The sequence below is a fragment of the Phoenix dactylifera genome, chromosome 10 (assembly GCF_051530095.1).
Source record: "Phoenix dactylifera cultivar Ajwa chromosome 10, Ajwa_hap1_PhDact_Kaust_v1.1, whole genome shotgun sequence".
Classification (NCBI taxonomy): domain Eukaryota; kingdom Viridiplantae; phylum Streptophyta; class Magnoliopsida; order Arecales; family Arecaceae; genus Phoenix; species Phoenix dactylifera.
This window is the reverse complement of record NC_143199.1, coordinates 11,428,715-11,500,803: the sequence shown is the minus strand read 5'-3', so window position 1 is coordinate 11,500,803 and position 72,089 is coordinate 11,428,715. Positions and strand designations below refer to the sequence as shown.

The window sequence follows — 72,089 nt, the reverse complement described above, 5'->3', positions numbered from 1 at the left end:
CTTCTCCCCAGCATTCAAAGCTTCCTCCTCCTACATTCAAGTCGATCACTCATCCAAGAGGAGACCAGAGTCAAGAAGCCATTCCTCTACTTAAGCTTAAAAGCGTTTGAGGGCTTCTAAACTCATCCTTGAATATATTGTTTCATACCTGCTTTTGAGAAGCTTATTTTCTGTTTTCTTTCTACTACGTGTATTTACTTGGTTCAATCGGGGGATTGAATCAAGGGGATAAAGGTTAGTTGGTGAGCCAGTTTTAAAACCAACGTGTGAAAGGGTTTGATTGTGAGCCCGGGAAAACAATCGGGGTTGGTTCTAGTCGGTGAGCCTGGGAAAACCGACCGAGTTCGTTGTTAGCTCGTAAAACAACAAGTTTGGTTGTGAGCTTGCAAAACAACCGGCTGTAATCCAAGGGGGTTATAGTGTATTCCCAAGAGAAACTTGGGGAGTGGACGTAGGAGCAAGGGATAGCTCCGAACCACTATAAAACTTGTGTTTGTGATTGATTGTCTCTTCCTCTTCTCATTTCATATTGCTCACAGCACATAGTAATTAATTAAATAACTTGGCATAGTTTTTAATTAATCATCCATAACGTTTTAAATTATCCAAATTGTTTTAAAACCCAATTCACCCCCCCCTCTTGGGTTGTCTATCTGGGCAACAAAAGCCAGCTCCAGTTTTTGGGGAGTCGACTCCGGGTTAAGTCGAGTCGACTCCCAGTCGCGAAGCTCACTTTAATTCAAATCCGGAACAGTTGCCGAGCCGACTCTAGAAAAGCATGAGTCGACTCCTGCTATAGCCGAGTCGACTCCAGATCGCACGAGTCGACTCCGATCCCAACGGACACATTGTCAGGATGTGCAGAATGTGCAGAACGGCTAGTAAAGTGAGTCTAACGGCTAGTTTCCGTAGGAAATGGCTTAAATAGCCACAGAGGACTGTAGCAAAGTAGAGAAGTGAGATTCCACTCAAAGAAAACAAGAATCCTTCATCTGCAAACTGATTTCAACAGAAAAGACGGAAGAGAGCCGTTAACTCCATTCAACCAACTCTTCCCAGCATTAACGAAGTCTCCTCCTACCTTCAAGTCTTCCAGACATTCAAGAGAAGACCCAAAGTTCAAGAAGCCCTCCTCTACTCCATCTCAAACGTGTTTGAGGGCTCTTAACTTTTCTCTTATTTATATCGCTGTATATCTGCTTTTTAGAAGCTCTATTTTTCTGTTTGTCTTTGTTCTTTCCATTTGGTCTTTACTTGATTCAATCAGGGGATTGAATCAAGGGTGTATAGGTTTGTCGGTGAGCCTAGGTTGAAACCAATGGTGTAAGGGTGCGATTGTGATCCCGGAAAAACAATCGGGGTGGTTCTAGTCGGTGAGCCTGGAAAAACCGACCGAGTTCGTTGTGACCTCGTAAAACAACAAGTTGGGTTGTGAGCTTGAAAAACAACCGGCTGTAATCCGAGGGATTATAGTGAATTCCCAAGTGAGGCTTGGGGAGTGGACGTAGGAGCAAGGGTTACCTCCGAACCACTATAAAATCATTGTGTTTGTGATTGCATTTGTCTCTCTTACTATCATTTCATTCACTGCACATAGCATCTAATTAATCAACTTGTGAAAAGGATTAATTAGTATCTCACAAACCATTTAATTGTAATAATTATTTTAAAACCCAATTCACCCCCCCCCCCTCTTGGGTTGTCTGATGAGAGCACAAAAGTGCGACCTACATGTTACTAAAATGAGTGTTATTGTTAACCGATAATAATAAATTCACTAGATTAATATTATATTTGGATTTAACATAGATTAATATAAATTAGAGATAAAATGCACATTGAGTACAAATTTGAATTCAAATCGGGTCCGAGTCGGGTTCGGGTCCGAATCGGATCCATTTCTTTTGAGCCTTTGGAAAATAATTTTGGACAAATCTAAATTTGCCATAAGGTGCTGGGTAACCCATGACTTGAAAGATGACCCGTCCGTCTACAAGCCAAATTCCATATCACACTATTCTTTTTTTATCTAATTGGACGGAACTTGATATCTCCCAGACCTTCCTCCAAATCCAATTCCATTGCAGGCACATGACCCATTTCCTCTTCTCCCGTCGCTGCCAGCTCTTCCGTGATGCTAGCAGGGGTCCCGCAGCGTGTCGCCACCGTGTCTCTAGCCGTTTGCGACCAAATCCCCGCACCGCAGGCCACCTACCAAAGAAGGAAGTTCTCACCGTGCCACCCACCGCGTGCCAGCAGCGCGTCCGCATCTTCAACGGCATCATCCCGCGCGTCTCCTTCCTCCCGACGATCACGCTCTCAGCTCTTCCGTGATCCCAGCCGTGGCATCCGTCCCATCCCTTCCGCCCGTTTCAAGTGCAGCCCGGATCCGCGTCCCCACCTCCCGGAATCCCATCGTCCACGGATCACGCTTCATCATCAGCTCCACCGTGCCAGCAACGCCCGAAATCCCAGCATCCGAAGAAGGAAGCCCCAGCCGTGATCCAATCTCCGGCGATCCCGCACCGCGTCTGCACCGCGTCTTCACCGCGTCTCCACCACATGCCAGCAACGCCTGCGTTCTTCACGCGCTGCAAGCATCCCGTCCGCCCACTGCATCTCCTCCCTTTCGATTTCAAGCCAAGATCACAGCATCCCATGATCCCCGCGTCCGACTGCAAGCATCCCGTGATCGACTCCTACCCGCGTCCTCACCGCGTCTTCCATCTCCCTTCCGCATCAAGCGCCCGTCCGCGGCTATAAAAGGAGAAGGAGGAAGAGAAGAAGGGTGTGCTCGGTGGGAGGCCAAGGGCTAGGGAGGTGGGAGCTCGGCTGGTTCAAAGGAGAAGGAACAGGGGAGGCTCTGTTCTTGGGAAGAAGAAAAAGATTAAAAGTATTAGTTTATGTGTTGTTTAACCGTGGGAGAGAAAAAGAAGCTTTATTTTATTTTATTTTATTTTGTTATTTGCAGAAGAAAGAAGCATTAGGCTTCATCTTCAATTTTTTTTACTTTTTGTAATCATTCCTTTTTATGAAATCAATCAATTTCTTTCATGCAATCCTTGTTCTAGGTTTAGTTAAATTTCTGTTTTCTTTATGCAATCGTTTAATTTTTCTTTTTATGCAATACATCTTATTTTCCTTTATGCAATTTATGTTACAGGTTTCGATCTTTCTTAGCACTTGTCTTCATCCATTTTAATTTATGCAAAAATTTTCCTTTGAATAGTTAAACATTTCATGAATTCATAAATACTCTTTGATTTCTAAGTACTTGTCTTTTTATTATTTTTAAATAAAAAAATATTCTCCGGTAGACTAGAGAATCCATCAACATCCTCAAAATAATGTTTTTTCTTTAATCATTCAAAAATCAATTTCAAATCCGAGTGAACGTTCTGATTTTTATGCAACTCCAATCGCCTCCCTGTGGATCGACCTCTTACAACCGCTATTCTTCGAGTAGAACAGGTAAGAGTAGAATTAAAATTAACTTTTGTCCGTCGGTTCTAACAACGATCTGTCTAGCGTATTTTTAGTTAGACAGGAATTGGACGAACAAAATTTTGGCGCCGTTGCCGGGGAGGCAAATCGAGAAGCAAGAACGATAACGAAGATCAAATCAAATTTTGGATGCCCGGAGTGAACGTACTCCGGTAGTAAGTTTTTATTTTTTTTATTAATTTTTCTTATAATTTCTAGTTAATAATTTCGTAGTTATTAAATTCTGAAATTCGAAATTTAAAATTCAAAAAAAAAATTTTAAAAAAAAAACAATTTCAAAAATTCAAAAATTTTCTAAATTCAAAATTTAAATTCTGAGATTCGAAATTTGAAGTTTAAAAAGAAAAAAAAAATTAATTAAATCAAAAAAAAAATATAAAAAAATTATTATTTTTGCTAGTAATTGATAGGGTGCAATCCTCCGAGGTGATCATACCTCTATTGGGACTCCTCACGGAGTAATCTCCAGAGCTTATTCAACGGGCATTCGGAGATTGAGTGACGCATAAGGATTAGTTTTAGTTTACATTCAAGTTATTGCTAAAAGAAAATTAAAAAAAAATTAAAAAATAACAAAAATAATAAAAATAAAAAAAAAGTAAAAAAAAAAATATTTTGCTTGCTCAGTTAATCAATACAACCTAATGACATTGCATAAACTTTAAAAAAAATTATTGATTATTTGTTGCATCAAGCATTGCATAAAATAATTTAAGGGCAAAACCCACTAAAAAGATAAGGTCAGGAAGTCATTACCTGTCCTTAGCCCAAAAATCACTACATTGCATACTTATCCTAAGCCAAATTAAATTAAAATCAAATTAGACGTTAGCCTTAGGGTTTTCGAGCTCAATTAGGCTCTTGGAAAGAAGCGGCTGAAAGCCACTCCAGTGAGAATTTAGTAATTGGTGATGTCTAGGAAAGTTTTACAACAGTGAGAACTGTTACGGGTATTGTGGTATCGGTGTATCCCTTCTGGCACCACCACACACCCCGAGACTTTCCTGGTCACTGATTACTGGATTGCTTAACTGGTAAGCTCAAGCTTAATCTGAAAGGGAGATTAGGAGCTGTCTAATCTAGGAGAGAATTTCAGGAACTTTTTAACCTGATACATCTCTGTGCAACTAGATTTAAGAAGCTACTAAACCTCACTTAGTTCTAAGACTAATAGGGTCAAATTGTTGTGTGGTGTTGGTTGTGGTCATCTGTGTCTAGCCCTTCTCTTCTTTTAGGATTTCGTTCATTGTAGGAGTCGAATCTAATTAAGTTGTGGAAAATGTATGCATGGTAGAAGGTCATTAAGGGATAAGTTAACCCCATTTGATCCTGAGATTGAAAGAACTTTTCATCACAACCTGCGAACTGTAAACCAACCGTCGATCTCTACAATGGGTGAACACATTAGAACCCTAAATGAATTGTTTGCACCCGCATCCGCTAGTCCCCCTACTTGCATAGTATTACCAATTAATAATGCAGCCCAATTCGAGATTCGGGCTGCAACAATAAACATGTTACCCAAGTTTCATGGGTTCGAGAGTGAACAACCCTACATTCATCTAAACAAATTTTTGACAATTTGTCAAACGTTTAGAAATCAAAATTTAGATGAAGAGGGTATTAAATTAAGGTTATTTCCCATGACTTTAGAGGATCGTGCTGCTGCATGGCTGTATTCCCTAGCTTCAAATTCCATCACATCATGGGAACAACTATCTAGGAAGTTCATGGCTAAGTTCTATCCCATGGTAAAAACTGAAAAAATTAAGGATGCAATCAGAACTTTTAGAGGAAAATCTGAGGAGGAATTTTCCCAACTTTGGGAAAGATTCCATGACTTGTTGGTCAAATGCCCACACCATGGGCTTGATAAGGCTGATCTGGTCCATTTCTTTTATAAAGGACTACCTCCAGCACATAGAAACATGATTGAGTCCATGCACAAGGGTAGGTTCATGAACCAAACCCCGGATCAAGCCTATGAATTTCTTGTTGACTTAGCCGAGAACGCCCAAAATTGGAGTAGCTATGGTGAGGAAGTAAATAGAGATGAGTCCGGGTCTAGAAAATCGGGTAATTATGAAATGAAAGCAGACCCAGAACTCAAAAATGTCATGTCCAATCTGGTGACTGGAATGAACAACTTAAGCAAAAAGTTTGATGCTTTCACTGTTTCCACTAGTCCGAGTTCATATAAAGAGTTAAATCCAATCATGAAAGTGGATCACGAGTCACATAGTTTATGTATCTTGTGTAATAGTTCTGAGCATCTAGTGGAGTGTTGTCCTAGTTTACCCAACATTAAGGCTGAGCAGGCAAATGCTCTTAACTCATATAGTGCCTTCAAGAAGCCCACTCCCAATTCATTCAGCCTAGTCTACCACCCTGATAATAGGTTCCACCCAAATTTTTCATACAAGCAAAATGAACCTATTCAGCATCAAGGTGGTCCACCAGGTTTTCAGAAGAATTTTCCTAGGATAGGTCCATCACAAATAAACCAATTATTGGCTCCACCTATTCCTACTTATAGTGCCCCTATCCCTCAGCAAACTACATCATTAGAAGCCATGATGGCTAACATGATGAAGCAGCAACAAGACTTCATCCAACAGCAACAACAGACCAACATAGCTCAAACCCAGACTAATCAATTCCATGCGCAAGCGATTGCAAAACTTGAGGTTAGTCTGAGCCAAATAGCTAACTCTCTAGGGGATAGGAAGAGAGGTGAATTGCCCAGTCAGCCAGTACCTAACCCTAGTAGACAACAGAATCAAGGGCCGAGAGGCCAGTTTCAGATTGATTCTAATGGAAACCCTACCCATGAAGTCCAGGCAATTACCACTTTACGGTCTGGCAAGCAAGTGGACAACAAAGTCCAACTTCCTGTGCAAGAAAAAGAAGAAAAGCATGAACCAAATCCCACCCAGAAAAAGGCACAAGAACAGGGAACACAAGGAATAGAGGAGAAACCAATAGAAACTTACACACCTAAGGCTCCCTTTCCTAGTAGACTACAAGACTCAAAGAAAAAATCTCAGTACGATGAAATCATGGAAGTTTTTAAAAATGTTCAAATAAATTTACCCTTCCTAGATGCCATCAGACAGATTCCCTCCTATACAAAATTCTTAAAAGACCTAACCACGGTGAAAAGGAAAACCAGCATTCCTAGGCAAGCTGTGATGGCGGCACAAGCCTCATCTCTTATTCAACAACAGATTGCCCCAAAATACAAGGACCCTGGTTGCCCCACTGTTGAAATTAAAATAGGAGAAACCATCATTCGGAGAGCCCTATTAGACCTAGGAGCAAGTGTGAACCTATTACCCTATTCTGTCTACACCGAACTAGGTTTGGGGGAATTAAAGTCCACAAATATTACCTTGTCATTAGCAGATAGGACTGTGAAGTATCCCAAAGGAATTGTGGAGGATGTGATTGTAAAAGTTAATGAATTCTACTACCCTGTGGATTTTGTAGTCCTTGAAACTGAACCAGTAAAAAATCCAGAAAGTCACATCCCGGTGATCCTAGGTAGACCATTTTTGGCCACTTCAAATGCTGTGATTAGTTGCCGAAATGGAATAATGACTCTAGCCTTTGGGAACATGACTGTCCAGCTCAATGTTTTTCATAGTAGTAGTCAGTCAACTGAGATGGACGATTTGGAAGAAATTCACATGATTGAGAATATAATTAGCAGTTCTTTTGAAGAGTCGAGTTATTCTGACCCATTAGAAAGATGTTTGGCTAATTTTGGTCAAGATTGTGAGTCAAGTCAAGAGGTTAATGCATTGTTAGATTCCATTCCTGTGATGGATACTAGCAGATGGGCCACCAAGTTTGAATCATTGCCTATTTCGGAATCTCAGCTAGTGTCATCCAATGTCAAACCTCCACAACTAGAACTCAAAGACCTTCCCGAAAACTTGAAGTATGCATTTCTTGGGGAGAACAAGACCTTACCTGTTATAGTTGCATCGAATCTAACTAAAGAACAGGAAGAGAAGTTGTTAAGTATCCTTCGGAAGAATCAGGAAGCTATCGGTTGGTCTATAGCTGATATTAAGGGGATTAGTCCTTCTGTGGTCCAACATAAAATCCATCTAGAAGAAGATGCAAAAATTTCTAGAGAACCACAAAGGCGACTTAATCCAATCATGAAGGACGTAGTTCGAGCTGAGGTCATCAAGCTGTTAGATGCAGGGATTATATATCCTATTTCTGATAGTCAGTGGGTAAGCCCAGTTCAAGTCGTACCTAAAAAGTCTGGCATCACTGTGGTGAAAAATGATCACAATGAGTTAGTCCCTACTCGAGTCCAAACGGGATGGCGAGTATGCATCGACTATAGGAAGCTTAACGCCATGACTAGGAAAGACCACTTCCCACTACCCTTCATTGATCAAATGTTAGAACGTCTAGCTGGCCACTCTCATTACTGTTTTCTTGATGGTTATTCTGAATATAACCAAGTACCAATTGCACGTGAGGATCAAGAGAAAACCACATTCACCTGTCCTTATGGTACTTTTGCCTATCGTCGCATGCCTTTTGGGTTATGTAATGCACCGGCTACATTCCAGCGGTGTATGATGAGTATTTTCTCCGACATGGTGGAGAAATTTTTAGAAGTTTTTATGGATGACTTTTCTGTATTCGGATCTAACTTTAATGAATGTTTGCATCACTTGACCCTTGTTGTAGAACGATGTAAAGAGAAAAATTTAGTTCTTAACTGGGAAAAATGTCATTTTATGGTCCAATCAGGTATTGTTTTGGAACACATTGTGTCACAAAGAGGAATTGAGGTGGATAAGGCCAAAGTAGAATTAATTGCTAAATTGCCACCTCCTAAGACTGTTAGGGAAGTCAGATCCTTTTTAGGGCATGCGGGTTTTTACCGCCGCTTTATCAAGGATTTCAGTAAATTGTCGAAACCCTTATGCGATTTGTTGGCGAAAGATGCTACTTTTAATTTTTCGCCAATTTGTATAACTGCTTTCGAAAGACTAAAGTCTGAACTAACCTCAGCACCCATCATAAGGTCCCCTGATTGGAGTTTGCCATTTGAAATCATGTGTGACGCATCCGATTATGCAATAGGTGCCGTCCTAGGTCAGCGAGTGGGGAAGCTGCCCCATGTGATTCACTATGCGAGCAAAACTCTGAATGATGCCCAACTTAACTATTCTACCACTGAAAAAGAGTTGTCGGCTGTTGTCTTTGCTCTAGACAAATTTCGTCCCTATCTTATAGGATCCAAGGTCCTTATTTATTCTGATCATGCCGCCCTTAAGTACCTTCTCACAAAGAAGGATGCTAAGGCGAGGCTCATTCGTTGGATCCTATTGCTCCAGGAATTTGATCTCGAAATTCGAGATAAAAAGGGGTCTGAAAATGTAGTAGCTGACCACTTGTCCAGACTGATTGTTGAGTCATCTGCGGAATCCTTACCTGTATCCGAAACTTTTCCGGATGAACAACTAATGATGATTTCCCACACCAATGTTCCATGGTATGCTGACATAGTCAACTACCTTGTTACTGAACAAATGCCCAGCTCTTGGACCAAACAGGAACAATTTCGCTTCCTAGCTCATGTAAAGTGGTATTTTTGGGATGAACCATACTTGTTCAAATACTGTCCTGATCAAATCATTAGACGATGCATCCCCGAACACGATCAAAGGAATGTCCTTTTCTTTTGTCATGACCATGCTTGTGGTGGTCATTTTAGTGGGAAGAAAACTGCTGCAAAAGTTTTGCAGTGCGGATTTTATTGGCCCACACTTTTTCGAGATGCGCATGACTATTGTAAATCTTGCGATCGATGTCAACGATTAGGAAAACTTTCGAGAAAGAATGAGATGCCCCTGAACCCTATCTTAATTATAGAAATTTTCGATGTTTGGGGTATTGATTTTATGGGTCCTTTTCCTATGTCGTTTGGGCATCAGTACATTCTTGTGGCAGTTGACTATGTATCAAAATGGATTGAGGCTATCGCGTGTAAGACCAATGATCACAAAGTGGTGATCAAGTTCCTTAAAGAATCTATCTTTGCTCGTTTTGGCACCCCTCGTGCTATCATTAGTGATGGGGGGAAACATTTTTGTAATAAAATCTTTAAAGCCCTTATGAGAAAGTACAACATTAATCATAAGGTCAGTACACCATATCATCCACAAACAAGTGGACAAGTCGAAATTTCCAATCGGGAGATCAAGACCATCCTTGAAAAAACTGTTCATACATCTCGAAAGGATTGGTCTCTTAGGCTAACAGATGCACTGTGGGCATATCGGACGGCTTACAAAACACCAATTGGAATGTCTCCATATAGAACTGTCTATGGCAAGGCCTGCCATTTACCTGTTGAGTTAGAGCACAAGGCCTATTGGGCTATTAAACATTTAAATTTCGATCTTGACAAAGCAGGAGAACATAGGAAGCTTCAACTCGATGAGCTTGAAGAAATTAGAAACGATGCTTACGAGTGTGCCAAGAAATACAAAGATCGCATGTAGATCATGCATGACAAAATGATCATTCGTAAGGAATTTCACCAAGGACAAAAAGTCCTTCTATATGATTCTCGATTACATCTATTCCCTGGAAAACTTAAATCTCGCTGGACTGGCCCATACACAGTAGAGAAAGTGCACCCGCATGGTGCAGTAGTAATATGCAATACCAAGGATGGTAGGTCCTTTCAAGTCAATGGACATCGTTTAAAACCATACCTTGAGTATCTGAGTCCAGAAGTTGAGGAGACACTTCTGACCGACCCTGTTTATCATGAATGAATTAGAATTGTCTGGCTGAAGACATAAAACTTAGCGCTCTTGGGAGGCAACCCAACATGTTCCTGTTCTCAAAAAAAAAAAAAAAAAAAAAAAAAACTAATAAAAAAAAAAAATTGCAGGTTTGGGGGTATTTTGCCCCAATTTACCCGCCCATATCAGGTACCTTCTCCTCTGTCCTCTTACTGCTTTAAATTTTCTTTAACATTGAGGACAATGTTAGATTTAGGTATGGGGGTGAGAATATTTTTGATTTTTCTTCAAAAAAAAAGAAAAAGGGAGAGAATATTTTTGATTTTTTTTTATGCAATTAAAAAAAAATTAATAAAAAAAATTATTAAAATTTCAAAAAAATAATAAAAAAAAGGAGATTTCAAATTTTTAACTCAAACTCTAATCTTTTTGGCTGTACAAACTAGGAATTGCTCTGACAATAGCTTTGAGTTAAGAAATATGATAGCAGTTCTAGCTTAAGTTTTCATCCCACCTATCTTCTGCTAACATGATACAAGATGAGTTAGCACCTACACGTAAGCACATGAATAGTGGGGTATGTAAACTTACGACTAATATGAATACTTTTAATTTTTGGGATAATTTAGAGTTATATGTGTCATGAACACCCTAGCCTAACCAAAAAAAAAAAAAAAAAAAGACAAAATATGAGTTTAATTTAAGTCATCTCACTGAGTAACCGGGCCTCCTGCCTGGCAAGCAGCGAGTGTTCGCGTAAAAAGGTGAGGATGATTGAGAGTAAACTCTGAGTGACTAATTTGGCCTTGAAGCCTAATTAACCTGAGTTATTAAGCCTGTTAGGGTGTCTCTACACCTAGTGCCCTGAGCCATCTGGATCGGGAGTCATTGGCCTAACACTCGCTACATGGGTTAGCTAGAAAGCTTAATAAGGCTAGATATTGCACAAGTCATTCTTCTTAGCACTCAGTCTGAAAAAAAAAATGATGAAAAAAAAATGAATAAAAAAATCCGGGGTGTTCATTACCATTTAACTCTAGAAAGTCTTGGAAACTAAAGTAATCATGTTGGAAGTAAAGTAAAAGCCACTCATTTATATGATACTATCTTGCACCTCACTACATTCTTGACTTGTTAGCAGATAGATGGGGTGTAATGAAATTTGAGTTAGAGTCTGTTTAAATATGATAACAACAAGTCTCTATTGCCCTTGCAATTCTAGTTTCATACAGTAATACTTGTTCAAATTTCGAGTTAAAATTTGGAAATCCCTGACTCATGAAGTTTGTGGGTAACTTCACTGCAAACCCTCACGAGACAACACTCGTCCCCTAGGGTAACCTAGGGTTTTAACGGCTTGTTGCACATGCTAAGTGCAATTGTAATGCTCTACGAAAGTGAGTATTTATCTTAGTATATTTATATAATAAATAACACTTTTGCTCTCTCATTTTATCATTTTCGCACTGAATTGCTAGAGACTAGCAATAAGCTACTTGGGGGGTGTGATGAGAGCACAAAAGTGCGACCTACATGTTACTAAAATGAGTGTTATTGTTAACCGATAATAATAAATTCACTAGATTAATATTATATTTGGATTTAACATAGATTAATATAAATTAGAGATAAAATGCACATTGAGTACAAATTTGAATTCAAATCGGGTCCGAGTCGGGTTCGGGTCCGAATCGGATCCATTTCTTTTGAGCCTTTGGAAAATAATTTTGGACAAATCTAAATTTGCCATAAGGTGCTGGGTAACCCATGACTTGAAAGATGACCCGTCCGTCTACAAGCCAAATTCCATATCACACTATTCTTTTTTTATCTAATTGGACGGAACTTGATATCTCCCAGACCTTCCTCCAAATCCAATTCCATTGCAGGCACATGACCCATTTCCTCTTCTCCCGTCGCTGCCAGCTCTTCCGTGATGCTAGCAGGGGTCCCGCAGCGTGTCGCCACCGTGTCTCTAGCCGTCTGCGACCAAATCCCCGCACCGCAGGCCACCTACCAAAGAAGGAAGTTCTCACCGTGCCACCCACCGCGTGCCAGCAGCGCGTCCGCATCTTCAACGGCATCATCCCGCGCGTCTCCTTCCTCCCGACGATCACGCTCTCAGCTCTTCCGTGATCCCAGCCGTGGCATCCGTCCCATCCCTTCCGCCCGTTTCAAGTGCAGCCCGGATCCGCGTCCCCACCTCCCGGAATCCCATCGTCCACGGATCACGCTTCATCATCAGCTCCACCGTGCCAGCAACGCCCGAAATCCCAGCATCCGAAGAAGGAAGCCCCAGCCGTGATCCAATCTCCGGCGATCCCGCACCGCGTCTGCACCGCGTCTTCACCGCGTCTCCACCACATGCCAGCAACGCCTGCGTTCTTCACGCGCTGCAAGCATCCCGTCCGCCCACTGCATCTCCTCCCTTTCGATTTCAAGCCGAGATCACAGCATCCCGTGATCCCCGCGTCCGACTGCAAGCATCCCGTGATCGACTCCTACCCGCGTCCTCACCGCGTCTGCCATCTCCCTTCCGCATCAAGCGCCCGTCCGCGGCTATAAAAGGAGAAGGAGGAAGAGAAGAAGGGTGTGCTCGGTGGGAGGCCAAGGGCTAGGGAGGTGGGAGCTCGGCTGGTTCAAAGGAGAAGGAACAGGGGAGGCTCTGTTCTTGGGAAGAAGAAAAAGATTAAAAGTATTAGTTTATGTGTTGTTTAACCGTGGGAGAGAAAAAGAAGCTTTATTTTATTTTATTTTATTTTATTATTCGCAGAAGAAAGAAGCATTAGGCTTCATCTTCAATTTTTTTTACTTTTTGTAATCATTCCTTTTTATGAAATCAATCAATTTCTTTCATGCAATCCTTGTTCTAGGTTTAGTTAAATTTCTGTTTTCTTTATGCAATCGTTTAATTTTTCTTTTTATGCAATACATCTTATTTTCCTTTATGCAATTTATGTTACAGGTTTCGATCTTTCTTAGCACTTGTCTTCATCCATTTTAATTTATGCAAAAATTTTCCTTTGAATAGTTAAACATTTCATGAATTCATAAATACTCTTTGATTTCTAAGTACTTGTCTTTTTATTATTTTTAAATAAAAAAATATTCTCCGGTAGACTAGAGAATCCATCAACATCCTCAAAATAATATTTTTTCTTTAATCATTCAAAAATCGATTTCAAATCCGAGTGAACGTTCTGATTTTTATGCAACTCCAATCGCCTCCCTGTGGATCGACCTCTTACAACCGCTATTCTTCGAGTAGAACAGGTAAGAGTAGAATTAAAATTAACTTTTGTCCGTCGGTTCTAACAACGATCTGTCTAGCGTATTTTTAGTTAGACAGGAATTGGACGAACATTGTCTATCTGGGCAACAAGTGGTATCAGAGCCTGAACTCTTTTACCCAAAGAGTAAAAGATCAAAATGACAACCCCATTTGGATCTTCCCACATTAAGGGCCAGTCCACCCAAAGACCCCCATTCTTTAATGGATCCGACTACTCATATTGGAAGGCTAGGATGAGAATATTTATCCAAGCCCAAGACTATGAGATGTGGACCATTATACTAAATGGACCATACATCCCGTCCATCTATGTAGAGGGTGTCACTGTACCCAAACTTGAAAAGAATTGGGATGACAATGACTTTAGGAAGGCACAACTCAATGCCAAAGCAATGAATGTGCTTTACTGTGCATTAGATAGAAATGAATTCAATAGAGTCTCTACTTGCAATTCTGCAAAAGAGATTTGGGATAGACTTGAAGTGACCCATGAGGGCACGAATCAAGTCAAAGAATCCAAAATAAATATATTAGTTCATAAGTATGAACTATTTAAGATGGATTCTAATGAAACAATCACTTGCATGTTCACTAGATTTACTGACATTGTCAATGGCCTAAAAAGCCTTGGCAAAAATTATACTAACAGTGAGCTTGTCAGGAAGATTCTTCGCTGTCTACCAAGGTCATGGGAAGCCAAAGTGACAGCAATCCAAGAAGCCAAGGACTTGAACAAGCTTCCACTTGAGGAGCTTCTTGGATCCCTAATGACGCACGAGCTCACAATGAAACAACACAGCGAAGAAGAGTCCTCTCACAAGAAAAAGGTAATAGCATTAAAATCTGTTTCAACTAATAAAGACTTATCTTGTGTGGAGTGATTGATTAAAACCCTATTTGATTTTGATGAGCTCAAAGCATTAGAGTATATATGTTGTTTACTAATGAATTCAATTGAGTGTTTCAGTGAAAATCTTGTCTAAGTGTCTCAAGACTTGGTTCATAATATTTTGGATAAGTTAAGAAGTCAGTTTGAACCAAAGTCTGAGACTCGAGTCGACTCCAGAGTATTACGAGTCGACTCCAAGCGTATCAGGATCACTGGCACGGGCTCGAGTCGACTCCTGACCATTACGAGTCGACTCCAACTGAGAACAGACAGACAAACAGAAAGCATCAACTCAAAATCTGTCAGCGAGTCGACTCCTGAAGTGCGCGAGTCGACTCCGATGTTTACCAAGTCGACTCCGGAGAAGTATGAGTCGACTCCAAGGAGTTACAGGCAGAAAAGTCAGAGAGCGGTTTTCGACCCTGAGATTCGAGTCGACTCCTGTGGAACGCGAGTCGACTCCGATGGTTGGCAGGTCGACTCCAAAGATAGTGAGAGTCGACTCTCAGCAGTACACAAGGCAAAAGTCAGAGAGCGTTTTTCGGATTCTGAGATTCGAGTCGACTCCCGCATTGCACGAGTCGACTCCGAGACACCGCGACCCCAAAGAAGACAGAAGACCAATTTGCTGTCTCTGAGATTCGAGTCGACTCCCAGACAGCTCGAGTCGACTCCAAGGCAGCGTTTCACTAAAAACACAGAAGACTAAGTTTCGGAAACTGAGAGCCGAGTTGACTCCGGAACAATTCGAGTCGACTCCAAGACTGAACGAGCCAAAAGACAGTAGATCGAGAGTTCGGGCTCTGAGCGCCGAGTCGACTCCCAGGATTGTCGAGTCGACTCGAGTAGACCAAGTTCAAAAATAGATCCACGGACTCCATGGGATGAGCCGACTCCGAAAATGCCAAGTCAGCTCCAGAAGTTGGCGAGTCGACTCCGGGTCAAGTCGAGTCGACTCCCAGTCGAAGAGGCGACTTTAATTCAAATCCGGAACAGCTGCCGAGTCGACTCCCGCTACAGCCGAGTCGACTCCTGATCGCGCGAGTCGACTCCAACCCACCAACGGACATATTGTCAGGCTGTGCAGAGTGTGCAGAACGGGCAGAAAAAGGTCTCTAACGGCTAGTTTCCATGGGGGATGGCTTAAATAGCCACAGAAGACTGTAGCAAGGTAGAGAACAACCATTCCACTCAAAGTAATCAAGCTTTCAATCTCTGCAACCTGGTTTTCAACGGAAAAGAGGGAAGAGCAACATTAACTGCATCCACCTACTTCTTCCCAACATTGAAAGAGATCTCCTCCTGCATTCAAGTCGACTAGACATTCAAGAGGAGACCCGAAGTTCAAGAAGCCCTACTCTACTCCAACTCAAACGTGTTTGAGGGCTTCTAACTTCTCTTTTGTTTATATTGTTATTTATCTGCTTTTGAGAAGCTCTGTTTTTCTGTTACTCCTTTTTACTTCCATCTTGTCTTTGCTTGGTTCAATCGGGGGATTGAATCAAGGGTATTGAGGTTGGTTGGTGAGCCGAGTGTAAAACCAACGTGTAGGGGTTCGATTGTGATCCCGGAAAAACAATCGGGTTGGTTCTAGTCGGTGAGCCTGGGAAAACCGACTGAGTTCGTTGTGAGCTCGTAAAACAACAAGTTTGGTTGTGAGCTTGGAAAACAACCGGCTGTAATCCAAGGGGTTATAGTGAATTCCCAAGTGAGACTTGGGGAGTGGACGTAGGAGCAAGGGTTAGCTCCGAACCACTATAAAACATTGTGTTTGTGATTGTTTGTCTCTCTCTATCTCTCGCATTTCATTCACCGCACATAGAAACTAATTAATCATCTCGCAAAAGCATTAATTAGTTATCCATAAAAGTTTTAATAGCCAAATTATTTTAAAACCCAATTCACCCCCCCTCTTGGGTTGTCTATCTGGGCAACAAGTGGTATCAGAGCCTAAACTCTTCTATCCTAAGAGTCAAAGATCAAAATGACAACCCCATTTGGATCTTCCCACATTGAGGGTCAGTCCACCCAAAGACCCCCATTCTTTAATGGATCTGACTACTCATATTGGAAGGCTAGGATGAGAATATTCATCCAAGCCCAAGACTATGAGATGTGGACCATTGTAGCAAATGGGCTATACATCCCATCCATTTATGTAGAGGGGGTCACTGTACCCAAACTCGAAAAGGATTGGGATGAACACGACATGAGAAAGGCACAACTCAATTCTAAAGCAATGAATGTGCTTTACTGTGCACTAGATAGGAATGAATTCAATAGAGTCTCTACTTGCAATTCTGCAAAAGAGATTTGGGATAGACTTGAAGTGACCCATGAGGGCACGAATCAAGTCAAAGAATCCAAAATAAATATATTGGTTCATAAGTATGAACTATTTAAAATGGATAGTAATGAAACAATCACTTGCATGTTCACTAGATTCACTGACATTGTCAATGGCCTAAAAAGCCTTGGCAAAAACTATACTAACAGTGAGCTTGTCAGGAAGATTCTTCGATGTCTACCAAGGTCATGGAAAGCCAAGGTGACGGCAATCCAAGAAGCTAAGGACTTGAACAAGCTTCCACTTGAAGAGCTTCTTGGATCCCTAATGACTCACAAGCTAACCATGAAGCAACACAGCGAAGAAGAGTCCTCACATAAGAAAAAGGTAATAGCTCTTAAATCCAAATCATCTAACAAAGATTTGTCCTGCAGTAGCAGCAGTGAAGAAGAAGATCATGAGGGAGATGATGATGAGGCTCTTCTTGTGCGCAAGTTCAGAAAATTCATCAACCACAAGAAGTCCTATCATCAAAGGAGAGGCCCCTCAAATTTCTATCGCAAGGATAAAGGTAAGGAAAGGGAAAATGAGGGGATTGGATGCTATGAGTACAAGAAGCCGGGACACATCAGAGCTGAGTGTCCCTTACTTAAGAAGGGCAGCAAGTACAAGAAGAAGAAAGCCCTTGTCACCACCTTATCGGACTCCGACGCATCATCTTCATCATCGGATGAGGAACAAGAAGAAAAGGCCAATTTCTGCTTCATGGCCAACGAAAATGAGGTAACATCCGAAACGCATCTAGATTTTACTTTTGATGAACTTTATGATGCATTTAATGAAATAATGATTGAATATAAGGCTATAAACATTAAGAATAAAGAGCTAAAACTAGCTAATCAAACTTACATACATAAATATGATAAACTAGTTAAGGATAAGGACTGTATCACCAAAAAAAATCTAGAACTTAAGACAAGCAACCAACTCTTAATTAAAAAAACTAACACCTTAAGTAAAGATAATGAAAAACTAACTAAGGAAATTTCAGAACTTAAAAACAATAAACAAATCTTAAACAAAAATCTCATAAAAGACTTGAATACTCTAAAAACGGAAAAACAAACTCTAACTAAAGAATTTGGAAAATACAAACCTTTGGTTGAGAAATTTACTTATAGTTCTGAAAAATTAAATATGATACTTAGTAGTCAACGTGCAGTATTCAATAGAGCAGGTTTAGGATATAAACCTAAAAATAAGCAAAAACTTCTTAGTAACTTCTTTGTTAAAGCAGGAGAAAGTAAAAAGAAAATAACCTGTTTTTGTTGTGGAAAATTAGGACATAAGGCAAATGTGTGTAATTATAGAAAAGGAAAAATAAAAGAAAAAATTAAAAGGGTATGGGTTCCAAAAGGAACCAACATGACTAACCATGAAGGACCCAAGAAAACTTGGGTACCTAAGATTACATGATTTGCTTGTGTAGGAGTGTCTTGCAGCCAAGGTCAACAAAAATTGCTGGTACTTGGATAGTGGCTGCTCAAGACACATGACGGGTGACAAGGATCAATTCTTCACCCTTGAAGCTAAGAAGGGAGGTGCTGTGACTTTTGGAGACAATAACCAAGGTCACATCATTGGTATAGGTAAAGTTCAAATTACCCCTTCTACTTTTATTGATAATGTTCGATATGTTGATGGTCTTAAGCATAATTTATTAAGCATTAGTCAATTATGTGATAGAGGCTATAATGTTATGTTTAAACCATCATTATGCATCATAACAAACCCAAATGATAATAGTTTAGTTTTTAAAGGAATAAGACGTGGGAATGTGTATGTTGTAGATCTTGAGGATCTTGCCAAACACAACCCATGCTTAGTTGTTAATGAAACTAAGGACAATGATGCTAGTTGGTTATGGCACCGTAAGTTAGGTCATGCAAGCATGGACACAATATCTAAACTAGTTAAAAGAGATTCTGTGATAGGTTTGCCAAAACTAAGATTTGAAAAGAATAAAATATGTGAAGCTTGTCAATATGGCAAACAATCTAGGAACTCCTTTAAATCCATAAAATGTGTCTCTACCTCTAGACCTCTAGAATTATTACACATGGACCTATTCGGACCAACTAGAACAACAAGCCTAGGTGGAAATAAATATGGTCTAGTCATTGTAGATGATTATTCTAGATACACTTGGGTTATGTTCTTAGCACATAAAGATCAAGCTTTTTCAGTATTTAAAAAGTTTCATAAGGAAGTAACCAATGCTAGAGATACTACAGTAATAGCTATTAGAAGTGACCATGGTACCGAATTTGAAAATCATTTATTTGATGAGTTTTGTAGTAAAAAGGGAATAACTCACAATTTTTCTGCACCTAGGACACCACAACAAAATGGAGTTGTGGAGAGGAAAAATAGAACTCTAGAGAAAATGGCTAGAACTATGTTATGTGAAAGTAACCTTCCTAAGTACTTTTTGGGAGAAGCCATTAATACTTCTTGTCATATATTAAATAGAGTTTTATTGAGACCCATTATAAAGAAAACACCTTATGAACTTTGGAAAAACAGAAAATGTTTTGTTCATAATAATGGGAAAGATAATCTAGAAAAATTTGACTCAAAATCTGATGAGGCTATATTCTTGGGGTACTCTACAACTAGCAAAGCCTATAGAGTCTTTAATAAAAGAACCCTAGTTATAGAAGAATCTATACATGTTGTATTTGATGATTCTAGTGACATCTCTTCTAGCAAGAGAGTTAATTTTGATGATGATGCTGAAATTCTTGAAGAAAAGATAGATGAGATGACATTACAAGATGATAATCAAAAATTAATTGAAGGTGCATCATCAAGCCAAGAGGCTATTGTGGATCATGGACTAACTAAAGCTTGGAGGTATGCTCACGGGCATCCTAAGGAATTAATTCTAGATGATCCATCTCAACCTATTAGGACTAGGGCATCCCTTAGGAACTTAAATAATCATCTAGCCTTTGTTTCTCATTTTGAGCCCAAACATATAGAAGAAGCTGAAAAAGATGTAAATTGGATAAATGCAATGCAAGAAGAATTAAACCAATTTACTAGAAACAAAGTATGGAATCTAGTTGAAAGACCTACTGAATATTCAATTATAGGTACCAAATGAATTTATAAAAATAAACTTGATGAAAATGGTACTGTAATAAGGAATAAGGCTAGATTAGTAGCCAAGGGTTATAATCAAGAAAAAGGTATAGATTTTGATGAAACCTTTGCTCCGGTAGCTTGACTTGAAGCAATTAGACTTTTACTAGCTTTTGCATGCTCTAAGGACTTTAAGTTATTTCAAATGGATGTAAAAAGTGCATTTTTAAATGGGTATATTAATGAGGAGGTATATGTAGAACAACCTCCTGGTTTTGAAAATCATCAATACCCTAATCATGTTTATAAATTGAACAAAGCACTTTATGGTTTAAAACAAGCACCTAGAGCATGGTATGAGAGGCTTAGCAAATTCCTATTAGAACATGAGTTCTCTAGGGGTAATGTAGATACTACATTGTTTCTAAAGAAGAAAAACAAAGATATGTTGTTAGTACAGATTTATGTTGATGATATTATTTTCGGTGCTACTAACAATCGTCTCTGCGAAGAATTTGCTAACTTGATGCAGAGTGAATTTGAGATGAGCATGATGGGAGAGCTGAATTACTTCCTTGGACTTCAAATCAAACAATCTGAAGGAGGCATCTTCATCAATCAAGCCAAATACATCAAGGAGATGCTCAAGAAGTTTGATATGGAGGGAAACAAATCAATCAGCACCCCCATGAGCTCATCATGCAAATTAGACCAAGATGAATCAGGTAAATCTGTAGATCAGAAACTATATAGAGGTATGATAGGATCTTTATTGTATCTTACTGCAAGTAGACCTGATATCATGTTTAGTGTTTGCATGTGTGCTAGATATCAGGCTAATCCTAAGGAATCACATCTAATTGCAGTAAAGAGAATCTTTAAATACCTAATAGGAACAAAGAATATAGGGTTATGGTATTCTAAAGAATCTAGCCTGAACTTAATAGGTTATACAGATTCAGACTTTGCTGGATGTAAACTTGATAGAAAAAGCACCAGCGGGTCATGTCAATTCTTAGGAGAAAACTTAATATCATGGTTTAGCAAGAAACAAAACTCGGTTGCATTATCTACTGCTGAAGCTGAATATGTTCCAGCAGGGAGTTGTTGTGCTCAAATCTTATGGATCAAACAACAATTAGAAGATTATGGCATTAAACAAGACAAAATTTCCATTAATTGTGATAATATAAGTGCCATTAATTTAACTAAAAATCCAATTCAGCATTCAAGAACTAAACATATTGAGATAAGACATCACTTCATAAGAGATCATGTACTGAATGGTGATGTGACACTTCAATTTGTTTGTACTGATGATCAATTAGCTGACATTTTTACAAAACCCTTAAGTGAAGAGAGATTTAGTGTGCTTAGGAGGGGATTAGGAGTGATTGATCCATCCTAGTGGTAGTTTCCACTAGATTCATTGATTTTGATGATTAGATTGTGGTTAAAATAGAGTTTCTTTTCAATGATCATCAAATCAGATCATAATTTAGTGATTTTCCCTCATTCGGCACGAACATAGCATGATTTTTAGGTGCGTGCCAAAGTTCGAGACGACTCGAGTAAGTTTTAGAGTCGGTTCGTAAGGGGGAGTCGACTCGCACATTTACGGGAGTCGACTCGAGATCAATGGCCGCAGAGGGTGAGTCAACTCGCATACAGTCGGGAGTCGACTCGAGGTCAATAGGCGCATAAGAAGAGTCGACTCGTGCATATTTTGGAGTCGACTCGAGGTCGAGTCGACTCGCAACTCAGTGGAGTCGACTCGCAGTCGGGATCCGACTTTTTAACCCTAACTTCATCGCTTAGAAAACATTTCTTTTCATCGCCGCCACTGTTCAAAACCCTAGAGTCGACTCGTAGATCGTCTCCGGCCGCCCCTAGGTCCTTTTCCCGTCGATTTTTCATCGCCCATTAGGTTTTCATCCCATTCTAGGTCAACCATGCCTCGCAAATCCGTTGTCTCAAGCCGGAAGAGGCCCCATTCCGCGACCGGTGCCGAGCGGCGTTCCAAGGCTCGGAACGACCCCGTGAGGCCACAACCTCCGGCTCGTTCCCCGCCGAGGGCGGTTCCCGCGAGGCCGTGCGCCGGGAAGGCGGTCTCCACCGGGAGATACATCGATTTCGACTATCTCTCCCGGGAGGGCTTAACCATAGGTGAGAGATTGCGTGTCCAGGGCTTAGAGTATTTCCTTACATTAGATCTCCCCACTTACCCTGGATTAGTTAGAGAGTTTTATGGTACCGTCCATCGGGGAGATGGGGGTATCGAGGGCACGGTAGCCGGTGTCCCTCTGTTCGTTACGGAGGATCTTATTGCCCACATCCTCCACCTTCCACAAGTAGGGGTGGCTCCCACACACCCCGAGGACAGGACTGAGGCCCTTATGGCCATACTAGGATATCCTCCTCAGTCCCCTTTAGACGAGGTATCCGCTAGCTCACTTCCTGTTAAGGTGCGGATCCTCCTGAGTATTTTGTCTAGGTCCATTTTTCCGAAGACTGGCCGCTTCGATTTTGTGTCTGAGAGGGACCTCGCCCTTATGTTTTATATTCTTCAGGACACCCCAATCAACTTTCCCAAACTCATTTATAGATATCTGTGTGAGCCCCTAGATAGACCTAGGCTCACCCTCCCCTACGGTATGATGTTCACTCTGTTGTTTAGGGAGTATGAGATTCCCATTCCTGAGGGGGAACCCTCTAAGGCGTTGCGATGGACTGATCGCATGCGTCCGGGGACCCTACACAGGATGGGGTTTCGGAAGGTAGAGGGAACATGGGTTAGGAAGTCATCCACCTCCACACATACCTCCAGACACTCTCCTAGCCCTGAGCCAGATTCTGACTATCCTGACTTTCCCTCCACTTCTGCTCCTACCACCTCAGCCGGACCTTCCTCCTCAGCTCCACCACCTATGGAGGTCCGGATCGCTCCTGAGCAGCTCCTGGAGTTGCGGCAGGAGATTGTTAGAGACCTGCGAGATGAGCTACTTCGGGAGCTCCGAGGTTCAGTGCCAGCTCCCACTCCTGCACCCACATCTTCTGAGTTGGTCCCTTCCTTGACAGCCGTGACTGACATGACGGCCCATGTACGGAAAGAGATCTACAATGTGAGGAGTTTGATTCAGGCTCAGTTCTCCAGTATGAGTGAGGTCACGGGCATCACTCGGAAGATGCGCGATGACATCCGGAAGGACATGAGCACCACTACCCAGGGGGCCGAGCGCTTGTCGAATGTGCTCATCGACAAGCTGGACGCACTGCAGAAGTCGGTCCTCGAGCTCGATACGACACAGAGCAGGGCCATTCAGGCCGTTATCCGACAGCTCGAGAACGTCACCAATGCGGTCCAAGCACTGGTTGAGCGCATGCCTCGGGGAGCCACATCCTCGAGAGGAGGAGATACATCCTCGAGAGGGGGAGCCACATCCTCGAGAGGAGGAGCTACATCCTCGAGGAGACCGTAGCTGCTTTTGTGTTTTATTTTGACATGTACTGTTTTGCTTTACTTATTGTATTCTCAAATGTATTCACATACACATCAATACAATGAGTAGACATCTTATCTTCATTTCTGTGCAATTTGATCTATGATTGATTGTGTGTTCTGCTTACCTCCTTTTTTTTGATACGATGACAAAAAGGGGGAGAAATATTGAATAGATATGTAAATGGAATCAACATAAAAGAAATCAAAATGAGAATCAAAAATTAAAACATAATTTGTTCTTAGTGGATTTGGTACCTCGAGGCTCATTATCTCTCTTTTGGGGCTCCTAATGGAGTAATCTCCAGAATCTATTCAAGGGATATTCGGAGATTAGCTGAATCCAACTCAAGAACAAATTGACAGATTTTCCCTCTAAATACCAAAATTTAAAATTCAAAAACTTCGATATACTAAAAGAAAATTCAGAGAATCAAAACATAGTAGAATGCATATGTTGAGGGGGAGAATCTGAATTTTTAAGAAAGCCAAATCATTAAATATATATAAGCCAAACAATTGATTGCATGATATGAAGGCTTGTATAATTCCAAATGAAAGGGGGAGCTTTAACTCCAAAATTTATTGTTTCACACCTTTCAAGCTTGGATATATTAAATTACCAGACATATGAATTCATTTATGGATTTTATTTCCTTGTTTATTGAGCAATTCACTTTACATATACTCAAAGTTTTGTCATCATCAAAAAGGGGGAGATTGTGGAGTGATTGATTAAAACCCTATTTGATTTTGATGAGCTCAAAGCATTAGAGTATATATGTTGTTTACTAATGAATTCAATTGAGTGTTTCAGTGAAAATCTTGTCTAAGTGTCTCAAGACTTGGTTCATAATATTTTGGATAAGTTAAGAAGTCAGTTTGAACCAAAGTCTGAGACTCGAGTCGACTCCAGAGTATTACGAGTCGACTCCAAGCGTATCAGGATCACTGGCACGGGCTCGAGTCGACTCCTGACCATTACGAGTCGACTCCAACTGAGAACAGACAGACAAACAGAAAGCATCAACTCAAAATCTGTCAGCGAGTCGACTCCTGAAGTGCGCGAGTCGACTCCGATGTTTACCGAGTCGACTCCGGAGAAGTATGAGTCGACTCCAAGGAGTTACAGGCAGAAAAGTCAGAGAGCGGTTTTCGACCCTGAGATTCGAGTCGACTCCTGTGGAACGCGAGTCGACTCCGATGGTTGGCAGGTCGACTCCAAAGATAGTGAGAGTCGACTCTCAGCAGTACACAAGGCAAAAATCAGAGAGCATTTTTCGGACTCTGAGATTCGAGTCGACTCCCGCATTGCACGAGTCGACTCCGAGACACCGCGACCCCAAAGAAGACAGAAGACCAATTTGCTGTCTCTGAGATTCGAGTCGACTCCCAGACAGCTCGAGTCGACTCCAAGGCAGCGCTTCACTAAAAACACAGAAGACTAAGTTTTGAAAACTGAGAGCCGAGTCGACTCCGGAACAGTTCGAGTCGACTCCAAGACTGGACGAGCTAAAAGACAGTAGATCGAGAGTTCGGGCTCTGAGCGCCGAGTCGACTCCCAGGATTGTCGAGTCGACTCGAGTGGACCAAGTTCAAAAATAGATCCACGGACTCCATGGGATGAGCCGACTCCTAAAATGCCAAGTCAGCTCCAGAAGTTGGCGAGTTGACTCCGGGTCAAGTCGAGTCGACTCCCAGTCGAAGAGGCGACTTTAATTCAAATCCGGAACAGTTGCCGAGTCGACTCCAGAAAAGCATGAGTCGACTCCCGCTACAGCCGAGTCGACTCCTGATCGCGCGAGTCGACTCCAACCCACCAACGGACATATTGTCAGGCTATGCAGAGTGTGCAGAACAGGCAGAAAAAGGTCTCTAACGGCTAGTTTCCGTGGGGGATGGCTTAAATAGCCACAGAAGACTGTAGCAAGGTAGAGAACAACCATTCCACTCAAAGTAATCAAGCTTTCAATCTCTGCAACCTGGTTTTCAACGGAAAAGAGGGAAGAGCAACATTAACTGCATCCACCTACTTCTTCCCAACATTGAAAGAGATCTCCTCCTGCATTCAAGTCGACCAGACATTCAAGAGGAGACCCGAAGTTCAAGAAGCCCTACTCTACTCCAACTCAAACGTGTTTGAGGGCTTCTAACTTCTCTTTTGTTTATATTGTTATTTATCTGCTTTTGAGAAGCTCTGTTTTTCTGTTACTCCTTTTTACTTCCATCTTGTCTTTGTTTGGTTCAATCGGGGGATTGAATCAAGGGTATTGAGGTTGGTTGGTGAGCCGAGTGTAAAACCAACGTGTAAGGGTTCGATTGTGATCCCGGAAAAACAATCGGGTTGGTTCTAGTCGGTGAGCCTGGGAAAACCGACTGAGTTCGTTGTGAGCTCGTAAAACAACAAGTTTGGTTGTGAGCTTGGAAAACAACCGGCTGTAATCCAAGGGGTTATAGTGAATTCCCAAGTGAGACTTGGAGAGTGGACGTAGGAGCAAGGGTTAGCTCCGAACCACTATAAAACATTGTGTTTGTGATTGTTTGTCTCTCTCTATCTCTCGCATTTCATTCACCGCACATAGAAACTAATTAATCATCTCGCAAAAGCATTAATTAGTTATCCACAAAAGTTTTAATAGCCAAATTATTTTAAAACCCAATTCACCCCCCCTCTTGGGTTGTCTATCTGGGCAACATCTTGCAGCAGTAGCAGTGAAGAGGAAGATAATGAGGGAGATGATGATGAGGCTCTCCTTGTTAGAAAATTCAGAAGATTCATCAACCGGAAGAAGTCCTCACATCAAAGGAGAGGCCCCTCAAGTTCCTATCATAAGGATAAAGGTAAGGAAAGGAAAAATGAGGGGATCGGTTGTTATGAGTGTAAGAAGCCGGGGCACTTCAGAGCTGAGTGTCCTTTGCTGAAGAAGGAGAGCAAGTACAAGAAAAAGAAAGTTCTTGTCTCCACCCTATCGGACTCCGACACATCATCATCATCATCGGATGAGATACATTAGTTAAGGATAAAGATGTTTTTATTAAAGAAAATGCAGAACTTAAGACTAGCAACCAAATCTTGATTCAAAAGAATAATACCTTAACTAAAGATAACGAAAGGCTGAACAAAGAAATATTAGAACTTTAAAACAATAAACATATCTTAAAAGAAAGTCTCACAAAAGAACTAAATAATCTGAAAATAGAGAAACAAAAATTGACACTCGAACTTGAAAAGTACAAGCCTATTGTAGAAAAATTTACATATAGCTCAGAAAAATTAGAGATGATACTTAATAGTCAACAAGCTGTATTCAATAGAGCAGGTTTAGGGTATAAACCTAAAAATAAGCAAAAACTCCTTAGTAATTTCTTTGTTAAAGCAGGGGAAAGTAAAACTAAGAAAATAACATGTTTTTGTTGTGGAACATTAGGACATAAAGCAAATGTATGTGATTATAGGAAAGGAAAAACTAAAAAAAAAATTAAAAAAATTTGGGTTCCAAAAGGAACCAACATTACTAACCATGAAGGACCCAAGAAAACTTGGGTACCTAAAATTATATGATTTGCTTGTGTAGGAGTGTCTTGCAGCCAAGGTAGACAAAAATTGTTGGTACTTGGATAGTGGCTGCTCAAGACACATGACGGGTGACAAGGATCAATTCTTCACCCTTGAAGCTAAGAAGGGAGGTGCTGTGACTTTTGGAGACAATAACCAAGGTCACAAGATTGGTATAGGTAAAGTACAAATTACCCCTTCAACCTTTATTGATAATGTTCGATATGTTGATGGTCTTAAGCATAATCTACTTAGCATTAGTCAATTATGTGATAGAGGTTTTGATGTTTTGTTCAAACCAACCTTATGCATCATAACCAACTCGAATGACAATAGTTTAGTTTTTAAAGGAATAAGACGTGGGAATGTGTATGTAGTAGACCTTGAGGATCTTGCCAAACATAACCCATGTTTAGTTGTTAATGAAACTAAGGATAATGATGCTAGTTGGTTATGGCACCGTAAGTTAGGTCATGCAAGCATGGACACAATATCAAAGCTAGTTAAAAGAGATTCCGTGATAGGTTTGCCAAAACTAAAGTTTGAAAAGAATAAAATATGTGAAGCTTGTCAATATGGCAAACAATCAAGGAACTCCTTTAAATCAATAAATTGTGTCTCTACCTCTAGACCTCTAGAACTACTACACATGGATCTATTCGGACCAACTAGAACCACAAGTCTAGGTGGAAATAAATATGGTCTAGTTATTGTAGATAATTATTCTAGATACACTTGGGTCATGTTCTTAGCTCATAAGGATCAAGCATTTTCAGTTTTCAAGAAATTTCATAAAGAAGTAACAAATGCTAGAGATACTTCAGTCATAGCCATTAGAAGTGACCATGGAACCGAATTTGAAAATCATTTATTTGATGAGTTTTGTGGTAAAAAGGGGATAACTCATTATTTTTCTGCACCTAGGACACCACAACAAAATGGAGTTGTGGAAAGGAAAAATAGAACTCTAGAGAAAATGGCTAGAACCATGTTATGTGAAAGTAACCTCCCTAAGTACTTTTGGGGAGAAGCCATCAATACCTCATGTCATATATTAAATAGAGTTTTATTGAGACCCATTATAAAGAAAACACCTTATGAACGTTGGAAAAACAGAAAACCAAAAGTGAACTATTTTCATGTCTTTGGATGTAGGTGTTTTGTTCATAATAATGGGAAAGATAATCTAGGAAAATTTGACTCTAAATCTGATGAGGGTATATTCTTGGGGTACTCTACAACTAGTAAAGCCTATAGAATCTTTAATAAAAGAACCCTAGTTATAGAAGAATCCATACATGTTGTTTTTGATGATTCTAGTGATATCGCTTCTAGCAAGAGAGTTAATCTTGATGATGATGCTGAAATTCTTGAAGAAAAGATTGATGAGATGACATTACAAGATGATGAACAAAAATTAATTGGAAATGCATCATCAAGCCAAGAGGCTATGGTGGATCATGACTGACTAAGGCTTGGACGTTTGCTCACGGGCATCCTAAGGAATTAATTTTAGATGATCCATCTCAACCTGTTAGGACTAGAGCTTCCCTTAGGAACTTAAATAATCATCTAGCTTTTGTCTCACATTTTGAGCCCAAACACATAGAAGAAGCTGAAAAAGATGTAAATTGGATAAATGCAATACAAGAAGAATTAAACCAATTTACTAGAAACAAGGTATGGAATCTAGTTGAACGACCTTCTAAATATTCAATTATAGGTACCAAATAGATATATAAAAACAAACTTGATGAAAATGGAATTGTAATAAAGAATAAGGCTAGACTAGTAGCAAAGGGGTATAATCAAGAAGAAGGTATAGATTTTGATGAAACCTTTGCTCCTGTAGCTAGACTAGAGGCAATTAGATTATTATTAGCATTTGCATGCTCTAAGGATTTTAAATTATTTCAAATGGATGTAAAAAGTGTATTTTTAAATGGGTATATTAATGAGGAAGTGTATGTAGAACAACCTTCTGGTTTTGAAAATCATCAATACCCTAATCATGTGTATAAACTGAACAAAGCACTTTATGGTTTGAAACAAGCACCTAGAGCATGGTATGAAAGGCTTAGCAAATTCTTACTAGAACATGAGTTCTCTAGGGGAAATGTAGATACAACACTGTTTCTAAAGAAGAAAAACAAAGATATGTTATTAGTGCAGATTTATGTTGATGATATTATTTTCGGTGCTACTAACAATCGCCTCTGCGAAGAATTTGCTGACTTGATGCAGAGTGAGTTTGAGATGAGCATGATGGGAGAGCTGAACTATCTCCTCGGGCTTCAAATCAAATAATCTGAAGAAGGGATCTTCATCAATCAAGCCAAATACATCAAGGAGATGCTTAAGAAGTTTGATTTGGAGGGAAACAAGTCAATCAGCACACCCATGAGCTCATCATGTAAATTAGACCAAGATGAATCAGGTAAATCTGTAGATCAAAAGTTATATAGAGGTATGATAGGATCTTTATTGTATCTCACTGCAAGTAGACCTGATATCATGTTTAGTATATGCATGTGTGCTAGATATCAGTCTAATCCTAAGGAATCTCATCTAATTGCAGTTAAGAGAATCTTTAAATACCTAATAGGAACAAAAAATATAGGTCTATGGTATTCTAAAGAATCTAGCCTGAACTTAATAGGATACACAGATTCAGACTTTGCTGGATGTAAACTTGATAGAAAAAGCACCAGCGGGTCATGTCAATTCCTAGGAGAAAACTTAATCTCATGGTTTAGCAAGAAACAAAACTCGGTTGCATTATCTACTGCTGAAGCTGAATATGTTGCAGCTGGGAGTTGTTGTGCTCAAATCATGTGGATTAAACAACAATTGGAAGATTATGGCATTAAACAAGATAAAATTCTCATTAATTGTGATAATACAAGTGCCATTAATCTAACTAAAAATCCAATTCAGCATTCAAGAACAAAACATATTGAGATAAGACATCACTTCATAAGAGATCATGTAATGAATGGTGATGTGACACTTCAATTTGTTTGCACTGATGATCAATTAGCTGATATCTTCACAAAATCCTTGAGTGAAGAGAGATTTAGTGTGCTTAGGAGAGGATTAGGAGTGATTGATCCATCCTAGTGATATTCTCTTCTAGTTCATTGATTTTGATGATTAGATTGTGCTAAATATAGAATTTCTCACCTATGATCATCAAATCAGATCATAACTTAGTGATTGTCCCTCATTCGGCACGAAAATAGCATGATTTTTAGGTGCGTGCCAGAGTTCGAGACGACTCGAGTAAGTTTCAGAGTCGGCTCATGAGGGGGAGTCGACTCGCACATAGACGTGAGTCGACTCGAGATCGATGGCCGCATAAGGGGAGTCGACTCGCCCATAAACGAGAGTCGACTCAAGGTCAATAGACGCATAAGGGGAGTCGACTCGCGCATATTTTGGAGTCGATTCGAGGTCGAGTCGACTCGAGACTTACAGGAGTCGACTCGCGGTCGGGATCCGAGTTTTTAACCCTAATCCAAGCGTTTAATCAAAACTTCTATTCACCGTCGCCACTGTTCACAAACCCTAGAGCCGTCTCCTACGTCGTCTTCGGCCGCCCTTAGGGTTTTTCCCGTCGATCTTCCTCCGTCCTTTAGGTTCATTCCCCTTCCCTAGGTCAAAAATGCCTCGCAAGTCGGTTGTCTCAAGCCGAAAGAGAACCCAACCCGCGACCGGTGCCGAGCGACGGTCCAAAGCTCGGAACGATCCCGCGAGGCCACAACCTCCGGTTTGTTCCCCGCCGAGGCCAGTTCCCTCGCGACCGTGCGCCGGGAAGGCGGTCTCCACCGGGAGATACGTCAACTTTGACTATCTCTCCCGGGAGGGCTTCACTATAGGAGAAAGGTTAAGGGCCCAAGGTTTAGAGTTCTTGTGTTCATTAGATCTCCCCACATACCCAGGTCTAGTTAGGGAGTTCTATGGAACCGTGCATAGGGGCAATGGGGGTATAGAGGGAACCATAGCGGGTGTCCCATTATTTGTTTCGGAAGATTTCATAGCTCAAATTCTCCATCTTTCCTAAGTAGGGGTATCTCCTACACACCCCGAGGATAGGACTGAGGCCCTTACGGCCATTTTAGGGAGTCCACCCCAGTCCCCACTAGACGAGGTGTCCGCTGGCTCTCTTTCTGTTGAGATGCGGCTCCTCCTGAGCATTATTTCTAGGACACTATTCCCTAAAACCGGCCGTTTTGACTTTGTGTCTGAGAGGGACCTAGCCCTCATGTACTACATTCTCCAGGACACCCCTATCAACTTCCCCAAGATGATCTATAGATATCTATGTGAGCCACTAGACAGACCTAGGCTCACCCTCCCTTATGGGATGCTGTACACCCTAATCTTTAGGGAGTCCGAGAACCCTATTCCTGAGGGGGAACCCTCTCGCGCATTGTGATGGACAGATCGCATGGGTGAGGGAACCCTACACAAGATGGGGTTTCATAAGGTAGAGGGCACATGGGTCAGGAAACCATCTTCCTCCACACCTACCACCAGACATTCTCCCAGTCCTGATCCAGACTCAGATTATCCTATCTTTCCCTCCACCTCAGCTCCCACCACCTCAGCCGGACCCTCCTCCTCAGCTCCACCCACTCAGACGATGGAGGTTTGGATTTCTCCTGAACAGCTCCGGGAGTTGCGGCAGGAGATTGTTAGAGATCTTCGGGACGATCTTCTGAGGGAGCTCAGAGGTCCAGCTACTGCCCCCTCTTCTGCGTTGGTTCCCTCCTTATCAGCCGTGACCGAGATGATGGCTCATCTAAGGGAGGAGATCTTCAACGTCAGGAGCCTGATACAAGCCCAATTCTCCAACATGAGCGATGTCACAAGCAACACAAGACAGATGCGAGATGACATCCGACACGATATGGGCAGTCTGAATCAGGGGGCCGAGCGCTTGGCGAATGTCTTAATTGCCAAGCTAGACACACTCCAGCAGACTCTGATCGAGCTATCCACGACGCATAGTAGGGCCACCTCGGCCATCATTACCCAGCTGGAGAACGTCACGGATGGAGTCGGTCTCCTCATGGAGCAGTCCAGACTGAGAGGAGGAGCCACATCCTCGAGGAAGCCCTAGCTGATTATGTTTATTTTGACATGTATTTTCTGCTTTACTTATTGTATTCACAAATGTACTTACATATACATCAATACAATGAGTAGACAATTTTTTTCAAAATTGTGCACATTGATCTCTGCTTGTTTGTGTGTTCTGCTTTCTTCCTTTTTGATACGATGACAAAAAGGGGGAGAAATATGTAATAGATATGTAAAAGAAAAAAGGAATCAATGACAATCAATAAAAAAAAAGAAAATTTTTAAAACACACAATAATTTGTTCTAAGTGGATTCGATACCTCGAGGCTCATTATCTCTCTGTTGGGGCTCCTAATGGAGTAATCTCCAGAATCTATTCAAGAAATATTCGGAGATTAGTTGAATCCTATTCAAGAACAAATTGACAGATTTTCCCTCTAAAAACCAAAAATTTAAGTTCAAAAGCTTCAATGCATTAAAAGAAAATTCAGAGAATCAAAACAAAGTTAAATGCATATGTTGAGGGGGAGAATCTGAATTTTTAAGAAAGCAAAATCATTAAATATATATAAGCCAAACAATTGATTGCATGACATGAAGGCTTATATAATTTCAAATGAAAGGGGGAGCTTTAACTCCAAAATTTCAAGTTTGGATAAATTGAATAACCAGACACTTGAATTCATTTTAAAATTTTATTATAAGTTCCCTTGTTTGTTGAGCAATTCACTTTACATATACTCAATGTTTTGTCATCATCAAAAAGGGGGAGATTGTGGAGTGATTGATTATAACCCTATTTGATTTTGATGAGCTCAAAGCATTTGAGTATATCTTTTGTTTACTAATGAATTCAATCGAGTGTTTCAGTGAAAATCTTGTTTAAGTGTTTCTAGATTTGGTTCAAGATATTTTGGATAAGTTAAGAAGTCAATTTGAACCAAAGTCTGAAACTCGAGTCGACTCCGGGACATTACGAGTCGACTCCAAGCGTATCAGAAGCACTGGCACAGGCTCGAGTCGACTCTGGAACGTCATGAGTCGACTCCGACTGAGAACAGACAGACGAACAGAAAGACTCAACTCAAAACCTGTCAGTGAGTCGACTCCTGAAGTGCGCGAGTCGACTCCAATGCTTACCGAGTCGACTCCGGAGTAGTATGAGTCGACTCTAGGGAATTACAGACAAAAAGTCAGAGAGCAATTTTCGGACCCTGAGAGGCGAGTTGACTCCTGAGAAACGCGAGTCGACTCCGATGGGTGGCAGGACAACTCCAAAGAAAGCGAGAGTCGACTCTCAGTGTTATACAAGACAAAAGTCAGAGAGCAGTTTTCGGACACTGAGAGCCGAGTCGACTCCCGCAAAGCCCGAGTCGACTCCAAGGCAGCGTTACTCCAAAAAGACAGAAGACAGTATTTTTGTCTCTGAGACGCGAGTCGACTCTAAGATAGCTCGAGTCGACTCCCAGGCAGCGCTACACCAAAACGACAGAAGACTGTGTTTCGGAAACTGAGAGCCAAGTCGACTCCGGAACAGTTCGAGTCGACTCCAAGACTACACAAGCCAAAAGACAGAAGATCGGGAGTTCGGGCTCTGAGCGCCGAGTCGACTCTCAGAATTTCCGAGTCGACTCGAGTGAGCAAAGTAGAAGAATACCCCTATGGATTCCATGGGTTGAGCCGACTCCGAAAGTGCAAAGCCAGCTCCAGTTTTTGGGGAGTCGACTCCGGGTTAAGTCGAGTCGACTCCCAGTCGCGAAGCTCACTTTAATTCAAATCCGGAACAGTTGCCGAGCCGACTCCAGAAAAGCATGAGTCGACTCCTGCTACAGCCGAGTCGACTTCAGATCGCACGAGTCGACTCCGATCCCAACGGACACATTGTCAGGATGTGCAGAATGTGCAGAACGGCTAGTAAAGTGAGTCTAACGGCTAGTTTCCGTAGGGAATGGCTTAAATAGCCACAGAGGACTGTAGCAAAGTAGAGAAGTGAGATTCCACTCAAAGAAAACAAGAATCCTTCATCTGCAAACTGATTTCAACGGAAAAGACGGAAGAGAGCCATTAACTCCATTCAACCAACTCTTCCCAGCATTAAAGAAGTCTCCTCCTGCCTTCAAGTCTTCCAGACATTCAAGAGGAGACCCAAAGTTCAAGAAGCCCTCCTCTATTCCATCTCAAACGTGTTTGAGGGCTCTTAACTTTTCTCTTATTTATATCGCTGTATATCTGCTTTTTTAGAAGCTCTATTTTTTTGTTTGTCTTTGTTCTTTCCATTTGGTCTTTACTTGATTCAATCAGGGGATTGAATCAAGGGTGTATAGGTTTGTTGGTGAGCCTAGGTTGAAACCAACGGTGTAAGGGTTCGATTGTGATCCCGAAAAAACAATCGGGGTGGTTCTAGTCGGTGAGCCTGGAAAAACCGACCGAGTTCGTTGTGACCTCGTAAAACAACAAGTTGGGTTGTGAGCTTGAAAAACAACCGGCTGTAATCCGAGGGGTTATAGTGAATTTCCAAGTGAGGCTTGGGGAGTGGACGTAGGAGCAAGGGTTAGCTCCGAACCACTATAAAATCATTGTGTTTGTGATTGCATTTGTCTCTCTTACTTTTATTTCATTCACTGCACATAGCATCTAATTAATCAACTTGTGAAAAGGATTAATTAGTATCTCACAAACCATTTAATTGTAATAATTATTTTAAAACCCAATTCACCCCCCCCCCCCTCTTGGGTTGTCTATCTGGGCAACAGGTGAGACGACTCCAGTTTCAATGGACACTTTGTCAGAAGTGCCAGGCGCAACAGAACGGCTACTCTTTTATGTCTAACGGCTAGTTTTTCAAAATGGAGATATAAGAAGACCCGTTCTGAGTGAAATAAGAACTAGAACGAAAAATCCAAACAAAGAAGCAAAACAAATCATCTGAAGCAAGAGCTCAAAGGACATTCAAAAGAAAAATCAGGAGAAAGCAACTCTTCATCGAGAATTCATCCTTTCTCTGCACCAGAGCTGAAATAGAAAGATCCTCCATTGTTGTTTGACTTAGAAAAGGATTCAGAAGAAAAGAAGCAGCGTCTTGATCGGCTAAAATCATCTGAGAAGCTTCTTTTCCCTGTTTTCATTAAAACTGTTTTATCTACTTTCTTAGAAGCTTGTATTCATACATTCATTCTTATATTTGGGTGCTTGATTCAATCAAGGGATTGAATCAGGAGGTCTGAGGTTGTAGTTGGTAATCCTTTGTGAAAACTAACCGGGTTGTTTGTGAGCCCGAGTAAAATAAACGAGGTGGTTCATTGTGAGCCAGTAAAATAACAAGTTTGGTTGTGAGCTTGTAAAACAACCGTGCTGTAATTCTAAGATTATAGTGAAAATCTCAAGTGAAACTTGGGGAGTGGACGTAGGAGCAAGGGTAGCTCCGAACCACTATAAATCTTGTGTCTTTGTGCTTTGCTTTCCATTGTCTCATTGTCTTCATTCCACTAACAATCCAGACTAACACTTTAGATCAATTACAAGTTAAAATTCTACATTTTTAATTAAGGCCCAATTCAACCCCCCCCCCCCCCTCTCTTGGGCTGCCTACTGGGCAACAGGTTTCTTCTACTTCTAGTTGGGTTACAGATTCTGGTTCTAGTACTCATTTGTGCATTACTATGCAGGGTCTAAAGGAAAGTAGAAGGCTAGTGGAAGGTGCAGTAACCATTCTGGTTGGCAACGGGGCAAGAGTTGCTGCTGTGGCTGTGGGCACCTATCCTCTGCGACTACCATCTGGCTTTAGTTTATTGCTTAAAGACTGTTATTATGTACCTGCTGATAGCAGAAATTTGATTTCTGTTTCGTGTCTGGCACAAGATGGTCATATTTTTATATTTGACAAAGACTATTGTTCTATTTATTTCAGAAATAAATTAGTTGCACGGTGTTTTATGATTGACAGTCTCTATCACTTACATATGGATGTATCTGTGAATGTCTCTGAGAAAGAAGTGAGTGTCATAAGATCCACAAGATCCAGAGATGAGATAAACGAGAAGTATTTGTGGCACCTCAGGCTTGGCCATATTGGAGAGGATGGAATGAACAAAATGGAGAAAGATGGGCTTCTTGGCTCCTTGACTTCCGAGTCATATCCAGTTTGCGAATTCTGTCTTCAAGGAAAAATGGCTAGATTGCCTTTTGTAGGACATGGAGAGCGGACCATTGAAATACTTATCCTGGTACACACTGATGTGTGTGGCCCATTCGATGCGCTAGCCAAGGGTCGTTATTCGTACTTCATTATCTTTATCGATAATTTTTCATGATATGGTTATGTATATTTTATGAGACACAAATCTGAGTCTTTTGAAAAGTTCAAAGAGTTCAGAAAAGAAGTAAAAGAAGTAAAAAAACAAACTGGAAAACCCCTTAAACCTCTTTGATGACCCAAAGATTGATTCATAGATTGATTTTGATGATCACAAAACCTTGAAGTATGGATACTAATGTTTATGTTGCAAGGAGAAAGATATTTATTTTGCAAGGAACATAGCAAGTTGGAAGAACACAAGAAGGCCTCCAAAAGCTCTCAAGAAAAGTTAGAAGAAAGCTACAATTCATTGGCCCAAGTTTAAAGTTCAAAAGGTTCAAATTGGAGGAGTAAAATCAAAAGAAAAATTCAAAAGAACAGTCTTCGAGTCGACTCCAGTGGAATTCGAGTCGACTCCAGAGAAGTATGAGTCGACTCCGGAGAAGTATGAGTCGACTCCTAGGAGTCACAGGCAGAAAAGTCAGAGAGCAGTTTTCGGGTCTGAGATTCGAGTCGACTCCAGTGGAACGCGAGTCGACTCCGATGGTTGGTAGGTCGACTCCGAAGAAAGCAAGAGTCGACTCTCAGCGGAACACAAGGAAAAAGTCAGAGAGCATTTTTGGGACTCTGAGATTCGAGTCGACTCCCGCATTGCACGAGTCGACTCCGAGACTCCGCGACCATCAACAGACAGAAAACCAAGTTACTGCCTCTGAGATTCGAGTCGACTCCCAGACAGCTCGAGTCGACTCCAAGGCAGCGCTACACCAAGATGGCAGAAGGTTGTGTTTCACAAACTGAGAGCCGAGTCGACTCCAAGGAAGTTCGAGTCGACTCCAAGACTGGACGAGCCAAAAGACAGAGGATCGGGAGTTCGGGGTCTGAGATTCGAGTCGACTCCCAGGACAGTCGAGTCGACTCGAGAGGACAAAATTCAAAATTGGATCCACGGACTTCAGTGGATGAGCCGACTCCGAAATTGCCAAGTCAGCTCCAGAAGTTGGCGAGTCGACTCCGGGTTAAGACGAGTCGACTCCCAGTCGAGGATGCACCATAATTCAAATTTGGAACAGTGGCCGAGTCGTCTCCAGTAAAGCACGAGTCGACTCCTGCAACAGGCGAGTCGACTCCTGATCGCGCGAGTCGACTCCGATCCCAACGGTAATATTGTCAGGAAGTGCAGACTGTGTCCAACGGCTCTATTTTTGTCTCTAACGGCTAGATTCTTGTTTCCACGCCATCTAAAGCTATAAAAACAAGAGGAGAGCTAGGGGAGAAGGCATGGAAGTGGGAGAGATCATCTAGGAAAGAGATCTCAAAGAGATTACAAAGGAAATCTCCCACAAGCACAAAAGGGCCATCCAAAACGAAATAGAGAGAAGAAGAGCATCCAAGTGAATCCGAAAGCTTCCTCTCCATCCGCGTGCTGCCTCGGGGATCCTCTACTTCATGCCAAATCAGAGGAGGATCAAGTAAAGAAGAAGCCGAGCTCCTCCATCTTCAAAACTCGTTTGAGGGCTTCTCTTTACTCTATTTGTTTATATTGTCATATCTGCTTGTTTAAGAAGCTTTGATTTGTTTTTATTCTTTGTTTTAATATCTTGTAACTTGATTCAATCAAGGGATTGAATCAAGGGGTTAAAGGTTTGTTGGTGAGCCAAAGGGAAAACCAACGGTGTAAGGTTTGTTGGTGAGCCAAAGGGAAAACCAACGGAGATAGGTTTGTTGGTGAGCCAAAGGGGAAAACCAACGGAGATAGGTTTGTTGGTGAGCCGAGGGTAAAACCAACGTGTAAGGGTTTGATTGTGAGCCCGGGAAAACAATCGGGGTTGGTTCTAGTCGGTGAGCCTGGGAAAACCGACCGAGTTCGTTGTGCGCTCGTAAAACAACAAGTTGGGTTGTGAGCTTGTAAAACAACCGGCTGTAATCGGTAGGATTATAGTGAAATTTCCAAGAGGTCTTGGGGAGTGGATGTAGGTGCTGGGGTGCACCGAACCACTATATGTCCTTTGTGTTTGTAATGCCTCTAGTTATTGTCTAACTAACACACTTACTTACTTAGATAAATTGCTTGCTTAATTCTTATCCGCACATCCTTTAGTTGCAAGCATATTTAATCAAGTCGCAATCTATACATCAAACCCTTGCTAAGTTTAACTTTCACTGTGCATCTATACAACTTAGCATAGTTAATCAAAAAGTTTTAGAAGTAGCATAAAAGTTTTAAAAGACCCAATTCACCCCCCCTCTTGGGTTGTATCTACTGGGCAACAAGTGGTATCAGAGCAGGTGCTCAAATATTATTTGTAGTCTTAACCGACTAGAGCCAAAGATCATGACAACTCAAATAGATAGTTTTCTAGGAGAAGGACAATCAATTGATACACCACCACTATTTAATGGCATAAACTATACACATTGGAAAATACGCATGCGCATCTTTATTCAATCACAAAACTATTATTTATGGAAAATCATAATAAATGATCTTCACACACTCTCTCAAACTTTTAATGAAAAGGATTTAGCACAATTGAATGCTGATGCCATGAACCTTTTATATTGTGCATTAGATAGGAATGAGTTTAATTGCATATCTTCTTGCATGACTGCTAAAGAAATATGGAATATGCTTGAAGACAAATATGAATGCACTAACAAATCTGAAACATCATGTGTAGAAGGAGAGCAGTATCATATTGAAAATCCATGCTTGGTGGCACAAGAGGTACATGCTGAAACTGAAAGCAATTTTACATTTGATGAACTCCATGATGCCTTGTCTGATTTGTATTTAGAATATAAGAAACTTATTTGTAAGAACAAAAACTTGAAGATTGAAAATCAAATTCTAATAGATGAAAAACTGAAACTAACCAGTAAAACTGAAATCTTAATTAAAGAAAATCAAGAACTAAATCAAAGAGATCAACTTCTCACTGAAAGTCATGATAAACTTAAGAAAAACAATGAGTCACTTTCAGAAGATAACAGAAGATTAACTAAAGAAGTTGACAGATTAAAACCTGTTGTTGAAAGATTTACCCTCAGCTCTGAAAAATTGAACCTAATGATAAATGATCAAGGAGCTGAATTTGATAAAGTTACATTAGGATATCAACCTTGGTACACCCAAAAACCTTTTAAGAATATGTTTGTTAAAACAGTTTTTAATTACTCTAAAACAGATTCTCATAAACAAAAGCTAAGTAAAATCTCTTCTGTTGTTCCTAAATCTATACATTACAAATTTGATGAACCAAAAAGGGAGAAACAGAACATTAAAAGTTTTCCTACTACTCATGTTCGATCTAAGTTTGTTAAATTCAACAAGAGGATACAGAAATACATCCCTTGTAATCCTAAAATCTGTAAATTCATGGACAAAATAGCTATTAAGAAAATATGGGTTCCAAAAGGAACAATTATAGCTAACCTACAAGGACCCAAAAGAGCTTGGGTTCCTAAGTTGAAAATATGATTATTCTTTCAGCAAGCATGTCTAGCTATCCAAGGTTCTAATGAAAGATGTTATCTAAACAATGGGTGCTCTAGACATGTGTTAAAGAATTGAATTTAAAATGTAATTAAAAAGAATGATTTAAATAAAAGAAAGGATGAAATAAGTAATTCTTACATCTTCTCGTATTGAAATTACTTTATTAGTTGATTAAAACATAACTTGAAAGTATTAATCATTTTTGTGATATAAGTGATATTTGTCTTTTTGGGTATGAAAAGAAAATATATTCAAATCACTTCATTTTTTTTTGTATGCTCCACTCACTATTGGATAAGTTGCTAAATGATTAATTAATTCATTAAAAATAACTCTATGAACCCTCTATATGCTTGATTAAGAATTTTTGTCCATGGCATTATTTTTATTGATCATCAATATGATAATGTGTACTTGGTATGCTTTTGAATACCAAGATTAAAGAAACCATCCTTGGCACATAGAATCAACTCATGCTAGTATGTACTTAATCTCAAAAGACCTTGCCATAGGCTTGCTTAGATTATCTACTTAAAGGTCAAAGTTTTGCTATGCATGCTAACTAAGGAAACAAACAAAAATCATTTCTAAATCTAAAGATGTTGTTTCCATCTCTAAGTCTTCAAAAGCTTACATTGGACTTGTTCTTGGAGAATAAAACTGAAGTATTTTTCTGTATTTACTAAATCTTGTAGAAGCGTTTCAAATGAAAAAGGTTTCCAAACTGTGAAGATCATGGCACAGTGTTGAAAACCAAAATCCAGATTAAGGTTATACAGAAAATAGTATTAAATTCAATTATTTCAGCTCCATGGACATCATAAGTAAAAAGGGGTTAATAGAATTCTTGAAGAAATGAAAAAGACAATTATGTATGATAGTCATCTACTTAAATAATTTTTAAAAGACTATCATCACTGCTTGTCATACATATGATTTCTATTAGATCTATTTCTGATGAAAATTTTGATCTTCTGAAAAAATGAAAAATGAACCATTGCATATCTTTCATATTTTTCAGTCGTACATGTTATGCTTGATATGCTCTTATGAAAATAATGCCAAATCTGATAGAGATATGTCTATCCTTGGATATCATTCATCAAGCAATGCATATAGAGTATTCAATGAAAAGTTTTTAGTTACAAAAATATCAAGGTATTTTATTCTTTATGAGACTAATGATTTATTATCAAGATACTAAAATTAAATTATGTATGTATATGGTTAATCTTTTACATATAACAATCTGAAAAACTGGTTAATAATTAGAGCCAACTTGGATTTTTCAGATATGCTCTTAATGAAGAAAAAGTGATGACTACTAAAAGACTAAATCAAGAAAAGATGAAATAGATCTTGATGAAATTTTTGCATGATTAGAAGTAAAGATCACCATCATCATTTGCTTGCTTTATGAGCTTTATAGTCCATCAAATGAGTGTGTAGAATGGACTCCTATGTGCTTACTTTATTAAAAAAGATATATGTTAAATAACCACCATATTTGAAAACACTCATTACAAATATGATAAAGCAATATATGATTTGATACAAGCATCAAGAGCATGATATAAAAGCTTAAATAACCTTTTTGATAGAAGGTAATAGTGATAATTCTTTGCATCAAAAAATGTGTGACACCTCACTTGCTCAAAGTGTACATTAATGACATCATTTCTGGTTCTACTAATGAAGAGTTATATTGCAAGGTGAGTTTGAAATATGTATGATGAATGAATTAACATCTTCTCTCAAACTCCAAATTAAGACAAACAGGAAAGGGGATCTTCATTGACCAATGTTAGTCCACAAGAAAACTCTCATAGAAGATTGGCATGAAGAAGGTATGTCTATGACCCCATCTTGTAGAATTTGAAAAGAATGAGCAAAATAGATCTATTGTTTAAAGCTGTATTGAAGCATGATAGAATAATTATTTTATCATACAGCTAGTAGACCAGGTTGTATGCTCATTATGTGACCTTGTGCAAGACATCAATCTAACTTTAATGAATCATATTTTATTGATAAACAAATAAATCATAATCTGAATTGTGATAGAAACAACTGTTTAAGATAAGTTGATTAAAACTTAGCTAGCGTGCCTTATTGAATAAAATCTAAACTAAATTGATTTTGAAAATAAGAAATTGATTTGACCTTGATAAATCTACCTATTGCCTCACATGCTTGTCCTTGAACCATCTGATTTAATGAAACTATCTCTTTAGTTCAAGTGATATGTGCTTGCTTATATTTAGGGAATCTCTTGAGTAAAGTGACTCAACATGCAACTATTGTCATATCTTATATTGAGTCATCTAGTTAAAAAAAATATATATATGTTGGATGAATGCTTTGTATCTTAAAGAAACTAATGACCTTCCTTCAAGAAAGAAAAATGAGAAATTTCAACTTGAAGGATATCTTCATGTAAGATACACTAAACATTCACATGCAAACAAGAGAGAGGATCTTCTTCAGCCAAAAGTTCACACATAAGAAATCTAGTTTGGCTTGAAGAACATATAATGAATAGGTAATTTTAGACACCTTTCTCACAAATTAATTGAGCAAAGTCAATAACTTAAATCTTATTATGGCATGATTAAGGTCTTTAATTATTAATTTTTGATATCATGTCTATATGTGTATTGACTGACTTATACTTTTAGAAATTATTTCATGGTTTGCCCAAACTAAAATATATCTTTGCCTATGTCATAACCATGAAATACACAAGTATATGCTTAAAATTTTGATGTAAAATAACTTGTGAGAAGTTATGAATCCTTGAGCACAATGAAAATGTTGTTAGCATAATATACATCTATATGATACATAAGATTATCTCTTTATTCTACTCTTTCATGTAAATTACTTGAGAATGACAAAAAGGGAGAGAGATAAAGAAAAGAAAATGGACATTGTTCAAGAGATGAAAAATCTGAGTAAAGGCAAATACTCCAATCTTAAGGAAAAGCAAAACAAACATAGTATACTCGGAACATTTGTGAGACGTTTGGAAGAGATAAAATCTGTAACTAATTACACTCAAACAGGGAAAGTTAGAAGTGAACATTTTAACCTTTCTATATTGCTCATCATAGGGATGGTGCCAATGGGGAGGCTAGTGGTAGTACCCGGCACTATTTGACCCAACTATTCGGTGTAGGGCATATTAGGGACGGCACAAGAGGGAGGCTAGTGGTAGTACCTCGTGCCCCTTCCCAACTCCACCGGATAGGGAGCAAATAGAGTATAGAGCATAAGAAAATAAAAATGAAAGACAAAGTAAATGAAAATATATAAGAATAATCAAGTCAAATTTTTAATCACTTGAAAACACACTTTAAGGATGAAATCAGTGCAAGATAATGTTTAAATAAGGGGAGTTTATTTGAAAAGAATTGATTTTGATCCTTGACATGCTTGTTCTTAATATTTTAATGCATGACTTAACACATAATATATTTTGCATGTGGCATGATGTTTTAAATTATGGGTTCTCAATGTTTTACAATGCTTCATGCTTGGATAATTTGATTGAATATTTGGAATACTATATAAAATTTTTTTTATTAAAAAGAAATTTCAGATTTGTCATTCACAATCATCGTTAAAATCTGAAAGGTGAATAAATTTGTAAAAAGGAGAAGAGAAGGATATTTCTATTTAGGCAAAATGAACTGAGTTTGTTCTATCCTTCAACTTTCTTAACTTTGGTATATAATGTGCTAAACATAAATACAAATATTCTGAATATCCTCTTATATGTGTGAAATATGTGTCTTCAATCATAATGATTTAAGATGAGCTACAATGTGGAAGATCCATATCTCAAATTATGACTTTGAAAGCCTCTATTGAAAATCTTTATGAAATTCAGAATCTGATTTTGTATAAAAGCTTAAATTCAATATGATTTCTAAATAAAATCTTAATTTAAGAAAAATAGAATTAATTTTGATGCCTTGGTTGGTTGCTCCGGTACGCATCCGAAACATATCTTTTCTTATCGTTAAAATGTACTAATATTGGTCTAAATGATGTGTCTTTCAATGATCTTGATTACAAGCAATTTTTTTTATGATTCTATTTTGATATTAAAAAAAAATATTTATTGTGCTTCATGTATACATTGCTGAAAAACTATGATTAAGAAATTGAGTTCTATAAATATATATACCTCAATGATCATCTATATATTTTTCTCTCCTATATTATTAAAGACTTCCATCAATAGAGTGAATGATCTAAAAGCTAGAAATATTTCACCTCACTCAAATGACTCTAAAAGAAAGAAAATGTAAATGCTGTTGAAAGAAACTGAGCGTCAAATGAATCATTTTCTGATTAATATTTCAGTACATTTTCTCAAAGATTAAGAGGAAGTATAACTTGTTCTTGATAGATTAAAAAGGGTGATTGCTATAAATTTTGAATAATTCTTGATCACTCTCCATTCTCGATATCATAGAATTTCAGTTCTATTCACGTTTGTCATTAAAATCTGAAATTCAACAAAAGAAAAGAATGATTAAAGAAGTACGCATCTTTTGAGGGGGAGCTTTAGATATTCAGTATCTTATCCTAAAGTTACTTCAATTTGATGTATACCTTAAATCTTATGGATTGATTTTTATGAACTTCCTTATATTGCAAGACATGCTTTAAATTACCTTGAGATGAGTTCTATAAAGGTTGTCTTATCTCAAACCTTGAGTCTTATGAAAATAAGCTGAAACTTATAGAAAATAAATTTTTGAGATTGACAATTTTATTGAACATTATCTTAGGATTCTAAACTCTTAAATGGAATGATCAATTGAGGGGGAGAAAGAAAATTTCAGAAGGAGAGGTCTTATGGAACTTAATCGCATAAATCTATAACTAAAGGAGAGAGAAAGAATACTAAATGAAAAGTGATTCTAATACTCTCCAATATGTATCATCTGAAATTTAAATCTGAAAATCTTTATGATACACCTTGAGGCGTGTTATTTGGTTAGTATATCTCATGCATCACTCTTGAACCAAATTGCAAATCTTAAGAGCCTCTAATTTAATGAAAAAGGAGGAGAATAATGTGTTAAATTTTCTTGAGTATCTCTTAGAAAATCTATTTTTTTTTAAACTTCACTAATGAGCTCTAATTGGCTTGTTTTTTGGAACTTCAATTTTGTGCAAATTCATTATTTTATGTATCAAATTGTGCTTATTTTCTAAAGAAATAAAAGAAAGTCTTTAAAAGAGCTCTAAGATGTATCAAAAATTGCATGAATGTATATTTTGATATTTGTGCCCCAATGCTCCTATTATCATAAAAGAACTTTGAAGTCATTAAGAGAATTAATTAATTTGCTCTCATGGTTGATAAAATACTTAATAGATTGGGCAAAAGGTCCTAAATGAACAAGCTTTCATACTTATTATTGAAGAGAGGTTAGATTTCCATTCGTGTGGTACTTCTTGAATTAACTTAAGAAAGATTCCACCTACACTTGCTTAGAAAACTATCTGTGGTATCACATTCGATGTGTTCTGCTCTGAAATTATCTTAATTGGCTCTGATCTATGCTCATTAATCTGATTCTAATATTATTGCCTTGAGTTATATGATTCATATCCTTGCAATAATTTGACTTGCAAATCAGAGTACAATAAGGAAAAGAAATATATGAGCATTCTGATCTTTGTGCTTAATGTTTCACTATCTTTTGATGTTGTCAAAAAGGGGGAGAAATATCTAAGTATATGCTCATAATGCCTTTATGCTTTGAATTGAATACAAATCAGCTTAAATTGAAATATGTTGATTGTGTTAAGCTGATTAAATCTAAAGCATTATCATGAAGTATGTTTTTTTAAATATATATGTTTTCTACTTCATGCAACTTAGCTATGTATTACTTCTAGAAAACAATATCTTTTATATTGCATATACTCCAAGTTTTGTCATCATCAAAAAGGGGGAGATTGATGACCCAAAGATTGATTCATAGATTGATTTTGATGATCACAAAACCTTGAAGTATGGATACTAATGTTTATGTTGCAAGGAGAAAGATATTTATTTTGCAAGGAACATAGCAAGTTGGAAGAACACAAGAAGGCCTCCAAAAGCTCTCAAGAAAAGTTAGAAGAAAGCTACAATTCATTGGCCCAAGTTTAAAGTTCAAAAGGTTCAAATTGGAGGAGTAAAATCAAAAGAAAAATTCAAAAGAACAGTCTTCGAGTCGACTCCAGTGGAATTCGAGTCGACTCCAGAGAAGTATGAGTCGACTCCGGAGAAGTATGAGTCGACTCCTAGGAGTCACAGGCAGAAAAGTCAGAGAGCAGTTTTCGGGTCTGAGATTCGAGTCGACTCCAGTGGAACGCGAGTCGACTCCGATGGTTGGTAGGTCGACTCCGAAGAAAGCAAGAGTCGACTCTCAGCGGAACACAAGGAAAAAGTCAGAGAGCATTTTTGGGACTCTGAGATTCGAGTCGACTCCCGCATTGCACGAGTCGACTCCGAGACTCCGCGACCATCAACAGACAGAAAACCAAGTTACTGCCTCTGAGATTCGAGTCGACTCCCAGACAGCTCGAGTCGACTCCAAGGCAGCGCTACACCAAGATGGCAGAAGGTTGTGTTTCACAAACTGAGAGCCGAGTCGACTCCAAGGAAGTTCGAGTCGACTCCAAGACTGGACGAGCCAAAAGACAGAGGATCGGGAGTTCGGGGTCTGAGATTCGAGTCGACTCCCAGGACAGTCGAGTCGACTCGAGAGGACAAAATTCAAAATTGGATCCACGGACTTCAGTGGATGAGCCGACTCCGAAATTGCCAAGTCAGCTCCAGAAGTTGGCGAGTCGACTCCGGGTTAAGACGAGTCGACTCCCAGTCGAGGATGCACCATAATTCAAATTTGGAACAGTGGCCGAGTCGTCTCCAGTAAAGCACGAGTCGACTCCTGCAACAGGCGAGTCGACTCCTGATCGCGCGAGTCGACTCCGATCCCAACGGTAATATTGTCAGGAAGTGCAGACTGTGTCCAACGGCTCTATTTTTGTCTCTAACGGCTAGATTCTTGTTTCCACGCCATCTAAAGCTATAAAAACAAGAGGAGAGCTAGGGGAGAAGGCATGGAAGTGGGAGAGATCATCTAGGAAAGAGATCTCAAAGAGATTACAAAGGAAATCTCCCACAAGCACAAAAGGGCCATCCAAAACGAAATAGAGAGAAGAAGAGCATCCAAGTGAATCCGAAAGCTTCCTCTCCATCCGCGTGCTGCCTCGGGGATCCTCTACTTCATGCCAAATCAGAGGAGGATCAAGTAAAGAAGAAGCCGAGCTCCTCCATCTTCAAAACTCGTTTGAGGGCTTCTCTTTACTCTATTTGTTTATATTGTCATATCTGCTTGTTTAAGAAGCTTTGATTTGTTTTTATTCTTTGTTTTAATATCTTGTAACTTGATTCAATCAAGGGATTGAATCAAGGGGTTAAAGGTTTGTTGGTGAGCCAAAGGGAAAACCAACGGTGTAAGGTTTGTTGGTGAGCCAAAGGGAAAACCAACGGAGATAGGTTTGTTGGTGAGCCAAAGGGGAAAACCAACGGAGATAGGTTTGTTGGTGAGCCGAGGGTAAAACCAACGTGTAAGGGTTTGATTGTGAGCCCGGGAAAACAATCGGGGTTGGTTCTAGTCGGTGAGCCTGGGAAAACCGACCGAGTTCGTTGTGCGCTCGTAAAACAACAAGTTGGGTTGTGAGCTTGTAAAACAACCGGCTGTAATCGGTAGGATTATAGTGAAATTCCCAAGAGGTCTTGGGGAGTGGATGTAGGTGCTGGGGTGCACCGAACCACTATATGTCCTTTGTGTTTGTAATGCCTCTAGTTATTGTCTAACTAACACACTTACTTACTTAGATAAATTGCTTGCTTAATTCTTATCCGCACATCCTTTAGTTGCAAGCATATTTAATCAAGTCGCAATCTATACATCAAACCCTTGCTAAGTTTAACTTTCACTGTGCATCTATACAACTTAGCATAGTTAATCAAAAAGTTTTAGAAGTAGCATAAAAGTTTTAAAAGACCCAATTCACCCCCCCTCTTGGGTTGTATCTACTGGGCAACACTCTTCGATCAGATCGAGGAGGGGAATACCTTAGTGGAGAATTCCAAAACTATCTCAAAGAAAATAGCATACTCTCACAGTGGAGCCTTCGGGTACACCTCAACTCAACGGAGTGTCAGAAAGGAGGAATCAGACTCTATTAGATATAGTTCGGTTCATGATGAGCTTCACTGATTTACCTTTGTTTCTTTGGGAAGATGCCTTACTTTCAGTGATTTACTTATTGAATAAAATTTTCTCTAAATCTGTTCCTACCACGCCGTATGAGATATGGCATGGTAAGAAGTCGAGTCTTGGTCATCTCAAGATTTGGAGATGTTCGGCCCACGTCAAGCGACTACAGGCAGACAAGTTAGAGGTTAGGACCATAAGTGCTCGATTTATTGGATATCCTAAAGAGTCATTAGGATATAATTTTTACGTCTCAGAGGATCACAATGTTTTTGTGAGCCGACATGCTATCTTTTTGAAAAAATAGTTTATCCTTGATAGAGGCAGTGGGAGGAAAATTAAGCTTGAAGAGAGAGTCTCTGAAAAGCAACGAGTCATGGAACCTATAGAACCTATTCATACAGAGCCAGTACATGTTGTGCCTCCTCCACCTCGTAGATATAGTAGGATCTTCCATCCTCCTAATAGATACTTAGGTATGCTAATAGAGGATACCGAAGAACTGTTCCTCACGGAAGATAGAAAATATGTACAGGATCCCAATACCAACAACGAGGTCATGTTAGACATCGATTCCGAGAAATGGCTGGAAGCAATGAAGTCAGAAATAGACTCCATGCATTCCAACAAAGTCTGGACCTTAGTGGATTCCCCAGAAGGTATAGTACCTATTGGATGCAAATGATTTACAAAAGAAAGATAGGTTCGGATGGAAAGGTAGAGACCTATAAAGAGTATAGTTAGCACGAAGGCATTGACCATCAGGAGATCTTTGCACCTGTAGCCATGCTGAAATCTATTCGAACATTGCTTGCCATTGCAGTATTTCATGATTATGAAATATGGCAGATGGATGTGAAGACTGCTTTTCTAAATGGATATCTTGATGAAGATATTTATATAAAGCAGCCTTTGGGTTTCACTTTCAGTGATGGAGATCATAAGGTATGCAAGCTGCAAAGCTCCATCTATAGACTAAAGCAAGCATCTCGGAGTTGGAACACTCGTTTCAATGATGCGATCAAAACGTTTGATTTCATAAAAAAACGAAGAGGAGCTATGTTTTTACAAGAAGGTTAGTAGGAGTGCTGTCGTGTTCCTCATATTGTACGCGGACGACATCCTCCTAATTGGGAATGACAATATTCCCATGTTAACCTTGGTCAAGGTCTAGTTGTCAAAAGAGTTCTCCATGAAAGACCTTGGGGAAGTATCCTATATTTTGGGGATTAAGGTCTATAGAGATAGATCTAAGAGGATGCTTGGCCTATCATAGAAAATGTACATAGAGGAGATGCTGAAAAGGTTCAGCATGGAAAACTTCAAAAGGGGTTTTCTACCCCTTAGACATGAGATTCATCTCTCCAAGAAGATATGCCCCAACACATCTGAAGAGATTCAACGCATGAGCAAGATCTCTTATACTTCGGCAATAGGGAGCGAGCCTCATGTATGCCATGCTATGTACACGATCTGATATAGCTCTTGCTGTGAGTGTCACTAGTAGATATCAGTCGAATCCAGGCGAAGAGCACTGGACAGCTGTGAAGAATATTCTTAAGTAGTTGAGAAGAATTAAAGATTTATTCTTAATCTTTGGAGGAGCATCAGAGTTCAAGGTGGAAGGATACACAGATTCAGACTTCATGACTGATATTGATGATAGAAAGTCTACATTAGGATATGTGTTCTTCGGCAATGGTGGTACAATAAATTGAAATTTTTAAACAACCAATCATTGCTGTTTCTACTATGGAAACTGAATATATCGCTGCCTCTGAAGCTGCAAAGGAAGCCTTCTAGTTCAAGAAATTCATTGTAGAGTTGGATGTAATGTCATCAGATGCCATAACACTCTACTGCGTAATAATAGCGCCATAGCTCTCGCTAAGGAGCCAAGGTCTCATCAAAAGTCTAAGCACATAGAGCGGCGCTTTCACCTCATACGCGACTACCTCGAGAAGAAACATATCGAGGTGCAGAGAGTAAACTCCGCGGACAATGTGGCGGACCCGTTCACTAAGCAGCAAAGTCAGCAAAAGACTGAAGAAGCCCACCTTGAGAAGATGGGACTTAGATATATGACTGATTGGCTTTAATGCAAGTGGAAGATTGTTAAATATATGCCCTAGAAACCTATTTGGCTGACACATTATTAATTCTAGGACATAGTTTTATACTTGACTTTATTATTATTGTATAATAAATGGGCATCTTTTTCATTCGTATTGTTTATGTGTCTATGAATCGTCCAAGAAATTAATAAGATGATGATGCATATTCTCGAGAGTTGAGAATTTGAGCCATGTGTCATTGGTGATTAATTCTTAAATGCTCCTGATCGATGGATCATCGCGAGGACGGTGATCGATCCGATGAGATCAGTGCACGGATCGCTTTCCTTATGGATGGACGAGACTCGAGTCTATAGTGTAGGAACACTGAAGTGATAGTGCAGGTGCTTGTTAGAGAACAATGGTACTGAGTGTGACCAAACAAGAAGTCACTTGAATGACTATCCACTCGTCAGTGACTTGCTTGATGTTGCAGTAGTATGACTGGTCCTTTGACCTGAGGTGCTTCGGTTGCTCACAGTGAGGTTACTGTAGTTTGACTGCATGTATACATGGTCTCTAGCCATATGGGTCCTTGTGGTGTAGATTAGCTGCAGTAGGTTCACTGTAGGAGTAGGGCATGCACCTATATAGAATCTATCGACCTTGGTAGATAAGGAGTGATCCTATGTGATTTATAAGACTGAGTTCGTAAGACCTCGGTTGGACAGTACGTACAGTGGAGAAAGAGTTTTCCACTCTCGAACTTAAGTCGAATAAATCTTGACATATGACAGACGATGGGGTTTGACGAGTTATCCATGACCTCCATCCTATAGGGCTCCACGATAGAAGGACTGTATCATACGATAACTGCACCTAGAGGTTCATCATTCCATTCTGCTGGGTAGCCACTATATGCTGCTAGGTGTCACTAGTGTTGGCGGAGGCCGGTGTGGGCCAAGTCAGCAAGGCTCGCCCGTGGTGGAGGCCGGTGTGGGTCAAGTCGCAATAGAATGCCAGAGGGGCGCTTGGGATGGTCAGTTTAAAGACCATGGTTAAGCCTTCACTATTACCTGCGGGTTTTAGTAAGATGGCAGCACCTATGGTCCTAATAGTGGTATCAGAGCCAACGGCACGGATTCGATTTTCAGGATAAGCGATTAAAAAAAAAAACTCCCCTGCTGGAGGGGGGAATTATTGGCGGAGGCCGGTGTGGGCCAAGTCAGCAGGGCTCGCTTGTTGGTGGGGATTGTTGGCGGAGGCCGGTGTGGGCCAAGTCAGCAAAGCTCGCCCGCGGCGGAGGTCGGTGCGGGCCAAGTCGCAATCGAACGCCAGAGGGGCATTTGGGATGGTCAGTTTAAAGACCATGGTTAAGCCTTCACTATTACTTGCGGGTTTTAGTGAGATGGCAGCACCTACGGTCCTAACAACTAGTGGATAGTAAGACTCACAGGGACTATCTCGATGGTCGATAATCCCTGGTGTGCTGAGTTGGAATTATTCCAACCCATTGAAAGGAGTTTTCAATAATATTATGATAGAGATTAAAATATATCTCACTACTAGACAGAATAGAACCTATGGGGTCACACACATTAGAGGTATTGACTGATCCGATGGTTGAATTGTGATTAAGGATCACAAATAATTTATAATTATCAATTTGATTGATAATTGGTCTAACCCACTAAGAGTTAGTGAGTTAAAGAAGGAATAATGGGATTTAATTAATTGGACTTAAACACGAGTCCTACTTGAAGTAGGATTCCTAGAGTCCTAATTAGTTTAGGACTTCGAATTAAAATTAGAGTCCTACTTAGAGTAGGATTTTTAACGTCCTAATTGGATTGGGACTAAAATTGAATAAGTTCTAATTGGATTAGAATTTCTTAAGTTCTAATTAATTATTAATCTAATGAATTAAGATGACTCTTAATTGGATTAGGATTGAAGAGTTCAATTGAGTCATAATTCATTTGGATTCTAATTGGATTAGGACATGCATGGAATAAACCCAAATTGGTTCAAACTTTGGTTAAAGCCTAATTAGATTAGGACTTAATCAAAAGAGAGCCACCTAATCCTCCTTAACCAAGAAGGAGGGGCGTACGCCCCTCCTCTCTTTGGTTTTTTGGTGTGGCATGAAGGGAGGGGCCGGCGCCCCTTAGAGATATGCTAGGAGCTCCTAATTTTTACGAGCTCCAAACCACTTTAAAAGGAGAAGAGGGGGCGGCACCTAGGGCATTCGAAGCCATCTCCTTTCAGCCGTGAGCCCCCTCTTTTCCTTTGGTCTTCAGCCGCAAGCAAGGAGAAGAAAAGAAGAGACCTTGGCGCCCTTCCTCCCTCCTCCTCATGGTTCCAACGCCAAGTAAAGGAAAAAGGTTGTAAAGGGATTGTGATCTTCTTCCTTGGTTCATCCTTCTTCTTCCTCCTCCCTCAGGCAATCAAGGTTTATTTAAAGGGAAGATTTCAGCCATCAAAAGTTGTCTCTGCAAGGAAGCTAGCACCCCGGAAAGATAAGAGAGCTTCGATCGGTTCTCTGCCTCGTGTGGATACCCGTAGAGGCCAGACGCTTGTGCGGCTTCATGCGAACTTTCATCAAAAACCACGATAATCAGTTTGCGGTGATCATCTACCCGCACAAGGTGGAGATCTGATCTTTCTAATTATATAAAAAGTTTTTAATTCTAATCTATCTACGAACGACGGTTTTAAAATATGTTCATGCGATGAACGAGATCTCGCGCATGCCTTTCGCTGCGTTCATGATATTTCTGCGATGTACGAGGGATCCCAACAGTGTGGTGCAATGTTCTGCCCATGAAAGCATGCCACATCCTTCTAGGAAGGACTTGGATGTATGATCGACGGTGAAGTATGACGGACATTCTAATTATTATTTCTAGATTTATGCCAACAAAAAGATTATTTTAAAGCCACTTCAGATTGTTGAATTCAAGCCTGAAAATTCAATAATTCAAAGGGTGTTGTCTATGAGGCGAGTCGAAGAGATCAACCATAAAGATAAGGACATATTAACGTCGGTTGCGAAGGAGGTCGGATTTGAAATTTCAGAGGTGTTGCCATATAATTTCGAGAAGAATAATTTGAATGTTTGTGGAAGCTGACAGGAGAACAAGCAGCGCTCAACCAATCCGTGTGCGGTGCCATGCCCAACACCCATGCGCAAGGCCTACCAAGTACTGCAGCTGTAGCAGTCGCATGTAGCACCATCTCTCGGCGTTCATCCGGACTCGTGTCCCGTGCGCACCAAACCCGCATCCATGCATGGCTATCCAGTTGACGGCCCGTCATCAGACCAACCTGGAGTCCCAGTTCCACCAGAGCTCTCCTGATGCGCATCAGCCTGCACCCGTGCACGCACCAGATGGCGGAACACATCCGAGTGAGAATTCTTCAAATCAGCCCCAACTCAACGGAGTCAAGTTCTTCTCCTCGGTAGGAGAGAATTGATGCAGAAGCATGAGCCCAAACTTGGGACGTGCATGGAGATTGAGTCCCCTCCTTAGGTGAGCACTAAATTACATTGGGTTCCGATATTTCCAGCACCTGTTACGTTGGGTTCTAGTATTTCAACGCCCAATTACATTGACTCCATACCTTGCTCACACCCACTCTAGGATTGGTTTGAGAGTGAGACTCTCTCATCTTAATCTTTAATTATCTCCCCTTATTCATATCCCATGCCACATACCCCCTTTCTTTTGCTCACGCCATAGCCACCAAGAGTCCTAAACCCTTTAGGACTCCTCTCCCCTTCACGCCATCCAACTCCCCACGTCCAAACCCAGTCCAACCTTGGGTCCTAATCTAATTCCATCCGCCTTAGTCCAAGCAAACACAATCCCAAATTCAGCCGTCATCCATTGAAACCAATAGCATCCAAATTAGCCATCTTTCATCTTCCGTCTTCTTCCTTTCTCCATCCACATAAACCCTAGCCGCAATTAATAGAAGAAGAGAAAAGAAAAAAAAAAAAAGAAGAGAGATCAGCCCCCATCTTCTAAGAATTCAGCAACCTTTTCAACCCCATTCTGCGTCAATCAAAAGACTACAAAAGAAATTTGATTAACACACATTTATCTAGATTGTAACATATATGGGCATCTAGAAATGGCTATTGTTTTATTAATTTAATTAGTTTTTTTTGTTGGTGGGGAGGGAGAGGGATGGTTCATGTCATCCAAGATTAAAAGCAAATTAGATTTGATCCTATAACCAAGATCCAATTCTGGAACAGTTATTTGATAGTTGGGCCAGAGCTATATGCAAGCAACCATTTTTGCCCGTGCAAACTAAAAAATTATAAAGAGTTGATCAAATTTTAGGTTGGGCCCACAAACTTAGCCTTTCGAAACTAGCATGGCTGAACCCAAATTTAACTCAAGCAACTTGTGGCTTATTGAGTTGAGTTGTGCTCGATCCAAGCTTGGGCTTGGACATTGGCATATGGAGTCCAAGAGTCATGTGCCCGGCCCAACACCCCCTAACCAGTTTTTTTTTAAAAAAAATAATAAAGACTGAAAAAAAAGGAAAGAGATAGAATCACCTGAGCAAATATTCTTTCCTTACATGAACGAGACCCCGCCGTCCTTTTAGCTTGTCTCCAATCGGTGGACCTCGAGTCACGTTGCGGGGCCCACCAGACTAACATATTCTCGACCACTTCATTGTCCACGTAACACAGGGTTCCACCAAACAGCTGGTGGCTATGCGACTTCCAAGAACCCATTTCTGTACACGCTGCCGCCGCATGACTCCCATCTGAGGAAACGAGTGCCAAACTGGGTGTCCTTTAACACGTCTAACAAAAAAAAAAAAAGGAAAAAGAAAGGGGGAGGGAAAGCGCTCGCTTCGTCATCTTATCTACCTTGTAGGAAAGAGGGGAAAAGGTATCACACCCGATCCATTTCAGTGAACAAAAATTACTAATAATAAAATCCTCCAAACCCTAATCTCTAGATCCCTCATCTCATCCCAATCGCATTCCCATCCATGGCGACTCTCTCCCGACCTCTGATCGCCCCCACCGTGGCCCCCCGGATCCGCCGGCGGAGCCCGATCGCGGCCACGGCGGACACCAGGAAGGCTTCCCCCGCCGCCCGGGGGGCCGCGATCGCGTCCTCCGGCGACGCGTGGCGGCGCTGGTGGGCCCCGCTGCTCCGCATGATCCTCCGAGACCAGGCCGCGTCGGAGGACCAGGCGGCGGCGGTGACGCCGGCGCCGGAGGGAACCGCGGCGGAGGCGACGGCGAGGAGGGCGAGGCTGACGGCGGAGAAGGCGAGGATGCTGAGGAGGGAGATGAGGGCGACGGAGATCTGGCATGATGCGATGTACCACTCCGCCATCGCGTCCCGCCTCGCATCCCCTGATCAGCCTTAAATCTCGACCCGGGTCTTCTTCTCGTCTCCAAATTTCTTCTAATCTCTCTGCGTTGTTCGTTCCCCTATCCCTCGTTGATCCTTCTTGTTGTTTGTAAACGGAAAAAATAAAACAAGAAGGATGTCCAGTCTCTGTGTTAATGTTTCTTTTTTTTACTGGCATGGCACAGTATGTTGGATTAGCTTTGGATTTTCTTTCCTTTTTCTCGTTTTCTTGATGTACCAAATAAAGAAAATTTGAGATCAATCTAAGAAGCGAGAAGGAGGAGGAGAAAGTTGGCAGTGTTGTAAGATAAGACTGAAAATGTTATGATCTAAGTTTGTTTTTCAGGTTGACTTTGTGTATGTTTTTTTAGCTTTTATCATTCGTCGTCATCATCATTATTATATTATTTTTATTTTATTATTATTCGTATAAGTGTTTGTATTATCCGGACTCTATAATTGCCGAGTGAGACTGGTGCTTTCTTGGACCTTATTGTGTGGTTGTTTAGTTTCGCTCCGCGTCTTATTGTTTTTTTTTTTTACAAATCATGATGGATTATTTTTTGAAAAAAATGTGGTAATTATGATTGATTAGATAAAATTTCTATTTGTTTTTGAAGGGAAAGGGAAGGAAGTCGTATTTGGTGGAATAACCCAACTCTATATATCGGGGGAATATCTCTGAAGCATTAATCCCAGAATCCACTCAATCCATGGGCTTTTACCTAACTTACAAGAAAACTTCTTATCAAATATGAGGGTGCAATTGATAGTTTATTTTGGTTAAATTGGACATGTTGGGTTACCCGTTATTGCATCTCGCCTGAATTGATTGTTTAGTTTCAAAATTGTTCTCTTCTCTGTATAGTCAGTGTCACACCCCGGCCGGATCCGTGACACGACCGTGCCATTGCCGACTATCGCCTACAATAGCACGCAGCCTCCAGGTAGACAATAGAATTCAAACTTCCATATATTAAAATATTGCAGTGCAACATTTAAGGCTGATACAAAATACAAAACTTTTATACTATTCAGATATACAAAAGTATGTATGCTTCTCAAAAATAACGAAGCTCTGTTGCAAAAGAAAAATGTATCTGATGACGATCACTGGTGGGGATCTGAAAGAAAATGAAAAACAAACAGGCATGAGCTACACGGCTTAGTAAGCAATCATGCGTAATCCTATCGGATCAACTAAAAGACTAAACATGTTTATCAGGGTTTGAGAAGCTAACATGCATATTATCTAACAATTTATCATGGCAAAATATGTATGCGGGGTAAACAAAGCAGTATTTTAAGTCAGACAAACATTATCATAAAGTATACATATGAAACCGTGCCCCCGGTATGCCGTGGTCCATTTTCTCGGATGCTACTGCAAAGTCATTCTCGGCCACTGGCGGGGCCAGCTCAGTTATTAGTCAGCCACTGGAGAGGCCAGCTCAGTCATTCTCGGCCACTAGCAAGGCTAGCTCAATTGCATTCGATAGTAATATCTTTAAGCCCATTTATAGTGCCTCTTGGCTAAATAGGACTAGACTAACTTGCATGCATGATTTAAAATATCAGCATAATCATGGTGAATACATGGCCATAATTTATGAAATCAGACAAGTTACTTACTTATCATAACATATCATCCATGAAGTATGTACTTGAATAACACTTAGGAAATATTAATAAACATGACATGATCCATAATAGGTTTAGAACAGATTGCTTCCATTTTTTTCACAAAATATATATGCAATTTAAATTGCATGAATAACACTCATTCTTATAATACATGATCTACAATAAAATTAAGAAGGGTTACTTACATGCGTGATCCATAGAAGATTAAGACAAGTTACTTACAATAAGTTGTTATCAATTCCTTGAGTCTGGATGACGAGTCTTTGATTCCTAAAACCATATTATAAGACTCCCATTATCCTCTATTTATCATAAATTTTAGTTCATTTTATCATGAACTTCTTTGGATCCCAACCAAGGATCTTAGCCAGTTCAATTCACCTAACTTGGAGCCCTTAGGGTTCAATTGAAGTAAATTTGGGCCTACCAGACCTAATTGGGCCTTTCATGAGAGGGTTGGATCTGATTTATGGTTAGGTCCACCCTTTCCTAACCAATTTGACCTTCTGCCAATTTAATTGGCTTGATTTGGGCCTGATTTAGAACTAGTTGGGCCTGCAGGAACCAATATGATATGGACAGGGTTCGGACCCAGCTAATTTGAGTTTAATTGGGTTCATGTCTAGCCCAATTTGGCTTAATTGGGTTTGTTCAGGCTCAGTTAGGCTCAGACCCGATGTCATTTGGGCTTAATCAGACTCACTTCCTCCAATTGGGCTCGGTTCACCTCTTTATTGGGTTTTCCCTGAACCCATTTCAATTTATTTGGGCCTAACGGGTTTCGGACCCGAACTTGGATCCGACCTGCTAGGCAGCCCGTTAAGGGCTCTTTCTGGGGGCTTCCAGAGGCTTCGGCCTCCTCGTCCGTGCCTCTCCCTCTCCCCCTTTCTCCGGTTCCCTTCCTGAGGATGATAGTGGTATTTTGATGATTAATACAATGATTAATAATGAGATAAAATTTGCGATAGGAAAGGGATAGTGAATTCTAAATTCTAATTCGGCAAAGTTTCAAGTGAAACGTACTCTTAAGTGGACAATAGTAATTTTCATTGTTTAGAGTATGTAGCACCACCATGACATATATTCAAAATTGTTTAAAGTTTATTTCATTGATTATATGGATAAATCTAACCTTAAGTTGCAGCAAAGTATAGATCGAGTCGACCCCAAGCTAGATCGAGTCGACCCCAAGCTTGATTGAGTCGACCCCGGCACATCAAGAAAACATCTAGCACACTTCTGCAAAAATGGCACGGATGAACAGTACTTGGGTCGACCCAAGTGAAAGTTGAGTCAACCCCATCTTCAAGCTTGAAGAAAACAAGTCTCTGGAATCCCTGAGAGGGTCGACCCAAATGGAACTTGAGTCGACCCAACCTTGAGTCGACCCCAACAGAATATGAGTCGACCCAAAGGCTATGTCATTCAAAAATCAGTTCTCTGGAATCTCTGAGAGGGTCGACCCAAGTGAAATTTGAGTCGACCCAACCCAACCTTGAGTCGACCCAAAAAGTGTTGAGTCGATCCAAGTGAAGGAAGGCTGAAACACAAGGTTCTGTGGTTCCTGAGAGGGTCGACCCCAATGTTGCATGAGTCGACCCAAGTGAAAGTTGGGTCGACCCCAGTAAAAGTTGAGTCGACCCAAGCACGGGCAGAAGCATAACGGCTAGTTCTGCAGAAGTACTTTTTGACCTCCAAACAGTAAGTAACGGCTAGTTTTTGAAATCTGACCAATGAGGGATGTCCAATGGGTGAGGAAAACTATTTAAAGGGACACTATTCATCAGAGAAGAATATCCTTTTGCAAAAAGATCAAAGCTTACACAAGAAAGACAAGTGCCCTAATCTTCTTCATCCAAGTGCTTCATTCAAGAGTTGAAAGGAAGTGGTTGAGCAAATTCCAAGAGATATCAAGAGCTCCATCCACCCTTGAATAGTGAAGCATTCTTGACAAAGAAGAGAGAAGTCTCATCAAGCGATAACTATTCTCTAAACTCTTCTTTATAGCTTATAATTATTATATTTGCTCATCTAGGAGCTTCAACTTTCTTCTTTCTTTTGTTAATTACCTTGTAAAGGTTTGTTGGTGAGCCCGCAAAACCAACGGTTTAGGTTTATTGGTGAACCCGTAAAACCAATTGTGAAGGTTCGTTGGTGAGCCCGTAAAACCAACAAAGGTTATTGGTGATCCCGGAAAACCAAAGTGTAAAGGTTTTTAGATTGTGAGCCCGGAAAACAATCCAACTGTAATCCGAAGGATTATAGTGAATTCCCAAGGGGTCACTTGGGGAGTGGACGTAGGTGCTTAGGAGAGCACCGAACCACTATACTTTTTGTGTGTTTGTATTGTACATTGTTCTAATTTCACTCACTCATCAATTAACTAAAGTAAGATAGCAAAAATTTAGAAAAACCAATTCACCCCCCCCTCTTGGCTTGTCACCTTGGGCAACAAGTGGTATCAGAGCGAGGTGCTCATATAGTATTTGTTGATCTCACAATCAAGAGACAAAGATCATGACAACCCAAATAGGATGTTCTATGAGTGAGGGGCAATCCACAAATAGACCTTCTCTATTTAATGGCACTAATTATACATACTGGAAAGCTAGGATGAGGATATTCATTCAAGCTCTAGACTATGAATTGTGGTATATTATAACTAGAGGACCTCACACACCCACAATTAGTGTAGAGGGCACTATCATACCCAAACTAGAAATGGATTGGAATGAAAGTGATAGAAGACTAGCACAACTAAATGCTAAAGCGATTAATGTACTTTACTGTTCACTAGATGTAAGTGAATTCAATAGAATATCTACATGAATCTCCGCAAAAGAAATTTGGGATAAACTAGAGGTCACACATGAAGGAACTAATCAAGTTAACGAGTCAAAAATAAACATATTAGTACATAAGTATGAGTTGTTTAAAATGGAATCCACTGAGTCTATAACTGAAATGTTTACTCGTTTCACAGAAATCATAAATGGGCTAAAGAGTTTAGGAAAGTCTTATACTAACTCTGAATTGGTGCGAAAAATTCTCAGGTCTCTACCAAGAGTTTGGGAGGCCAAGGTAACAGCAATTCAGGAAGCAAAGGTGTTGCCCAGATAGACAACCCAAGAGGGGGGGTGAATTGGGTTTTAAAATAATTTTGCAATTAAAACGTTGTGGATGACTAATTAATGCTTTACCAAGATGGTTAATTAATTGCTATGTGCTGTGAATGAAATGAGAGTAAAAGAAAGAGACAAACAATCACCAACACAAGGCTTTTATAGTGGTTCGGAGCTAACCCTTGCTCCTACGTCCACTCCTCAAGTCTCACTTGGGAATTCACTATAACCCCTTGGATTACAGCCGGTTGTTTTACAAGCTCACAACCAAACTTGTTGTTTTACGAGCTCACAACGAACTCGGTCGGTTTTCCCTGGCTCACCGACTAGAACCACCCTGATTGTTTTTCCGGGATCACAATCGAACCCTTACATGTTGGTTTTACACTCGGCTCACCAACCAACCTCTACATCCTTGATTCAATCCCCCGATTGAACCAAGCAAAGACAATATGGAAAGAATAAGAAACAAACAGAAAAACTGAGCTTCTTAAAAAGCAGATTTGCTACAATATAAACTAGAGAGAAGTTAAGAGCCCTCAAACACTTTTGAGTTGGAGTAGAGTAGGGCTTCTTGAACTTTGAGTCTCCTCTGGAATGTCTGGTCGACTTGAATGCAGGAGGAGGCTTCTTTAAAATGCTGGGAAGAGGAAGTTGGATGGAGTTAATGGCGCTCTTCCTTCTTTTCGTTGAAGACAAGTATGCAGAGAATGAATGCTTGATTTCTTTGAATGGAATGGTGCTTCTCTGCCTTGCTACAGTCCTCTGTGGCTATTTAAGCCATCCCCCACGGAAACTAGCCGTTAGACACCTTTTTCTGCCCGTTCTGCACACTCTGCACAACCTGACAATATGTCCGTTGGGGGTCGGAGTCGACTCGCGCGATCAGGAGTCGACTCAGCTGTAGCGGGAGTCGACTCATGCTTTTCTGGAGTCGACTCGGCAACTGTTCCGGATTTGAATTAAAGTGGCCTCTTCGACTGGGAGTCGACTCGACTTGACTCGGAGTCGACTCGCCAACTTCTGGAGCTGACTTGGCATTTTCGGAGTCGGCTCATCCCATGAAGTCCACGGAGCCAATTTTCAACCTGGCCCACTCGAGTCGACTCGACAATCCTGGGAGTCGACTCGGCGCTCAGAGCCCGAACTCCCGATCTTCTATCTTTTGGCTCGTCCAGTCTTGGAGTCGACTCGGACTGTTCTGGAGTCGACTCGGCTCTCAGTTTCCGAAACATGGCCTTCTGCCTTTTTGGTGTAGCGCTGCCTTGGGGTCGACTCGAGCTGTCTGGGAGTCGACTCGGCTCTCAGAGACAATAATTCAGTCTTCTGTCTTTTTGGGGTCACGCTGTCTCGAAGTCGACTCGCGCATTGCGGGAGTCGACTCGAATCTCAGAGTCCGAAAACTGCTCTCTGACTTTTGCCTTGTGAACCACTGAGAGTCGACTCTCGCTTTCTTTGGAGTCGACCTACCAACCATCGGAGTCGACTCGCGTTCCACAGGAGTCGACTCGAATCTCAGGGTCGAAATTTGCTCTCTGACTTTTCTGTCTGTAACTCCTTGGAGTCGACTCATACTACTCCGGAGTCGACTCGGTAAACATCGGAGTCGACTCGCGCACTTCAGGAGTCGACTCACTGACAGGTTTTGAGTTGATGCTTTCTGCTCGTCTGTCTGTTCTCAGTCGGAGTCGACTCGTAATGATCCGGAGTCGACTCGAGCCCGTGCCAGTGATTCTGATACGCTTGGAGTCGACTCGTAATACTCTGGAGTCGACTCGAGTCTCAGACTTTGGTTCAAACTGACTTCTTAACTTATCCAAAATATTATGAACCAAGTCTAGAAACACTTTAGACAAGATTTTCACTGAAACACTCAATTGAATTCATTAGTAAACAAGAGATATACTCAGATGCTTTGAGCTCATCAAAATCAAATAGGGTTATGATCAATCACTCCACAATCTCTCCCTTTTTGATGATGACAAAACATTGAGTATATGTAAAGTGAATTGCTCAATAAACAAGGAAATAAAATCCATAAATGAATTCAAGTGTCTGGTTATTTAATTTATCCAAGCTTGAAAGGTGTGAAACAATAAATTTTAGAATTAAAGCTCCCCCTTTCATTTGGAATTATATAAGCCTTCATATCATGCAATCAATTGTTTGGCTTATATATATTTAATGATTTAGCTTTCTTAAAAATTCAGATTCTCCCCCTCAACATATGCATTCAACTTTGTTTTGATTCTCTGAATTTTCTTTTAATGCATTGCAGTTTTTGAACTGAAATTTTTGGTTTTTAGAGGGAAAATCTGTCAATTTGTTCTTGAGTAGGATTCAGCTAATCTCCGAATATCCCTTGAATAGATTCTGAAAATTACTCCATTAGGAGCCCCAACAGAGAGATAATGAGCCTCGAGGTACCAAATCCACTAAGAACAAATTATGTTTTAATTTTTGATTCTCATTTTGAGTTCTTTTATGTTGATTCCATTTACATATCCACTAAATATTTCTCTCCCTTTTTGTCATCATATCAAAAAGGAGGTAAGCAGAACAAACAATCACTTAGAGATCAAATTGCACACAATTGAAGAGAATATGTCTACTCATTGTATTGATGTGTATGTAAATACATTTTAGAATACAATAAGTAAAGCAAAAAAGTACATGTCAAAATAACACAAAATGATCTAAGGCTTCCTCGAGGAGGATGCGGGTCCCCGGGGCATGCGCTCTGCAAGTAGTGTGACTGCATTGGTGACGTGCTCGAGCTGTCGGATAATGGCCGAGGTGGCCCTGCTATGTGTCGTATCGAGCTCGGTCACCGACTTCTGAAGTGCGTCCAGCTTGTCGATGAGCACATTCGCCAAGCGCTCGGCCCCCTGGGTAGTGGTGCCCATATCCTGTCGGACGTTATCGCGCATCTTCCGAGTGGTGCTCGAGACTTCGCTCATGCTATGGAACTGGGCTTGGACCAGGAACCGTACATTGTCGATCTCTTCCCGCACATGGACCGTCATCTCAGTCACGGCTGTCAAGGAAGGGACCAACGCTGAAGATGGTGCAGGAGAGGGAGCAGGCACTGAACCCCGGAGCTCCCGAAGTAGATCATCCCGCAGGTCTCTAACTATCTCCTGGCGCAACTCCCGGAGCTGCTCAGGAGCGATCCGGACCTCCATGGGCTGAGGAGCTGAGGAGGAGGGTCCGACTGAGGTGGTAGGAGCAGAAGTGGAGGGAAAGTCAGGATAATCTGAGTCTGGCTCAGGACTAGGAGAATGTCTGGTGGTATGTGTGGAGGTGGAAGACTTCCTAACCCAGGTCCCCTCTACCTTCCGAAACCCCATCCTGTGTAGGGTCCCCGGACGCATGCGATCTGTCCATCGTAATGCGCGAGAGGGTTCCCCCTCAGGAATAGGGATCTCGGCCTCCCTAAAGATAAGGGTGAACATCATGCCATAGGGGAGGGTGAGCCTAGGTCTATCTAGTGGCTCACATAGGTATCTATATATCATCTTGGGAAAGTTTATGGGGGTATCCTGAAGAATGTAGTACATGAGGGCTAGGTCCCTCTCAGACACAAAATCGAACCGTCCGGTCTTTGGGAACAAAGACCGAAAAATGATGCTCAAGAGGAGCCGCATCTCAACTGAAAGTGAGCTGGCGGACACCTCATCTAAAGGGGACTGGGGTGGATGCCCTAGAATGGCCGTAAGGGCCTCAGTCCTATCTTCGGGGTGTGTGGGAGCCACCCCTAACTGTGGAAGGTGGAGGATTTGGGCTATGAAATCCTCGGAAATAAACAATGGGACACCGGCTACGGTTCCCTCTATTCCCCCATTCCCCCTATGGACAGTACCATAGAACTCTCTAATTAGGCCAGGGTATGTGGGGAGGTCTAGGGAACAAAAGTACTCTAAACCCTGGGCCCTAAGTCTATCTCCTATAGTGAAGCCCTCCCGGGAGAGATAGTCGAAATCGACGTATCTCCCGGTGGAGACCGCCTTCCCGGCACACGGCCTCGAGGGAACGGCCCTCGGCGGGGAACGAGCCGGAGGTTGTGGCCTCACGGGGTCGTTCCGAGCCTTGGAACGCCGCTCGGCACCGGTCGCGGAATGGGGCCTCTTCCGGCTTGGGACAGTGGCTTTGCGAGGCATGGTTGACCTAGAATGGTATGAAATCCTAATGGACGATGAAGGATCAACGGAAAAAGGACCTAGGGGCGGCCGGAGACGTTCTAGGAGTCGGCTCTAGGGTTTTGAACAGTGGCGGCGGTGAAAATAAGTGTTTTCTAAACGATGGAGTTAGGGTTAAAAAGTCGGATCCCGACTGCGAGTCGACTCCACTTAGTCGCGAGTCGACTCGACCTCGAGTCGACTCCAAAATATGCGCGAGTCGACTCTCCTTAGGCGCCTGTTGACCTCGAGTCGACTCCTTACTGTATGCGAGTCGACTCCCCCTCTGCTGCCATTGTTTTCGAGTCGACTCCTGTAAATGTGCGAGTCGACTCCCCCTTACGAGCCGACTCTGAAACTTACTCGAGTCGTCTTGAACTCTGGCACGCACCTAAAAATCATGCTATGTTCGTGCCGAATGAGGGAAAATCACTAAGTTATGATCTGATTTGATGATCATTGTAAAGAAACTCTAAATTAACCACAATCTAATCATCAAAATCAATGAACTAGTGGAAAACACCACTAGCATGGATCAATCACTCCTAATCCCCTCCTAAGCACACTAAATCTCTCTTCACTTAGGGGTTTTGTAAAAATGTCAGCTAATTGATCATCAGTACAAACAAATTGTAGTGTCACATCACCATTCAGTACATGATCTCTTATGAAGTGATGTCTTATCTCAATATGTTTAGTTCTTGAATGCTGAATTGGATTCTTAGTTAGATTAATGGCACTTGTATTATCACAATTAATGGATATTTTATCTTGTTTAATGCCATAATCTTCTAATTGTTGTTTGATCCATAAGATTTGAGCATAACAACTCCCAGCTGCAACATATTCAGCTTCAGCAGTAGATAATGCAACCGAGTTTTGTTTCTTGCTAAACCATGAGATTAAGTTTTCTCCTAGAAATTGACAAGACCCGCTGGTACTTTTTCTATCAAGTTTACATCCAGCAAAGTCTGAATCTGTGTATCCTATTAATTTTAGGCTAGATTCTTTAGAATACCATAAACCTATATTCTTAGTTCCTATTAGGTATTTAAAGATTCTCTTAACTGCAATTAGATGTGATTCCTTAGGATTAGACTGATATCTAGCACACATGCAAACACTAAACATGATATCAGGTCTACTTGCAGTAAGATACAATAAAGATTCTATCATACCTCTATATAGTTTCTGATCTACAGATTTACCTGATTCATCTTGGTCTAATTTGCATGATGAGCTCATGGAGGTGCTGATTGACTTGTTTCCCTCCATATCAAACTTTTTAAGCATCTCCTTGATATATTTGGCTTGATTGATGAAGATGCCTCCTTCAGACTGTTTGATTTGAAGCCCGAGGAAGTAGTTCAGCTCTCCCATCATGCTCATCTCAAATTCACTCTGCATCAAATCAGCAAATTCTTCGCAGAGGCGATTGTTAGTAGCACCGAAAATAATATCATCAACGTAAATCTGCACTAATAACATATCTTTGTTTTGCTTTTTCAGAAATAATGTTGTATCTACATTACCCCTAGAGAACTCATGTTCTAATAGGAATTTGCTAAGCCTCTCATACCATGCTCTAGGTGCTTGTTTCAAACCATAAAGTGCTTTGTTCAATTTATATACATGATTAGGGTATTGATGATTTTCAAAACCAGGAGGTTGTTCTACATATACCTCCTCATTAATATACCCATTTAAAAATGCACTTTTTACATCCATTTGAAATAGTTTGAAGTCCTTAGAGCATGCATATGCTAATAATAATCTAATAGCCTCAAGTCTAGCTACAGGAGCAAAGGTTTCATCAAAATCTATACCTTCTTCTTGATTATAGCCCTTTGCTACTAGTCTAGCCTTATTCCTTATGACAATTCCATTTTCATCAAGTTTATTTTTATAAATCTATTTGGTACCTATAATTGGATATTCAGAAGGTCTTTCAACTAGATTCCATACTTTGTTTCTAGTAAATTGGTTTAATTCTTCTTGCATTGCATTTATCCAATTTACATCTTTTTCAGCTTCTTCTATGCGTTTAGGCTCAAAATGTGAAACGAAAGCTAGATGATTGTTTAAGTTCCTAAGGGATGCTCTAGTCCTAATAGGTTGAGACGGATCATCTAGAATTAATTCCTTAGGATGCCCGTGAGCATACCTCCAAGCTTTAGTTAGCCCATGATCTACTATAGTCTCTTGGCTTGATGATGCATCTTCAATTAATTTTTGACTGTTATCTTGTAATGTCATCTCGTCAATCTTTTCTTCAAGAATTTCCGTATCATCATCAAAATTAACTCTCTTACTAGAAGAGATATCACTAGAATCATCGAAGACAACATGTATGGATTCTTCTATAACTAGGATTCTTTTATTAAAGACTCTATATGCTTTACTAGTTGTAGAGTACCCTAAGAATATACCCTCATCAGATTTAGAATCAAATTTTCCTAGATTATCTTTCCCATTATTATGAACAAAACACCTACATCCAAAGATATGAAAATAGTTTACCTTTGGTTTTCTATTTTTTCAAAGTTCATAAGGTGTTTTTTTTATAATAGGTCTCAATAAAACTCTATTTAATATATGACAAGAAGTATTAATGGCTTCTCCCCAAAAGTACTTAGGGAGGTTACTTTCACATAACATAGTTCTAGCCATTTCCTCTAGAGTTCTGTTTTTCCTCTCCACAACTCCATTTTGTTGTGGTGTCCTAGGTGCAGAAAAATTGTGTGTTATCCCCTTTTTACTACAAAACTCATCAAATAAATGATTTTCGAATTCGGTACCATGGTCACTTCTAATAGCTATTACTGAAGTATCTCTAGCATTGGTTACTTCTTTATGAAATTTCTTGAAAACTGAAAAAGCTTGATCCTTATGAGCTAAGAACATGACCCAAGTGTATCTAGAATAATCATCTACAATAACTAGACCATATTTATTTCCACCTAGGCTTGTGGTTCTAGTTGGTCCGAATAGGTCCATGTGTAGTAGTTCTAGAGGTCTAGAGGTTGAGACACAATTTATAGATTTAAAGGAGTTCTTTGATTGTTTGCCAAATTGACATGTTTCACATATTTTATTCTTTTCAAACTTTAATTTTGGCAAACCTATCACCGAATCTCTTTTAACTAGTTTAGATATTGTGTCCATGCTTGCATGACCTAACTTACGGTGCCATAACCAACTAGCATCATTGTCCTTAGTTTCATTAACAACTAAGCATGGGTTGTGTTTGGCCAGATCCTCAAGGTCTACAACATACACATTTCCACGTCTTATTCCTTTAAAAACTAAACTATTGTCATTTGGGTTTGTTACGATGCATAGTGATGGTTTAAACATAACATCATAACCTTTATCACATAATTGACTAATACTTAATAAATTATGCTTAAGACCGTCAACATATCTAACATTATCAATAAAAGTTGAAGGGGTAATTTGTACTTTACCTATACCAATGATGTGACCTTGGTTGTTGTCTCCAAAAGTCACAGCACCTTCCTTCTTAGCTTAAAGGGTGAAGAATTGATCCTTGTCACCCGCCATGTGTCTTGAACAGCCACTATCCAAGTACCAGCAATTTTTGTTGACCTTGGCTGCAAGATACTCCTACACAAGCAGATCATATAATTTTAGGTACCCAAGTTTTTTTGGGTCCTTCATGGTTAGTCATGTTGGTTCCTTTTGGAACCCATACCCTTTTGATTTTTCTTTTAGTTTTTCCTTTCCTATAGTCACATACATTTGCTTTATGTCCTACAGTTCCACAACAAAAACAGGTTATTTTCTTAATTTTACTTTCTCCTGCTTTAACAAAGAAGTTACTAAGAAGTTTTTGCTTGTTTTTAGGTTTGTATCCTAGACCTGCTCTATTGAATACAGCTCGTTGACTATTAAGTATCATATTTAATTTTTCAGAACTATATGTAAATTTTTCAACCAAGGGTTTGTATTTCTCAAGTTCTTTAGTTAGTGTCTATTTTTCTGCTTTTAGATCATTTAGTTCTTTTGTGATACTCTCATTTATATGTTTATAGTTTTTGGGTTCTAATGTTTCTTTGTTCAGCCTTTCATTTTCTTTAGTTAAGGTATTATTCTTTTGTATCAAGATTTGGTTGCTTGTTTTAAGTTCTGCATTTTCTTTGATAAGAACATCTTTATCCTTAACTAATGAATCATACTTACGGAGATGAGTTTGGTTAGTTACTTTTAGTTCTTTGTTTTTAACGTTTATCATTTTGTATTCATCCATTAATTCATTGAAAGCATCATACAGTTCATCGAAAGTAAAATCTAAATGCGATGCGGATGTTACCTCATTTTCATTGGCCATGAAGCAGAAGTTGGCCTTTTCTACTTGTTCCTCATCCGATGAGGATGATGATGTGTCGGAGTCCGATAGGGTGGTGACAAGGGCTTTCTTCTTCTTGTACTTGCTCCCCTTCTTTAGTAGAGGACACTCAGCTCTGATGTGTCCCGGCTTCTTGCACTCATAGCATCCAATCCCCTCATTTTCCCTTTCCTTACCTTTATCCTTCCGATAGGAATTTGAGGGGCCTCTCCTCTGATGAAAGGTCTTCTTTTGATTGAGGAATCTTCTGAATTTGCGCATGAGAAGAGCCTCATCATCGTCTCCCTCATGATTCTCTTCTTCACTGTTGCTACTGCAAGACAAGTCCTTGTTAGATGATGTAGATTTAAGAGCTATTACCTTTTTCTTATGGGAGGACTCTTCTTCGCTGTGCTGCTTCATTGTCATTTCGTGCGTCATTAGGGATCCAAGAAGCTCTTCAAGTGGAAGTTTGTTCAAGTCCTTAGCTTCTTGGATTGCCATCACCTTGGCTTCCCATGACCTTGGTAAGCAGCGAAGAATTTTTCTGACAAGATCACTGTTAGTATAGTTTTTGCCAAGGCTTTTTAGGCCATTGACAATGTCAGTGAATCTAGTGAACATGCAAGTGATTGTTTCATTAGGATCCATTTTAAATAGTTCATACTTATGAACCAATATATTTATTTTGGATTCTTTGACTTGATTCGTGCCCTCATGGGTCACTTCAAGTCTATCCCAAATCTCTTTTGCAGAATTGCAAGTAGAGACCCTATTGAATTCATTCCTATCTAATGCACAGTAAAGCACATTCATTGCTTTGGCATAGAGTTGTGCTTTCCTAAAGTCATGGTCATCCCAATCCTTTTCTAGTTTGGGTACATTGACACCCTCTACATAGATGGATGGGATGTATGGTCCATTCACTATGATGGTCCACATCTCATAATCTTGGGCTTGGATAAATATCCTCATCCTAGCCTTCCAATATGAGTAATCGGATCCATTAAAGAATGGGGGTCTTTGGGTGGACTGACCCTCGATGTGGGAAGATCCAAATGGGGTTGTCATTTTGATCTTTGACTCTTAGGGTAGAAGAGTTTAGGCTCTGATACCACTTGTTGCCCAGATAGACAACCCAAGAGGGGGGGTGAATTGGGTTTTAAAATAATTTTGCAATTAAAACGTTGTGGATGACTAATTAATGCTTTACCAAGATGGTTAATTAATTGCTATGTGCTGTGAATGAAATGAGAGTAAAAGAAAGAGACAAACAATCACCAACACAAGGCTTTTATAGTGGTTCGGAGCTAACCCTTGCTCCTACGTCCACTCCTCAAGTCTCACTTGGGAATTCACTATAACCCCTTGGATTACAGCCGGTTGTTTTACAAGCTCACAACCAAACTTGTTGTTTTACGAGCTCACAACGAACTCGGTCGGTTTTCCCTGGCTCACCGACTAGAACCACCCCGATTGTTTTCCCGGATCACAATCGAACCCTTACACGTTGGTTTTACACTCGGCTCACCAACCAACCTCTACACCCTTGATTCAATCCCCCGATTGAACCAAGCAAAGACAATATGGAAAGAATAAGAAACAAACAGAAAAACTGAGCTTCTTAAAAAGCAGATTTGCTACAATATAAACTAGAGAGAAGTTAAGAGCCCTCAAACACTTTTGAGTTGGAGTAGAGTAGGGCTTCTTGAACTTTGAGTCTCCTCTGGAATGTCTAGTCGACTTGAATACAGGAGGAGGCTTCTTTAAAATGCTGGGAAGAGGAAGTTGGATGGAGTTAATGGCGCTCTTCCTTCTTTTCGTTGAAGACAAGTATGCAGAGAATGAATGCTTGATTTCTTTGAATGGAATGGTGCTTCTCTGCCTTGCTACAGTCCTCTGTGGCTATTTAAGCCATCCCCCACGGAAACTAGCCGTTAGACACCTTTTTCTGCCCGTTTTGCACACTCTGCACAACCTGACAATATGTCCGTTGGGGGTCGGAGTCGACTCGCGCGATCAGGAGTCGACTCGGCTGTAGCGGAAGTCGACTCATGCTTTTCTGGAGTCGACTCGGCAACTGTTCCGGATTTGAATTAAAGTGGCCTCTTCGACTGGGAGTCGACTCGACTTGACCCGGAGTCGACTCGCCAACTTCTGGAGCTGACTTGGCATTTTCGGAGTCGGCTCATCCCATGAAGTCCACGGAGCCAATTTTCAACCTGGCCCACTCGAGTCGACTCGACAATCCTGGGAGTCGACTCGGCGCTCAGAGCCCGAACTTCCGATCTTCTGTCTTTTGGCTCGTCCAGTCTTGGAGTCGACTCGGACTGTTCTGGAGTCGACTCGGCTCTCAGTTTCCGAAACATGGCCTTCTGCCTTTTTGGTGTAGCACTGCCTTGGGGTCGACTCGAGCTGTCTGGGAGTCGATTCGGCTCTCAGAGACAATAATTCGGTCTTCTGTCTTTTTGGGGTCACGCTGTCTCGGAGTCGACTCGCGCATTGCGGGAGTCGACTCGAATCTCAGAGTCCGAAAACTGCTCTCTGACTTTTGCCTTGTGAACTACTGAGAGTCGACTCTCGCTTTCTTTGGAGTCGACCTACCAACCATCGGAGTCGACTCGCGTTCCACAGGAGTCGACTCGAGTCTCAGGGTCGAAATTCGCTCTCTGACTTTTCTGTCTGTAACTCCTTGGAGTCGACTCATACTACTCCGGAGTCGACTCGGTAAACATCGGAGTCGACTCGCGCACTTCAGGAGTCGACTCGCTGACAGGTTTTGAGTTGATGCTTTCTGCTCGTCTGTCTGTTCTCAGTCGGAGTCGACTCGTAATGATCCAGAGTCGACTCGAGCCCGTGCCAGTGATTCCGATATGCTTGGAGTCGACTCGTAATACTCTGGAGTCGACTCGAGTCTCAGACTTTGGTTCAAACTGACTTCTTAACTTATCCAAAATATTATGAACCAAGTCTAGAAACACTTTAGACAAGATTTTCACTGAAACACTCAATTGAATTCATTAGTAAACAAGAGATATACTTAGATGCTTTGAGCTCATCAAAATCAAATAGGGTTATGATCAATCACTCCACAAAAGGACCTCAATACACTGCAATTGGAGGAACTTCTAGGATCACTCATGACCCATGAGTTGACCATGAGGCAAAATTCAGAAGATGAAGTCAAGAAAAGAAAGACCATTGCATTAAAGACTA

General features: G+C 40.5%; 1 protein-coding gene across 1 annotated transcript; it reads right to left on the bottom strand.

The window, feature by feature from the left end:
* Positions 1-46,564: 46,564 nt before the first annotated feature.
* On the bottom strand, positions 46,565-55,909 carry LOC149752683 (uncharacterized). The gene is made up of 2 exons (XM_089925690.1): positions 55,086-55,909; positions 46,565-54,979 (listed from the first exon to the last, which is right to left on the bottom strand). Exon 1 carries the CDS (start codon positions 55,561-55,563, stop codon positions 55,183-55,185), a length of 381 nt encoding a protein of 126 aa, XP_089781816.1. The 5' UTR covers positions 55,564-55,909; the 3' UTR covers positions 46,565-54,979; positions 55,086-55,182.
* Between the last annotated feature and the right edge of the window lie 16,180 nt (positions 55,910-72,089).

Excerpts from the sequence above, each read along its gene's own strand:
- LOC149752683 (XM_089925690.1), bottom strand. The coding sequence starts at position 55,563 with ATGGCGGAGTGGTACATCGCATCATGCCAGATCTCCGTCGCCCTCATC.